Genomic DNA, 72089 nt, shown 5'->3' with positions numbered 1-72089 from the left:
AGCTAGCCCAACCCTTCTGAGTCTTTACTTGGGGAGTTTGGAAAATGCATAATTTTAAGTGAGGCTGAATTTATGAGCATTGTAGTTATAGCAACAGACACTTCAGCTTCTGGGAGGCAGGTCCATGAGACTGTTATGTAACAGTCAACTTCGTGGTAAAAAATGCAGGAACACCAGGGCTGCTAAAAAATATATAATAGGACCCAGAGAAAAGGGAAATGGCAGGCAAGAGGGAGAAAAATGAAGGCTGGAAAGGCCTTTTCAGAGAAGAACATGATGAATCTTTTTGTGAAGGAGCAGGGGCTTCATTTCGCAGGCTCACTGCTGCCAGCTGAGGCATGTAGGAAGAAACTCATCAGACAAAAGAGCAGACAAAACTATGGATGCAGCGCTCAGGGCCTGCCAAGCTGAGGATTAGGAAACAACAGAAAACACATGGATGGTGGAAGGAAGCGCTGTCTTGGATCTTTCAACCAGAGCAGACCAAAATGAAGGCACGGGCCATTCTCGGGGTGCTTTCTGGCCTGCAGCTGCTATATTGGCCTCTGGCTTCCCTGATTCTGAAGTGGTCCCCACTGTCCTGGTGAACTTTTCCCTTGAGAGGAAGGGAAGTCAAAGAGTCGTGTTCCCCAAACTGCAGAAATCCCGCGCCCTGCCATATGAGCCTTGTCTCCACACTGGCATGCAGTTGGAATTTCGCAGTGATGTCAGCATGGACAGAACAGTCTTTTAAATCAGGCAGGAGGGTCCTGCCCCAGCTCTAGGTTAAAGGGCCCCTCTGGCCTCCTGCCTCCCACCCCCCCCAGAATCCATGGGAACAAGCGGATGTGCCCATATGTGTCCTGCTCCTTCCACTCCCCACTCTGGGTATCTGGGATTCTAGGATTTCCCACCCAGGGGCCCTCATCCTATTTCTGGGATGTGAGTGCACCCTTCCCTTCTTTCTTTTTTGGGAGACCAACCTGCCAACCAACAAGGACCCTCCAAGCCTGGGTTGGTTACAGAGCCGCTGGGAGTGTCCACAAGCAAGCAAGCGCATGAGCGAGGCTCTCCTCACCATGTGGGATGGGGCCAGGGGTGAAACAAGATGAGTGGGTGGGGCGCTAGGGATTGGTTCTTCCCTAGTTCCATATTCTGGCATGGAACAAGCCAAGGATCCTGAGAAATCTAAATTCAGTGCTGCAGGGCTTCAGGAAGGCATTATCTGTCAAGGTCGGAGGGTAGCATGTATTTTACATAACATTTTGCTAGTGAGATTTACATTTTTAGAACGCTCAGACATACTGTATGCGGGCCGTCATTTGTAGTCTTGCTCCAGGATCCACACTATCAGGGGCCCAGCCTGGACACAGAGCTTGTGGTTCTGCTCTGCTCCGCTCAGCTGCCATCATCCTGGCAGGAGAAGGAAGGGCAGTGGAAGTGTCAATCCTTTTCCCACTGTGAGGCTAGACACTGAAGGGTATTTTGTGAGCTATAAAAAACAAAAAAACCCACCGGCCCCTTGGTTGGAGAGCAGCAGGGCAGCTTCTTCACAGCCATTCCCCACTGCACAAGACTCAGGATGGCTGCAGAGTCATTTTCTTGCTTCTGACACGTGCCCTGTGCCCTCTCCTCCACTGACATCAGCCCAGGGCCCAGGCTCTTGCAAAGGAGTTCCCCCACACGATCCCCGCCCCCAATCTTCCCGAGCTGGCCCACGCAGCTGATGCAAAAAGCAGTCTCTTGTCTCAGCCTAGACCCTAGCAAGAAAAATCAATAGCAATTTGGCCCCTGGCCAGCCTCCCATTACTCTGGAGAAGCCAGTCTGCTTTGCCATCCACCAAATGAAGGCGGAGGGTGGGAGCCTTCAGACAGGAGGCAGCCCCAAATTCTCTTCCTGGGTGATCCCAGCATGGCCTGATTTACAACTTCGGGAGCTGTTCTGGCCTCAGGTGCCCTTGCTGGGCTGTGTCTCCTGTCCTAGGGGGAATGGAGGGATATGTGTTTAGCTGTTGGTGGGTGTAGCCATGGCCCAGGCTTGAGCCCCAGCCCTGTCTGAGTGTGCTTGGTAAATTGACGGGATGGGCCTCTGGAAGTCTATTTGGTCCTGAGCTCTGAGAGCCTCTGGGAGATGACCCACCCGAAGGGACAACAGAGCTGGGAGCCTTAAGTCTGGCCCCAGAACAAAGCTTTGATTGTTCAGAAGGGCACGGAGACCAGGAGGTCTTGTAGGTTTCGTATTCCAGCCGGGCATCCCATGGGTTTGTGCCAGTCCTGGGATAGGAGCGGGGAGGGGGTAACGGCTGTCGGGGTAAGGCCTTTCTGTGGGGAAATTCTTTTTAAGCCTCCTTTTTCATACCTACCTCCCTCAGAAGACACAAATGAAGAACATTTAGTTAATGCTGACACTGTGTCCGGCACTCAGCTAAGAATGCAGTCCCATTTCCTCATTTAACTTTTACTCCTACAACCTTATGAAATGGTACTTTTTTCATTAAGTATGGAGGAGGAGGAAACCAAGGCACAGAGAGTGTCACCCAAATAGTAGGAAGGTCAGACCAGGGTTTGAACCTGGGCAGTCTGGCTACAGCCTGAGCCATACAGATCTGATTGGTCAGCTCTAGGATCTGCCCAGGTCTGATTTACAGTCCAGTGGGTTTACAATAGATCATTAAAAGATCAGGACACGATTGTAATTCCTATCTTTCTTTCCTTTCATGTAGCAAGGATGCAAAAAAATATCAGACTTGGGGGGCGCCCAGGTGGCTCAGTCAGTGAAGCAGTCAGCTCTTGATTTCTCAGGGTCCTGGGATCAAGCCCCATGTCAGGCTTGGTGCTCAGTGGGGAGGTGCTTGAGGATTCTCTCTCTCCCTCTAAGCTCTACCTGCCCTCTCCCCCAAATAAAGAAATCTTTTAAAAAAATATATCAGACATGGGTACCAGTAAGTAGTGAGGAGAATTAAAAGGGGGAGAACCCACCAGTTGTTCTGGTTTGAAACCTAAGGAGTTTGAAACTTAAATAGTGTTTCCCCCCATATTCATATCTACCAAAGCCTCAGACTACAAAGTTATTTGGAACTAGGGTCTTTGCAGGTGTAATTAGTTAACGTGAGGTCATACTGGATTGGGTTGGACCCGACATACAATAACTGGTTGTCCTTGTAGAACAGGAGAGGACGCTCCAAGATACACACAGGCCAAAAGACCAAGTGCAGACAGACGCAGGGATGGGAGTGATGTTGCCATAAGCCAAAGAATGCCAAGCACTACTGGAAACTCCAGAAGCTAGAAGGAGACATGGAGGCAAGGAAGGATCTCCTCCTAAAGCCTTCAGAGGAGGTATGGTCTGCTGACACTTTGATTTCATATTCCTGTGAAGTCTCCAGAGCTCTGATAGAACAAATTTCTGTTGCTTTAAGCCCCTTAGTTTGTGGTCTTTTTTTTTTTTTTTTTTTTTTTTTAAGCAGCCCTGAGAAACTAATCCACCAGTTTAGAAAAAAAAGAAGATGTTCCATATGGTCCAGCTGAGCTGCTAGAGTGGTCTGTGTTATAGTTTGGAACATAAGCCCCAGGTACCAAAAAGTACGACTTTGCTTCCTATTGGCCATTATTCTTCATGCATATATCTTTCTTAAATTCATGAATAGACATCAATTTCTGGCTGCCCAGTATACATTTTTCATTCTAGGCACACCAAGATTTCATCTTCTCCTTGATGCAGGGAAATTCCTGGTAATCAGTACCCACTACAAAAGTCAAAGGGATAGGCTTCCCTCTTGCTATCCTAATGTGGCCAGAGCACAGGCCCACTGTGTAAGCTCAGTCCATTGGATTTTCTTTCTTGAGCTACTGCATATGAAGGATTAAGAGGGAGACCATCTGATGCAGAGTGGCATGTTAACACAGCCCCTGCTTGGAGATTGCTCTTGTAATTCATGCTACCAGGCTCCACTCTGTGTCCATATCCACATCTTATCCTTTGGCTCGGAATCCATTTTCCATTTTAACAACATCCAGATTTGCCTTTGGAGATTTACCTTCCATCATTCTCCTATATGTTAGATAGAATTGATTCCTGTTGCTTGCAATCACAAACTGAAACTGATAAACTCAAGAGGCTGAGGGAGAGGGCCAGTTTGGTCTGGGGCAGATGTAGGTATTTGAGGGACCCCTGAACGAAAATAAAAACAGATCCTAATATTATACAATTTTTTCCCCAAATTCCTATACCACTGAGAATGTAAATTGGTACAATCACTTTGAAAGCCTTGCCAAACTTAGTGGATACAAGCACTCAAACTTAGTGGATACTAAGTTTGGCAGTGTCCACTAAAGCTGAATATATGCATAGCCCATGACCCAGAAATTCCACCCCTTCACACACACAAAATGCATACATTTGCATATATATATATATATGCAATATCCAGCTAAAGATATGATTATCATAGCAGCACCATTCATAATAGAGTCCAAAAGTGGAATCTATCCAAATATCCATCTACAGCAGAATGGATAACTAAATTGTGTTATTCATACAATAGTATACTATACAGAAATGAGAAGGATAAACTACAGCTATACTCATTGATATAGATACATTTCACAAACACAGTTTGTGAACAAAAGAAATTCGACTTTTGGGACGCCTGGGTGGCTCAGCAGTTGAGCGTCTGCCTTTGGTTCAGAGCATGATCCCGGAGTCCCGGAATCGAGTCCCACATCGGGCTCCCTGCATGGAGCCTGCTTCTCTCTCTGCCTGTGTCTCTGCCTCTCTCTGTGTGTCTCTCATGAATAAATAAATAAAATCTTAAAAAAAAAAAAAAGAAATTCAACTTTTAAAAGTCTATGCTCGATGATTCCTCTTTAGATCAAGTTCATCAAGAGACAACATGAATGTCTAGTGTTAGATGTCATAATAGTGGTTACAGCTGGGCAGAGGATAACCTCACTAACTGGAAGGGGACCTGAAGAAGGGTCTGTGGCTCCAGAAAGGTTCTGGTTCTGGATCTCAGTGCTGGTTATATGGTGGGTTCATTTTATAAAAAATTCTGGAGCTGAACATTTAGTTTGTGTACTTCCCCATATGCATGCTACACTTCAGTAAAGATTACCCCAAAGATGTTATCTTCACACTCTCCACTTCCATTTGGCCCTTTGAGGACTGTGGAAAACGCAGCAGCTTTGCTTCCTTGGAGAACACCAGCAAACCAGACATAGGGGTAAGAGCACCCTCCACTCACCAGGAGGAAGCAACAATGGTACCTCGTACTCCAATGGTGCCCAGGAAAAGGGGCCCAGAGCAGAAGGGACATAAAATGGCTTATGCTATGAAGTACTGACTGCTCATATTCATGAGCACATGTACATGGTGATTTCTATGAATGCTTCTTAGGAGAAGATTCTGTAAGAAGTAGGGTCCTGACTTATAAACAGGGGCCAGAGCTAATAAAACCCTGGTACCTTTCGCTACTGCTGGCCTGGCAGCTGAAGGCAGACATGAGCATCAGCGATCTTTGGCAATGCCATTCCACATAAGTTAAAGATGATGATAATAAAGAAAACGTGGTTAGTTCCAGTAAAACCACAGCTTCCAAAGGTTCAATCCCTGCAGGTAAGTAAGTATCTAATGTCTCCATGCATATTAATGCATTTGATCCTCCCAGCAACTCCATGAGAAGCTATGCAAGGTGGAAACAAGAGCCCATCATTAAGTGGCAGGGCAGCCTGTTAAAGAATACATATGTTGAAATTATACAGACCTGAGTTCAAATTTGACTCTATTGGTTATTAGTTATGTGGTCTTGAACTTGCCCCTTAATTTTGTTAGGTCTCAATTTCCTCATCTTTAAAACAGCAACAATAACATTACTTACTCCATTAGATGGCTGTGAATATTAAATAAGATAATACATATAAAGTACTTAGAGGTGTTCCTGATACATAGAAAAAGACTCCATAAATGATAGCTATTGCTTGTATCCTTTTTCTTATTATTGATAATCTTACCATTTATTATTTTTTATTTTATTTATTCATGAGAGGCACAGAGAGAGAGAGAGAGAGAGAGAGAGAGGCAGAGACACAGGCAGAGGGAGAAGCAGGCTCCATGCAGGGAGCCCGATGTGGGACTCGATCCCGGGTCTCCAGGATCACACCCTGGGCCAAAGGCAGGCGCTAAACCACTGAGCCACCCAAGGATCCCTCTTACCATTTATTTTAAAGAGAAACTATAGAAAATAAAGAATGTTATATCTTTTGTCTCAGACTCAGAGTCTGCTGAGTACCATTCTTTGGGATGAATATTTTTGAATACTTTTTTATGCTCATGTAACTTTTCAGAGTTAATGAAAATAAAATTTCACACATGCCTAGGACATAGTATCTTGAAATACTGGCTTATATCTGCTGGATCAAAATTGCTTCTTTCTGTTAGGAACTCATCTGGGCATTAATCCCTAGGGGAAGGAGGGAGGGGAAGGGCATGACCCTTTTTCCCATTGGTGTCATCTGTGATAAGAGGAGAATGAAGGCCCCTAATTGATTCCTACTTTGGAGACTTCAGGATGCAATGGAAAAGTGATTAAGGACACCATGGAGGAAAGGTATGGGGTCAAAGTATCCTTTCTCCTAAAAATACATAAAATCTGGCAAATTTTGCATCTGTTTTGTAATGCAATCTCCAAGAGAATAGAATATATCAAGAAAAGACAACTGAACGTTTCAACTTACCATGTGACCTCATTTAATTTGGATATTCTTTTTTTCTCTTTGCTAACATCCCTAACTCAAATGACCCATTTCCAAAGAATAACCAGAAGGTGTAATTATGCAGATAAAATACACTTCTTATATTTCTAAGACGCAGCATTTCTCACTTTCTGCTCTGCAGACATAACTCTGCAAAATGCTTTCTGAAAACAGGGTTCTAGGATGAAACAAGTGTTAGGACATTGAATGCTATTACCGAGAACATTTTGTAGTTGTCTCTCCAGCATCTATTCTCCACTCTTCTATTTTTTTTTAAGTTTTTATTTATTTATTCATGAGAGACACACAGAGGCAGAGACATAGGCAGAGGGAAAAGCAGGCTCCCTGGGATGCGGGACTTGATCCCAGGACCCCTGAATTACGACCTGAACCAAAGGCAATACTCAACCACTGAGCCACCCAGGCGTCCCTCTTCAATTGTTGATTTGGGACCTACTAAGGAACCTGACTGTGGTGTCATTCCTCCTTCCTGAATGGAGCTTGTGGTCTGGGCCTCAGCCAATCAGCAAGGCGTATTTCCCTAGTAATAATGATTGGATCACAGGTGGACACGTGACACAGAACTAATGATACACAATAGAGCTTTCTCCAGGCCTGCTGGGAAGATGGTAAATACTCTTTCCCATTGGTATATGTGGTGAGGTGTGATGCTGGAACCGCAGCAGCCCTCTTCTCATCGTGTGGGGCGCAAGCTGCCTGAGTACGGAACCAGCATAGGAACAGCAAAACGGAAAAAAGGGAAAGCATGTAGTGGCTATGAAAGTGCTCCACTCAGATCCCCTCCTGTGAGGAAGGCCATGGACTGATGGGCCAGCTACTGCTCTCTGAATCAACCACCACCTTGTGCCAAGACCTCCCTTCACATGGCTGCTCCAAGCCCATGGCTGGCATGGCTGGGACACTAGTATGGGCCCATTTTTGTGGAATAGGGGCCCATTGCCACATCACCCTGCAAGGGAGGCTGAAGAATATGGTGTGTCTCCTGGGCAACCATGGGCCTGGCTTGAAATGTTGAGCTTTTATACTAAAGAAGAGGCAAAAGGATACCGTGGACAGCCACGAATCTCGGTCATTGTTATCTGGTTCTTCCCAAAGTTTAGAGCACTCTTCTGGATATATTCACAGAAGATTCCTCCCTCTGCTTCCCACTCTGGTGACATCTAATTACTCCTGGGCAGTCTTTCTCTTCCATGTCCCTTATTCCCCACTACTATGTCCCCATTCCATATTACTGCCCAAGTTCATTCTTTTTCTCCTGTTGTAAAAATTACCTCTTGCCTCATCCCTTCTGTGGCAAATTCATCCTCATTAAACCACTAGTTGAAGCTTCTTAAACACCACTTTGTACACTTTTCTTCCCATTTAAGCCACTTGTCTATGGGTGGGGGGGGGCAGGGAAACTTTTGTCTTGCTTGCCCTGCAGCCTTTCTGTGATCTGGCATTTTCTAACCACTGAAGCTCATTCTCACCACAACCTGGCAAACTGGGGCTATTTCTCTTCACTAACACACTATTTCTCATCGGCTTCTCTTTTCATGTCTATTCTCTCTTGTTTATCCCATGTACTCTCTCCCTCTTGACATTCCCCTGGACTGTTGTCTTTTGAAGACAAAGAACTTGACTATGCCAAGCCATGGTAGGTGGGGAGTGCCTTGCAAAGACACATATGGCACAATGGGAGCCAGGGATCTTAAGAGAGCCCAGGAAAGGTGAATTGTTGAACCTCATGGAGATTGGAATGGACTTTGACATTTGGCAAAACAAGATGATTTATTGGTTAAACTGTGGGCTTTGAAGTCCAATGGGCTGGGTTTGATATCTAGTTCTTCCACTTACTGGTTGTCTGAGCTTGGGCAAATGAATTATGTTTCCTTTCCACATCCTCTACGTATCCATAGAGGATAAAGATAAAACAGACTCTATAGGGTTGTTGGGAGGCTAAATGCAATGATATATGTAAGCTACTTAGCCTGGTACCTGGAAAATGGAAGGTGCTCAGTAAATGTAAGTAGGTTTTGTGCTTGAAGTTCATCCAGGAACCAGATCATCTAGCCCTAACCACAGTGTGAGTTGATGGATCCTCATTCATTACCACCATTTCCACTACTCATTTACTCTATCTCCATTTCTCTGTGTCTTCTCTAGGTTCTCCTCTCACTACCCACTGAATCTTTCCTTATATTTCTCCTTCAAGTCCTTTGGATTGGCCATGGCTCATGGCAGCATCTCTTAGACAGCATTTCCTTCACCTGAGCAGCTCCTATTGGCTGTCCCTTGTCAAGAGTGCACTTTGGTCCAATCAGCCATGGCACACAGGACAGGGCACCTGTGGTACACCCATTGCCATGCCCCTTAGCGGGGTGGAGATAAGGGAGAAGGAGCCGGTGGGCATGAATTGAGCCCTTATGTATGTGCAGTATCACAGATGCCTGTTCTTCACTTCTACTTCCTAAAGCACAGATGGAAGAATATGAACCTTGTCTGGGTTCCACCCTATACCAGACCCTGGGCATTTACACATAATCTTCACGCATTTGGGCCTGCATTAGAACTCTTGTTGACCATTCCTCCATTTTAAAAAATGCTATGAGTTGTACTTTATAACTGCATAGCATATAACTTTGTTGTACTTTATAACTGCATAGCATATAACTTATTATCAAGATGAATATAATTTGGGCTGGATTCATCATTATATATTTAATATTATTTATTCCTCTCTTCTGTTTTTATTCAAGTTGCAGCATTATCATGGGCCCCTAACAGTTTCTGGGCCCTAGCTACTACATCTACTGGGCCTAATGGAGAGGTCAGCCCTGCACCCATTACATAAATATTTATTGAGCATCTACAATGAGCCGAACCCTTCTCTAAGTACTGATTATACAATGATGAGAAAACAGAGTCCCGTCACTGGGCTAATTTTCTAGCATAAGCTCTGATCATTCCTCAAAACTTCCAAAGAAGGAATGGAGTTTTCTGAGGATTTTTTTTTCCCTCTAGTAATTACAGGGAACAAGGATTAGAATGATTCTTTCTTTGTTCCTTTTATACTTGGACTTTGGAGGAAAAGACAGAGTCACTGGACATGCTTGTTGAAAGGGCTGTGCCCAAGCAAAGCCAAAGCGCAGTTCATTTCAGTTTCTGAGAACAATGAGAGGCAGCACACATTTCCATCCTCTGGGGCTCCCTTCTCGGATGGGCTCCTTTGGGAAGCAGTGCAGGGCTGTAGTTAGGCAGCAGACTCCAGAGTGTTCAGATTCCAGCCTGGGTCTTCCAGGCTGTGACACTTTAGGCAAGCTACCCTCACTCCACCTCAACTTCTATAAATGTAAAATGTTCCCAGAGTGCAGGATCTTTATGAGGATTAAAGGGAAAAACTCATTTGTAGCACAGTGAGATCTCAAGAAATATTAGCTATTAATTAATATTAGTGGCTGCCAGAGACTGAGAGGCTGTCTGCATACGAGGGCAAAGAGTGACCTGGTCCATTAGCAATGTTGGCCAATGACAGCTCATTAATTCTATATCTGCTACCCCAAGAAGAGGCTCAGGGTAAGACCAGCACACCCGAGAGGAGGATGACATTGACAATAGCCTGCCTTTGCTGAGTATACCGTGTGGAGGGGTTCTGGGCTGCTTACCTGACTCACTATTTTGTTTAATTCTCTCAAGTCAGTGGCAAGATAAGCATTATTATTCCCATTTCCCAGCCGATGTAATGGTAGAGGGGACGGATTGTCCTCCCTTTGGCTCTTTCCATTTTAGCTGGAGGTGGAGGTGGAAGTGGACATAAGTGAGAGACACCCCGGACTTCAGGGAAAACCCGGCTTGGTGTTAGTACAAATTAATTCACACATTTCCCAATTCTGTGGGTAGGTACTTTGTGGATACATCACCAATCCAAGGAAAGTGGTTTCTGGCTGCTGCTAAAATAGAATCTAGGACTTCCTGGGTACATCACATTTCTCAGACTTGGCAAGAGCAGTTGAAGAGCTGTGAATAGAGCTTAACCCTTTCCCCTCTTTCTTTGAGCCATTGAAGCCAGTGAGTGCTTGCTTTCACCCAGCTTTTGGAGTGGTTTTTGTCACAGCTACGAGGACAATAGCAGCAGCCATGGAGAGATTTCTAGAGGATGTTCGCATCTCCACCTCTCAAAATGGTAAATACCAAGCTCCTGCAAAGCACGTGGCATATCATTCAGAAGCCTTTGCACTGGATCTGAGTCCGGCCTCCACCCACCTCTCACAGCTCAGCCCGTTTCTCTCTGCTGGCCTTTTGCTTTCTATCGATATTTAACTGCTCCTAATTCCTCAGTAGACCATTCTGTTTTTCCTTTCTATGTGGTTTTTCAAGACATACCTCTCTGTGGGATGTTCCTCCTCCTCAGCTAGCCATCTGCTTTTCAACTTCCTGCTCTCAGGTGCCCTTGCTACCAGATACCCCTCTCTTCCAGAAATCTACTGTTGCATAACAAACTACTCCCAAAATTAGCAGTTCAAAGCAATAATTTATTACTATTGTTCATGGGCAGTGGATTGTCTGAGCTCAGCCAAGTGGTCTCTCTTGGGGTCTTTTATGCAGTGGCAGCCAGATGACTCAGGTTGGCTCTGTCTGAAGGCTCAGCTGGCCTGAGCACCCAAGATGGCTCCTTCATGCACCTGTCCATTGCTTGCTGAGATGGCTGCTTGGTGGGTATCTCAATCTTCCTGTGGGGCCTTCACAGGGCTAGCCGGGCTCCCTTGCAGCATGGTGGTCTCAGCATACTCAGACTTTTTACATGACAGCTGGTCTCTCCCAGAGCATGTGTTCCACAAGACCATTGCACAAGCTAGTTTTTTTTTCGTCCCAGCCTCAGAAGTCACACAGGTCCACTTCCCCTAACTTCTATTGCTTACACTGGCCAGCCCAGATTCAATACATGGAGGGCCTACACAAGGGTGTGAATGCCAATAAGTGAAGGTCATTGAGAGGCTATCTTGAAAACTGGCTACCACACCTCTCCTGTCTCTCCCCTTCTCTGTGTTCCCATGGGGTCCATGTATATCCCTCACTCAGCATCTCTCTCATGGCACTATGCATGCCTTCTTTTTTGTCTCCCTGCTCTACTCTGAGTACCTTTGGTTGGTTGGTTAGTTTTGAACCTTTGGCGTCTGGTTTAGTGACTGGACCTCGAGGATCACAGCTTTGCTTTATGGACTTGAACTATAGGCTGTGATCTAGAGCTCAACCCACCTCCAGTCTACTCAAGGCCCCAAACAAATGGTGCTCTCACCTCCCAACTGAAGAGCGCTTCCCTGAAATCCAGACTCAGTCCAGGCCTGTTATTGTCCAGACAACACAGAACCAAGCATTTCCATTTTTCTTTTTTAACAAGTTAATTCGGTTCTTGAAAAAGACACCAACTGACAGCCCCACAGATTGAGGAACATATGTCTTCCTCCAGAGGGGCCCCTGTACACTGAGAAGCATGGGCATGTGTGGAGACCCAGCTGTGGACCTCAACTCCCAGGGACCAATCCCACTCCTCTAGAAAGAGCCAAGTGGGGAGGATATTTCTTTAACAAAATCACCTCCAGGCACAATCTGACAATTTGACAACCTGCTGATTTCAGGCTTAAGTTCTGCTTAAGCTTTCCCATCTTTACTATATCTAAAGTGGATTGGAGTGGGAAGAAGAGTGATGAAAAAAATCTATCTTGATAATAGAGACTAAAGGAAGGATTATGGGATGAATTGGGAAAGAACATGAGAAAAAAAAATGTCCTCCTTCAATAGGCTATTAGGAAAATGCTGGTGAGGTCCTGCCCTTAGAAGCCACACTCACTCACCTTTCTCCAAATCATGGTCCCAATCTTCTTCTTTACTAGCAATAATAAATATAACAAGAGCTGCCAATCAGCGAGTATTTACTATAGGCCAGGCACTGTGTGAAGCACTTTTTGCATCTTACCCCTTTGAACCCACACCATTCAGGGAAATTGTCTCACCTATCCCCGCTCCTCCAGTTTACAGAAGAAATTAAGAGATCTTTGGAGAAATGGAGAAGTTTGGCAGAGATCGAAGAGCTTATAAGTAGCAGAACCAAGTTCTTATCCTGGCCTGTCTGCCTCTAGAGCCTGGTCTTACAGCATCAGCATCACCTGGGAACTTACCGTAAATGCCAATTCTCAGGCCCCACATAAGACATGGATCAGAATCTGCCTTTCAACATGACCAGGTGATTCTTTCATATTGGAATTTGATCTGCATATTGAACTTCTGATCTGTAGAAGGATGCAGTCCTGAGACCATTGGCTTGGCATACCAGCATCACTTGATGATGTATTGAATCAGCTGACCAGCAGCTGACTGGTGACTTTTACTCAGCACATGTTAGCAAAAGCACATGTGATTGGAGCCTAAAAATACAACAGTCCCTGGGTTGCAACTATCAGGCATTGTTAATGGGATGGCTCTTTCAGCAGCCCCTCAAGATAACCCTACCAGTGGAAAGAAACTCCCTTTTTTCTTTTTTAATTATTTTTCTAACAATGTATAATTTACATGTAGCAAAGCGCTCGCATTTTAGTTTTGTAACTACCACCCAGATGAAGCTATCAAACACTTCCAGCACCCTAGACAGCTCCCTGGCCCAATCAACACCTTCCTTAATATTCATTCTTCTGACCACTATCATCCTAAGTCCACTTCACCTGTCTTTGACCTTCAAATAAACAGAATGATGCAGAATGTTTTCTCCTGTGTCCATGTAGCCATGAGATTGTTATCTCAGCATTTCATTCCTTGCCATTGCTTAGTAGTATATACCAGTTTACTTTTCTATTCTAGTGTTGATAGATGTTTGGTTGTTTTTGGTTTTTTTTGCTATTATTTTTAAAGATGCTATGGCCATTTTTGTACATGTGTTCAAGTGGACAAGCATACTCATGTTCTCTTAGGTAAGTGCACAAGTATCAAATTGCTTTATTCAGCATACAGTAGTGTGACAGTGTACTGTCAAATAGTTGCCCAGAGTGGCTTTGTCAATTTATACTTACACCAAAAGCAAGTGAGAGTGATGACTCCTTTTTTTTTTTTTTAAGATGTTATTTATTTATTTGAGAAAGAGAGCACAAGCAGGGAGGAGGGGCAGAGGGAGAATGAGAAGCAGACTCCCTGCTGAGCAGGGAGCTCAGTGAGGGGCTGGATCCCAGGACCCTGAGATCATGACTTGAGCAGAAGGCAGATGTTTAACCAACTGAGCCACCCACACACCCCAAGAGTGAGGACTCCTTTTTATTCCAGTCACATAGCTAGCCAGGCTTCCATTATTCTGTACTGAGTTGTTCTCTTTTAAAAATGGGAAGGAAAGATTTGTTACTAACTTCCTATCTAAGAGATGATGACACTACACATCATCTGAAATCAATAGATTGCCCATGCATGTTTGTTTGACATCGGATATCAGATGCAGAGCCTTTTTATGGCACACAAGAAAAGACACTTGATCCCAACAAGCTGCGACAATTGAAACTTTATAGCTTCTGCTCACATTAGAAAAAGGTCCCAAAGTTATAATCAACCTTTACAAACATATGGGGCAAATTTCAGGGCAGTGTACAGGGAATTCAGGTCACAACTCACATTAATGATAACCTAAAATAATAGGAGCTATGTGGATAACTCCTGCATGGCAAGCAGAAATTGTACCCCTGAGGTCTTCAGAGGCCATATATCAATACACGCACTTCCCCTCTGGGACCCTCAGGTTTACTGAAAAGAGCCAAGACCTGGATCTCAGAAATATGGGATGGGGCACAATGTCCATGCTACTTGCTCACTGACCCTCGATCAGCCATTTAGCCTGTTCATGCCTCAGTGCCCTTTCTAATAAAATGAGCAGCCCAACCTTCAGACTTCTCTGTTTCCCCTCCCTAACCCTTAGCCTATAGTTTCTTTTTCTCCACTCATTTAAAGAATCTTTTTATTTTGAAATCATTTTAATCTTATGGAAGAATTGCAAAAATAGAAGAAACTCCCTTATCCTGTGTTCCTAGGTTCCATGGTTAACATTTTGCCATTTTTGTTTTATTACCCTTTCTGTCTAACCAGAATTTTTCCCAGAAACATTTGAGAGTTCATTGTAGACACCATGCTCCATTACTCCTAACACTTCACATCAATTAAGAGAAAATGGGATTTTATCTAATAACAATGCAACACAATTATTTAATATACAGCCTACATTCAAATTTCACTGATTGTCTGAATAATCTGTTATAGTACTCCTGCTTCTCCCCACCCAGGACTGGTTCGGAGGCATGCATTGCTTTTACTTGTCATTTTTGCATAGTCTCTTTTCATCAGAAATAGCATTTGGGCCTTTCTTTCTCTTTAATAATAGTGACATTTTTGAAGAGGGCAGACCAGTACTTCCCCAGAATGCCCTTGGACTTGCCATTCTATACTCTTACCACGCTCAAATTTACACATCCAGAGAATGCCCTTGGAGTTGTCACTCTACACTCTTGCCACACTCAGATTTGCACAAATCCCCAGAAATGATGTTTTCTTTCCACTAGGCTTTTGTTTGAGCTAGCCCCTCCACCCCTGGAATGCCCTTTCTTTTCTCTTTCAGTGGGAAATCCCCATTCAACCTTCTCTGAGGCCTCTCCTATGGCCCCCTAAGGCTTAGACAGAAGCTCCCTCAGTGGTCTCCCATAGCTCCCCAAATGTAGCCTATCTGAACATCTACCAAACTGTACTGGGCTGTCTGTGTGATGAGAAATTGCTGAATTACCCTACTCAGGACTCTCGCATCTGCACAAGTCAGGCATCCACTAACAAGTATGGACACGAAGGTTTGCACGCTAGCCCTCTACCACAACATCAACCACTACATGCCGAGGGCCCCTCTTTGACTTAGGGCTAACCTGGGGCATTATAGGACAGAGCTCTCTGGGTTCTGTCAGAGGGGGCATGGCTAGCCAATACCAGGGAAGCCCTCTGTAGATGGAACAATGCTGCAGATAACCGTAGATCAACTGAAGTATGTGTGATGATGACAAAAACAAGAGCAGGAGTTTTAATAGCAGGCACGTAGCACTTACTCTGTGCTATGTCTAAATTATTTACCAATAATAAATCATTTACTGCTATGAGGTAGATATTTTGGTAATGTGTTGGAGGTGACTTGTACTGGTTCACGAGAGCCAATTGTTAAATATTTATGAATTTCACCATCTGGTGTTTAAACCATTGATTGCTTGCAATTGACCACTGTGGGAGTATTTATACCACAGAAATCAGCAAATGCTAAAAATTACGGCTTTGGGGGAGGGGGAAGGGGGAGGAGAACTGATTTACCAGCATGCTGGATATTGTTATTAACCCCATTTTATAAATGAGGAAACTAGGACATAGGAAAATTATCTACCTTGCTGGAGGTCACATAGCCAGTATGACAGTTATCCAGTGCTGCATGACAAATTGTCCCCAAATCTCATGACTTCACACGAAAATAATTATCATTTCTTAGAGTTTCTGTGGGTCAGGAGTTCAGACAGGGCCTAGTAAGGGTGGCTTATCTCTGCCCCATGCTGACTGGGGCCTCAGATAGAAGCCCAGAAAGCTGCGGCCTGGAATGATTTGAAGGCTTGTTCACTCACATGCCTGACAATTAATGCCGGCTGCTGCCTGGGGCCTAGTGAGGACTGTCAGCTGGAATGCCCGGATACAGCCTCTGCATGTGGCCTCAGCTTCCTTACAACATGGTGGCTGGGTTCCAAGAGCAAGTGTCCCTAGAGAAAGAAATTACCAGGTGGAATCTAGATCCTTCTTATGACTTACCCTTAGAAATCACACAGCATCCCATCTGCCTACTCCCTTGGCCAGGGCAGTCACAAGTCTCTGTTTGTTCCAAGGAGAGGGAAGAGAGTCATCCTTCTTGGTAGAAGTTCCAGTCACATTGTGAAAAGAGCCTGAGGAGTAGGAGCGGGGTTGCAGTCATTTGGGGAAGATATAATCCAACACCGTAAGGGATAAAGCAGAGATGTGACCTAATAATCAGGCTCTGGAGTTGATGCTCTTAACCAACCAGTTGCACTTGCTCCAGAGAAGGAGAGCAGTTGGCTGGAGAGAACTGCAGGCTAACAGAGCTCAAGGAGCACTGAATATAGGACCAGTGCCCCTTGCAGGGCTCCATCTCTTGTCTACCCAACACCACCCGAACTCCTCTCCTGAACATCCATCCCAGGGCCCCAAGTTCACTCCAATCTGTCCTAGCATCTCTCTTTTAACCACATCCTAATCCTGTTTGTTTATTGTTGTTTCTTTTCCCCAATAGACCTTGGGAACTATTGAAACCAGAATCAAAATCATTAGTTATCGGAAAGCTATCCCTGCTTTCCCTTCTTCTACCACTCTTTTTAAAAAAATTTTATTCAAATTCAGTTAGCCAACCCATAGTAAGTCATTCGTTTCAGATGTAGTGCTCAATAATTTATCAGTTGTGTGGAATATAACTCAGCCATCAGAAAGGATGAATACCTACCATTTATATCGCCCCGGATGGAACTGGAGGGTATTATGCTGAGCCAAATAAGTTCATCAGAGAAAGACAATTATCATATGGCTTCCTCCCACAACTCTTGCACTGAGATGACATACTTGCCTGCACTCAGTAATGAGTGGCTTCCTGGAGAAGGGCTTGCCTTCCTTCCTAAAACAGGCCAAATTCTTCTAATGTAGTAAAGAAAAAGAAAAGCATAAAGTTGTGGTTTCCTGAGGGCAAGTTGAATAAATGTGTTCTAAATTTTTTTCCTCACTAGATTCTATGGGTTTTACTTATTCATCCTGTTGCCTCAGGACCTGCCATGATATGGGTGCCTTATTTATTTTACCAGTGAATTGATAATAAGAGCAAATTGGTTTTGAAGGACTGCTCTGTGCCAGGTACTGTCCTAAATGCTTTACAAGTATTGGCTCATTTAATCCTCACAGAAACCCCACAAAGCAGGATAAAAATAATCTCCATTTTACGGGTGGGAAAAGAGACATAAAGAATGATTTATCCAAAATCACAGAGCGAGTAACTGGTAGAGTCCACCACATTCTCTTTCTTGACAAAAGGGAAGGAGGAGGGAGGGAAGAAAGGGAATGCATTATAATTTTTATCCCATGCCAAGGCACTCCCCTGCTGAAATGTGAATGTTGTTATTTGGAGGGTCACTAAAAACTTTTCCTACCGTAGTGTCTGAAGTTCCCACCTTTGCATTCCTGTCTTTGGATCAAGGTCCCCAGATTATAAATGTCCTTTAACAAGGACAGCTTCAAGACCATGGCAAGCTCTCACGTATGTTAGTACATTCTACTTTGCACACTCTGGCAGGGTTCTGAGACTTTGGACCGTCAAAGTGACAAGTATGGGCACCTGGAAGGGAAAGCATCTATCCTTGGACCAAAGTTAAAGAATATGAACAATGCTTTGTAAAAAATGAAAAGGATTTAAAAAGGAAGCCCAAAACTCTCTGCTTAGATGAGACAACACCTCATGGGACAGCCCAATTACAAAACATTCCTTCCTAGGAGGATTACAAGAAAAAGCAGGACTCTTGGAGAAGGGTAAAGAGAATCCCCAAACAAACTTCAGCTACATCATAGCTTCTAGGCTAAGGCTGAGGAGCAGACGCTGCTAAAGATTTATTGGTAAGAGTAGCCTAGAGAGGAGATGACAGGATTGGAAGAGAGGATTAACTCAGGGACAGAGTGACAAGAGGAAAAACAAGGATTAGCCATCAGTGACAAGTCGGCCTTGGCGGAAGTCTCACATAAACTGGGCAGCAAAAGAATGAGAAACTTGGAGGCCAAAGGTTGAGTTGCCAAACCCAGGAGGCACGGCCAAACTGGCCTCAGAGAATTCGCAGAGTCTGACCTCTGGTTACCTCACGTCAAACAAGAGACTTGTTCCTGAAAAGTGGAATGCAAGTCAAACTAGAAAAAAGGAGGCATATTATAAACCCGAAGTGAGTGGATCACTGCACTGGTGTGGGTTCTCTGAGAAGCAACCCCTGAGACAAGGACTTAAGTGCAAGTGGTTGGTTGGGAGGTGAAGGGGAAATGAGCAGGGAAGTGGAGAAATGAGACAGGCAGGGCAGGCAGTTAATAAAGGGTGAGTTATCCGTCAGCAACCATGGTAGGCAACTGAAGCTTGATCCCACAGGGATTTCTGCAGGTGCTGAAAGCCTACAAAAACCACACTCCTAAATGCCCAACAATAGGGGATTATATAAACAAATGAAAGGCTATGCTCTCAACTGAAAGCCACAGAGAAAGAAAGAATTTAATAGTAATTATTTACAAGTAATTTTTCACACCAGACAAAACTTTTACCTATCGGCTCTTTTTTTTTTTTTTTTTTCAGATTTTCCCATAATGCACACAGATTACTTGCTTGACAAAAATGATGGGCATTCTCAAAAAAGGAAAAAGTTCAGTTCTTAAAAGTTATAGGAGAATTTGCCAGATAAAGGAATTCTAAGGCAAATCATTCTGAAAAACAGAAGCCCCTCCAATTAGGTCAGCATGGCTCCCCAGTTTATGTTTGGTAAAAAAAAAAAAATAGAGTTTTAAAGAGGGGTGAGATATTTCCATTCCGACAGTTGGCTTACAGCCAGGTGCACCTCTACCTGTTACCTGAGAAAGCCAAATAATTGCTGGGTTCGGCAGACATACAACCCCCTAGTCTAAGCTGTTCTCCTGGTTACCCCTTGTCATCTCAAGATAAGGCACCACTCTGTGTGCCCCCCGTCTAGATGTAACATCCAAAGAATCAGTCTGAGGCCCATCTTGCCCTACCTTTCCCATCAGACCTGCAATCTGGGGCCCAGTGTAGCAAGCTGGAGCCTGTTCACCAAAGCCTCACTGAGTGGAAGCCTTGATGGCTGAGTGATTGTGACAGATCCTGTTGGGCAGGGCCAACCTGATAGTCAACGTGCTTAGTGTCACTATGGGGTAGATTCTTCCCCCTGAGAAACCAAAGCTATGTGCCCCATGGGAGTATGGGAAAATCCCAGCTCCTCCATCATCCAGGGCCACAGAGTTCCTTCCTGCTGGATGGTGACCATGGTGGTTTTTGAATATTCCTGCACAGTCTAGGGGGGCTTGAATCATCTGAGGATCACGATGAGTGGGGTGAGTTTGGAGGATGCATTATTGTGCACCAGACACAACGACCCTCAGCTCCAGACACAGTAGGAAAGCAGGCCCAAGTGCCTCTTGGCTCTCCTTGCACCAAACCAATGGGTCTGTTCCTTCATCCAGGCACCAACCTCCTTGCTCCTTGATCCCCCTCCATTCCCCCAAGTGTCCAGTCTAACCTATCCCATTCTTACACATATACATTGTATCTCCCTCTTCAAAATTTTCAAATTGCACATTTTCTCAGTGCCTAGGTTGAGCCTGATATTCACAGAAGAAAAAGATCTAATCAACCAGTTCATACTAAGTATTAATGAATAAGAACATCTAATTTATTAAGCCAAAGGAGTGAATCTCCAACAGCTAAATTTTACCATTTGGTGGCAGGTCAGTAGGCAGAGGTTTGCTTTGTTTTGTTTAATGCCTTCGTAGAAAAAAAAAATCCCAAACCAGATCACCTAGCAACAGACAACTGGGTCCTCAATTAGAGTAAAAACAAACACTGCCAACTAGAATCTCACAGACACATAGCCTATTGAAACTTTAAGGGAATTTAGAGACTACATATTAATAACAACAACAACAACAATAGTAAACATATATTGAATAATTTTTATGCTATACCAATTTATTTGATTCAATCCATACAACATTAGGAAGTTAGATGCCGTGATTCTCATTTCCTTTTGATAGATGAAAAACTTGGAGAGGTGCTTGGAGAGGTTAAGAAATTTTCCTAAGGCTAGAGTGCCACTAAGGAAGCTAAGGTTTGAACCCTGAAAGTGTGACTTCAGTCTCTAGGCTCTTCTATTATGCGTTATTGTCTTCCACCTACTCTTTAAACCGAGATTGCATGGGATTGGAGCTGGGAAGAATGATGAGTGAATGGCCAAGTCCAGACTCTTCTTCCTTCTCGGCATGATTTCTCTTTCACCAGAAAGCAGAAAGTGCAGTTCTATGAGTCACAGAGGGAACAGGGAAGCAGAGATCCTGACAGTTACTTCTATGTAATCAGTATTTAAATGTCTTTTTACCATGACAACTTTTGTTCAAGTGAAATGTTACTTGGACATCCAATATAATCTGCAGATAGAAGTGAGTTACTCTGAAAAAAAAAGGGGGGGGGGAGTTACTCTGGTTGAAGGTGGGAAAGGCAGCCCAAACTTAAATCTTGATCTTACTTTGGCTCCTGAGACTCTTCTACGGAACCCCTACAACTTGAGAAGCACATTTTGAAAATGACTCCCTGTTATAGATTAGACTATAACCCAGAGGAGTGGAGTAATTTGCTCAGGGTGCAACAGCAAAGATGTAACAAAGTGAGAATTCAAACCAGAGCTGTCTGTTTCCAGAGCCCACAGCATGAACTAGTAGGCATGGGGTTCTGAAATCTTGCCACAGACCACTTAGACTCTGCAAAAGATTCCATGGCTCTCAGATCTACCATTCTCACTTTCTGGGGGAGGAAGAACTCAGTGACAACAAACAGAACTTAAGAGAAATAAACCAACAATTAAAATGCAAAAAATGCAGACTCAGATGATCTCCAAAAGCAAAACTTAATAATGATCCTACAAATACATTAATTAATACAAGAAGAGCAGCGATTAAAAACCACAGAGAGTGTAGGATGATGCTCTTTCCATCAAGAGGTGGAGTCTATTTCTCTGCTCTTAGAATTGGAGCTAGACTTGCTTTCAGCAACAGAATTCTGTGGAAGTAATGTCATGCTAGTTCTCAGTCTAGGCCTTACGAGACTACATTCTCCTGTATTTGCTCTTGCAATCCTTCCACCACCACAAGAGCAAGTTCATGCTGGCAACTGGATGACAGAGCCCATGTGGCTTCAGTCATCCCAACCAAGGTCATCACAAGCCAACTCACCAGCTGACCATGCCCACCTGAGATTAGCCAAGCCCAGCCCAGACCAGGGGACAATCAGGCGATGGATGTCCAAAATGCTGATGTACCAAATTGTGAGCTATGTAAATAGTCTTATTTTAAGCTACTAATAAGTTTTGGAGTGGTTTGTTATGCAGCAACAACTAACTGATACAGTTCCCTATGGAAAAATCTCAAAATGATGCCATGACCTTCCTCTCCAGTCTCAAAACGTGGGGAAATGGTACAGCAAGGAGTCCTCCCCAGAGCAATGCCCTAGCATTACCAATTCACCTAGGCCCTAGGATGTGATAGGTAGAGACACATGTCCCCATCTGCTCTAACTTCAAACAGAATTACAATCATAGAGAGAAAAACCCTAACAAACTCCATTACTTGGCCCCAACAGGGCTAAACTTCCATCTAGAGAATTCTGTTCAGAATCCACCTATGTGGAAAAAGAGAATATCCCTGTTTTCCAAAGGTGCTTCCAGGCTCATGGCATTCTCAAAGCCTCGGGTGGGGGAATAAGTGGCAGAGAGAAGGATAGAAAGTCTTAAAGGTTAAATCCAGCACATTAAAGTTCCTCAGAAAATGCCAAAAAAATGTAAATGAAAATTTTCAGCCACAGTGGGAGAAATCCAGGCCCAAGGCCCCGAGTTGATCTTTCAGACTGTCGGGCACACTGCAAAGCTGTCTCCATTTATTTACTTCTAATTGAAAGCTGGCGTGCTGAGGGTTACTCCACCCAGGCGTGAAGTGTAGCCATCCGTGAAAGATTTCCCAAGACCTCTCCCTTTGCAGAGCATCCTTCATGTGCTTAAAAAGGAAAATGTCATGGGGACACTAAATTAAAACTCAGTTTTGTCTTTGAAAAATAGATTCAATCCTCAGTAGGATGTGGTTGGAGAGATACCAGCATTAACATAATTCCTTAGTGTACTTTATAGGCCAATCAGAAAAAAAGGATATTCAGAAATCTGTCAGAAATAAAAAGGTCTCACGGGGGCCACACATGCTAATTCTCACAGATCAACACTCTTGGGACTCACAGATGGCAATGGGTGGTTTTCTCCGGGAGATTTTACCTCTTACAGGGTGGTTTTGACACAATTGGTCAGCTGGTAGTAAATACCATACAGGAAAAACAAGTTGACTTGCTTTCAAGATTGTTAGCTGTATACAAGTTCATTAGTTCACTCATTTGCTCCCTTCGTTTATTCAGCAAATGTTTATGAGATCCCTGGAGGCATGCAAGGCACGGTTTTGGCTGCTAGACATACAACGGTGAATAGGATAGCCCCCCTCAAAGCCTACAGTCTACCAGGAAGGAGAGACAGGCAAACAAGTTAAGACAGTTTTCCATTTACATAAGGACTCCCTCTGGAAAATCTTCTGTGAGTCAGTTTTGGACATAAGCCAGAATCATTTATAACTCTGGACCCATTCAGCAGGTGTCCATAGAGCGGCAGTGGAGCTGTCTGAGCACATACAGGGCTGCCTAGTTAGGCTCCCGCCTTTCTTCTTAGGCCAACTTTATGATTAGCATGTAGAGGTGAAGAACGTGGGCAGTGGAGTTAGGCAGACCTCTGCCTGAGTATTGGCTCTGTCTGACCATCGGTATGGTCTTGGGCAAGATGCCTGACTTGCAGACCTGTTTCCTCATTGGTAAAATGAGGACAAAGGCAATAGCATAGCAGAGATTACCTACTTCATATTATTCTTCCCTTTTTTCTTAGTAACAGAGTCTTGGCATTACTAAGGGCACAGTGAGCCCAGCTAAAAGACTACCTTGACCAGCTTCCCTTGTAGCTAGGTGTGGCCATGGGAGCAATCTCTGGCCCATGAGATATAAAGGAAAGTTGTTGAGAATTTCTGGGAAAGTGCTGGCTGAAAAGCATGTTCATATAGCAAGCTGGCACTTAAAAAAAAAAACCTGTTGGATTTCCTCCTTTTTCTCATTGTTAGGAATATAGACATAATGGTAGGTGCTATAGCAACCATCCTGGACCAAGTAGTAACCTTGAAGTTGAAACCAATGAAGAAAAACAGAAAACCTGAGACTCTGATGATCATGGAACTACTATTAAGCTCATGGCTACCAAGTGTGTGTGACAAAAATCTGTATGTTTTAAAATAACTATTGTTTCTGGTCTCTTACTAAGAAACTGAAGGCAATTCCTAATACAAGTAGCTATAAGTATTACTATGGGAATTGAAGGAAGCCTTTCATGTAGAGCAGTGAGCTCAGTGCCTTACCCACAGTGAGCTCTCAGAGCAGGAGAGTTCACACTGTTGTTACACACATAGGAAATATTTACCTTGTCTTGGCCAGCTCGGGGTGCTATAACAAAATACTAGACTGAGTGGTTTATACAACAGGCATTAATTTCTTAGAGTGCTGGCACCTGGGAATTCCAAGGTCAATGTGCTGGCCAATTTGATTTCTGGTGAAAGTCCTCTTCCTGGCTTGCAGATGGCTTGCAGATGGCTTGCAGATGGCTTGCAGATTTCTTACTGTAGCCTCACATGGTAGAGAGAAGGAGAGAGTTCTGGTCTCTCTTCCTCTTCTTATAAGGACACCAATCCTCTCATGAGGGCCACACTCTCAAGACTTCATCTAAAACTAATGATCTTCCGAAGCCTGCATGTCTAATATCACGACATTGGGGGTTATGAATTTCTTGGACATCAGTTCATAACACACATGGATCCTACCAGGAGCTTTAATTACAGCTGCTTTGCTTAAATTAGATTAACATGAATAGGAAACCTCCTAGATTATAGTTAAGAGTCATGAGGTTATGATAAAGGGAAGTCAGGATCCTGGATAAGTGAAAGTTCAATGTAATGACTGGGGATTGGAGATTGTGTCCATAAGCCATTCTTCCTACCGGCACTTAGATGGGAGGGCTCACCATTCATCAAGGCCACTACTAATTCATGAGAGTAAAACCACATCATCTGATTAAAGAAAGAAGAACTCAAATAATGAAATCAATGGTCAAACCACACACATCCATCTTGTGTTTCCTTCTTTGCTTTGTAGATGACCAAAACAACAGCAGGAGACTGTTGGAGTACTTGCTGTGTGCTGGGCTCTGTTCTAGGTCTTGCCTTGGAGTGAGTCATTCAGGCCATCAAAAGCAGTGCACATTCAACATAGGAATTTTGAGAATTCAATAGAAAGACCATTTGCAAAGGTGTGGGCAAGATATAGAGAAACCACAGAGAGAGTGCAGCCCCTGGGAGTCAATAACAATGGGGCTGTCACCCCCTTCCCCTAGTCTAAAGCTATAAGGACACAAAGTAGTTACCAGATCCCGTAAAGAAGGCCACCAGGCGGGATCCCTGGGTGGCGCAGCGGTTTAGCGCCTGCCTTTGGCCCAGGGCGCGATCCTGGAGACCCGGGATCGAATCCCACGTCGGGCTCCCAGTGCATGGAGCCTGCTTCTCCCTCTGCCTGTGTCTCTGCCTCTCTCTCTCTCTCTCTCTCTCTCTCTCTGTGAGACTATCATAATAAATAAAAATTTAAAAAATAAATAAATAAACATACAATTTTGTAAAGACATACAACTTGGATTCCCCAGAACGAGACAGTAAACTCCTATTACTTAAGCTACCCAAAATAAGGTATTTCTATGGAAACATACACAGGTCTACATCAGAGTTTAACAACACTTACCCTTATGAGATGCACACCCTGATTATCTCTATTTAACTTTGAAGAAGCAGAGGCTTAATGAGGTTAGGTAAATCAGGTGACTTCTAGGATCCTCTGGAATCAAAAGAGTCTTTAATTCAGTCATTACTTAAACCATTACTTTGGCTTTATAAAAGAAAATTACAAAAAGCCCCACTCACAGATCAAAATGGAAGAAATAAAACTGTCACTATTTTTAGAAGACATGATGGGCTATGTAGAAAATCCTAAGGAATCTAGAAAAACCTCCTACAATTAGTAAATGAGTTCAGCAACTTCACAGGATAAAAGATAAACATACAAAATAAATTGTATTTCTATATACTAGCAACAAAGACATGTAAATCAAAATTTAAAATATAAATGTAAATAACTAAAAAAAGAAATACTTAGTATAAATACAACTAAACATGTACAGAGCTTTTATGTGAAACTATGAAACACTGAGGAAAGAAATCAAAGAACATCTACATAAATGGGGGACATACCATGTTCATGGATTGGGAGACTCAATGTAGTAAAAATATCAATTCTCTCCAAAAGGATACACAGGGATAATGCAACCTCTATCAAAATCCCAGGAAGACTTTTTATAGATAAAGGCAAGCTTATTTTAAAATTGATATGGAAAGGCAAAGAAACTAGAAAGATAAATCAATTTGGAAAAAGATACAGAGAGAGGAATCACTCTGACAATATGACTCATTATATATCTATATATAGCACCTATGGTGTTGATATATCTATATCAACATTTGAAGATATATATCTATATCAACACCATGTGCTTTATTGATCCATAGATCAATGGAACAAAATAGGAAATCCAGAAATAGACCAACATAGATATGGCCAACTGATTTTTTACATAGGCACAAAAGCAATTCATTGGAGAGAGAATTCTTTACGGATAGTGCCGGGGTAATTGCATACCAATAGGCAAAAAAAAAAAAAAAAAAAAAGAAAAGAAAAGAAAAAAAAAAGACCTTGATCTGTATCTCATACCTTATATAAAAATGAACTCAAATGGATCTCAGAAAACTCTAAAACTATTAGGAGAAAATCTTCAGGACGTAAGCTTGGAGAAGAGTTCTTAAACTTGAGATGAAAAGCACAATTCATAAAAGAAAAAAAAATCAATACACTGGGCTTCATAAAATTTAAAACGTTTGGTCTGGGAAAGACCTTGTGAAGAGGATGAAAAAGACAAACCACAGGCTAGAGGGAAATACAAGCCACATTTCAGACAAAAACTCCTATCTGGAATATATTAAAGAATTTTCAAAAGTCAACAGTAAAAGAATAAATAAGCCAATTAAAAAATGGGCTAAAGACATAAAGAGAAATTTCACTGAAGATGATATATGGGTGTCAAATAAACACATGAAAGGATGTTCAATATAACTAGCCATTAGGGAAATGAAATTAAAACCACAATAAGACATCACTACACACCTATCAGAGTGGCTAAAATAAAAAATAGTGACAATACCAGTTGTTGGCAAGAATGTAGAGAAACTAGAACATGTATTCAGTGCTGTTGGGAATATAAAATAGCAGAGACACTCTGGAAAAGTTTGGCGGTTTCTTCTAAAATTAAACGTTCAACTACCACACAACCCAACAATTATACTCTTTCTGACTGATCTCAGAAATAAAAACTTATGTCCACAGAAAAGCCTGTAGCAGCTCCATTCATAATGACAGCAGCTTTATTCCTAATAGTCAAAAACTGGAAACAACTAAAATCTCCCCTAATAGGTGAGCAGTAAAACAAATTGTGTTATATCCATACCCTGGAATACTACTTAATTGACACATCAAACAATTTAGATGGATCTCAAGGGCACTGTGCTAAGTGAGAAGAGACAACTTCAAAAGGTTATATACAATATACTTCCATATACATAACATTCTTGAAGTGATGAAATTATAGAGATGAGGATAGATTAATGGTTGCCAGAGTTTAGGGATGGCAGGAAGGTGGGGAAATGTGACTAAAAAGGTAGCATAAGAGAGATTGTTCTGATGAATGAGTGACCAATCAGTCTTATATGTTGATTGCAGTGGTACTTACAGGACTCTGCACAGGATAAAATGGCTTAGAACTGAACACAGCTTGTACCAATGTCAATTTCTTGGCATTGATATCATACTATAGTCATAAAAAAAAAAAAGTCTCCACCATCAACAGGAATCTGTGCTGAAATTATAAGACTCTTTCCAGCAAAATGTACCACTGCAGTTAGTTCTTCTATTCAGGGACACTGAAGTTGTTGACATTAGTAAGAAGAGCAGGTAATCTAAAATCAGGCACCACCATATTCGGCCCTCCCAAGTGCACTGCCATCCATCATGTCCTAAATTCTGCTTTTCATCCTGCTTTACATCCAAAACTTTTTTGGTGTGAAAAGCAAAAACTTTCCTTAGAGCCATGACACTTCAAGTATTATTGGCCATCGCATTAGTTGGAATTCTGTTGGTACAACTAGTAGAAATCCAACTCAAAGCGGCTAAAGCAAAAAAGGAAATCTATTGGCTCACGACCTGTGCTAAGGCTGACATCGTCAGGTATAGATTGATTTGGGGCCCAGAGGATGCGACAAAGAAGCAGCTTCCCTCTTGGTGTTGGCTCTGCTCCCTGCTGTGAGCCCCATTCTAAACTCCATGTGATTGCAAAGTGACATCGGCAGTCACTTCCAACAGCAAATCGCCAGAAAAGCAGAATTCCACTTCTTCAGTAATTCTAATGAAAATCCTAGAATTAAGTCTTTTGGGCTTTGCCTGGCATGGAAAGGATCATATGGTCTCTATGGCCAAGGGAATGTAGTCTTCCAATCAGCCAGGGTGGGGTTGGCTCCTCCTACATGCGGGCCAAGGCTGGGTAAAGGAAGATCCCACAGAAGTATCTGGACTGTTGCTCAAAGAAGGGGGAAGAACACCGGGAAGGACAGCCCCCGTCCACCATAGTCATCAATACCATCGTCAGAAAGATGAACACAGGATTTGGGGACATGTATGATACCTGCTCTCTCCACCTCCCCCAGCTGTCCCCTCCTGCCAGTGCCTTCCTTCTAACTTGGGGAAGGTGTGCAAAGGTGGAATACATGCCCCTCAACACAGTCACCCACAAGTTTCCATTCGATTCCCAGAGAACTTTCCTTGTCCTCAGACTGAGTTGGGATGTCACCTTCTCCATGAAGCTAGCCATTTCTTTTTTTTTTTTTTTTAAGATTTATTTATTTATTCATGAGAGACAGGCACAGAGAGAGAGGCAGAGACATAGGCAGAGGGAGAAGCAGGCTCCTCGCAGGGGGCCTGATGTCAGACTTGATCCCAGATCCTAGGATCACGCCCGGAGTTGAAAGCAGATGCTCAATCGCTGAGCCACCCAGGTGTCCCGAAGCCAGCCATTTCTAAAGAAATCCCCACACTCCCCCACAGCTGCACCAAAAACAAAAATTCTCTTCTCTGGACTCACAGTACTTTGTACATACATTATCTCCATTAAAGTGTTTTTTCAAAAAATAAAAATAAAAATAAAGTGTTTTTTCATGTATCAAGATTCTTTATTTACATCTCATAATTTACATTCATACTCACACCTAATCAATTAGAAGCTGTTTGAGAGCAGAAACTTGTTTGGTTCATTAGGAGTCCCTAACATGTTGTTTAGCATCTGGAATGCTATTCAGAAATGATGGATGGATGGATGGATGGATGGATGGATGGATGGATGGATGGATGGACTGATGGGTGAATGAATGGTTTCTACAGCTCTTGACCATCAAATACAAGTAGCAGCACTCAGGTGGGCATTTAGACCATCAATATTATTTAGCAAACTCCTATTGTGTATACAACAGGCACAAGCAAATTATTGAAAATAAAATTAAGTCAGTTAGGGAGGTGCAATCATATGCATATTCTGCTTGTTTTAAAATAGAAAAACCAAAAAAAATTAAAAAATTAAAAAAATAGAAAAACCTTGAAATAAAGACAATAGGCATTGTTCATAGATTCTCATGAGGAAGTAAAACCAGCAGCGAGGGAAAAGCACACCCAAAAGGGCTAAGAAGACACAGAGATATCTGGAAAAATATTTGCTAAGTTCATTCCCTTGAACACAAATGCCCAGCATGGTCCGAGGGCATACCCATGAGTGTGAAAGGACAACTAAGAGATCCCCTCGAAGAGACAGAAAGTCCTGGGTTTGAGTCTTAACTCTGCCCCATACAACAGGATCTGTCAGGTGATTCAACTACTCTGGGCCTCCATGTCCTCACCTGCAAAATGGGAATGATTACCCCTGAGCTGCCCAGGGGGCTCAAGCCCTAATCTCCCTGCTGTCCCTGATTCCTCCCTCTCCTCCCTCATGTGCAAGCCCACCAGCAAAAGATTTCCGGAATCCAAGCACATCTCTCCTACTTCCCTGCTGACAGATGGGTCTGAGCCACCGTTTACTCCGAGCAGTACCCTTGGCATCCATTTCCTGAGGTGTCATTGGTGAGTGGTGGAGTCCCACTGCAAACAGTTGTCTGTTGGTTCCCGCATTTGGAAGGGGAAGGAGATGCACACCCTGGGGTCTGCCATCGACTCCTTGCTTCCTATCTTATCCTTCCAACCTCTTCTGCACCCAGACCCTAGACCGATAGGGTAACACAGAATCTGGGCCTGGCCCCTGCTGCCTAAGCTCCAGAGGCTTCCACCGTGGCCCACAAAGCCTTGGGTGCCTGGCCTAGCTCCTTTCACCTCCCTTCTCTGCCAGTGCATACCATGGCCCCAGCGTGCTGGCCCTTAGTCTGAGCCCTACAAGTGCCATATGTGTTCCCCCTTTGGGACTTAGCCCTCATCCTTCCCCCTGTATCTTTGCAGCTGGATCCTTGGTGCCCCTCAGCTCGGTGAGGCCTTCCCTGACCACCATGCAAATAAAACAGGACTGGAGTCAATCTGCCACCTCTGCCTGTTTTATTGTCTTCACAATAAGACAACTTGAGACTACTTGAAACTATTCGTTTGCTTAATTGCACGTAAACTAGAATGTATGCTCTACAGACGCAGGGATGTAATTTGTCTTATTCACTAATGTGTCTCCGGACCCTAGAATAGAGCCTGACACATGATAAGTGCTCAATAAATATTTGATAAATAAAAGAAGGAAGGAAAGAAGGGGGGGACCGGAGGGAGGAGGGAGGTGGGAGACAGAGAGCACATCCTTCAAAGGGTGATTATAAAGATCCAATTAGGAAATTCTCATAAACCACTTAGCACAATGCCTGGCACTCAGGAAATACTTAATACATGGTATTAATTATTCAGTTATTAGGATAGAAGAGTGGATAGTGTGTGCGAGCACACACGTGCACACACACGCACACACACACGAAAAAAGACAGCAAAAGGAGTCTCCTCCTTTTGCCTGGATTCACCTGACTTCTGAAGAGAATATTCGAGCCCTCTGACTAAGCAACATCCCCCTTAGCTCCCCTGGAACTAATGCTTGAACCTAGTTCAGACCCTGGGGGTTTGGAGTTCATTTTCTTTTGGCAAACTGTCGCCTTTTCTTTTCTAAGGGAAAAAATAAAATACAAAAAGACACTCACATAACATCTTGGAGATCAAATGGCTCTTGGAAAACTGCATTTTGATGAGTGAGGGAATCAAAACCATATGGATTAAATTCTCCTTAGATCTCCTAGGGGAGAAAGGGGGCGGGAGCAGGGTAAGGGTAGGGATGGCTGGAAAATTCAGCATCGATTTTTATGAACACAGAGCTAGTTCATGAAGGATGGTCTGGGATGTAGCAGGTCCTTCAAAGCAGTTTGTTGACCACATGCCAGCTGACTCAAAAGAGAAGGAAATATGAAAGGTTTTTTTTTTTTTCAACACTCCTGTTTCTTTTCTTCTGGTATTCCCTCCCCTAAGGGGCTGACGTTGGGGTCTTGTCAGGGACTGAGAAAGAGTCGTGGCTGGACATGAAGTTTGTGTAATTTCTCCCAGAAAGCAACCTCTCAAGTCTTTCCCTGAGGAAAGAGTCTGAAATATCTGCTGAAGCCAAATATTTGTAATCAGGTACTTAGATGAGTGTCAGTCCTCCTTTTTTTTTTTTTTTTTTTTTTTTAATGGTTGTATTTCTATCTGCATTTTGCTGATCTGGGCAAGTTGTAGCAGACAGACTAAGAGACTGCACGCAGCATGATTCACACTGTCATTTGCTGGGAGAGGAAATCAAGAGGCACAAGTGCTTCCAACATTTTTACTTACATCACAGAGAAACCTCAAAAGCAGTTTCCTCCGTTCTTAAGCTAATCTCTTGAAAGCAGGTGACACTGTGGACCACCAGCCTGGGTGAAGCCCTGGTTGAGCATTTACACGGTCCTCATCTTATGTCATCTTCCCCAACCGCTTCAAGGGACGTGCTCTTAACTGTTGTCATTTCACAAATGAGGAGACGAGGCAGAGAAGTGAAGTGACTGAGCCAGGGTCACATAGCTAGTAACTGGGCAGAGCTGGGATTTGAACCAAAGTTCTGCCAATGCCAGAGCCTGTACTCCTAACCATTATTTCCCTCCAAATACCCTGCATGCACTTTTGGAAGTTGTGTCTTTGCTTTTGTTGTTCCGTCCGTCTATAAAGCCTTTCTTGCTATTCCTACCTTTCCTCCCAGGAACCTGACAAAAATAAGCCCCACCTCCCCGTGTCTTATGTGTCCGTGGAGCCCTTTGGGAAACCCCCCGATTGGTTGGTGCCACCTCTGAACTCCAGGAACCCTGGCGCCTTCTGGGGTTGCCCAGCCCATTCTGTGTCATAAATTCAGCCAAGCATGATGGTTAGGCATCTTGGTTTTAAATGATGAGACACACCTGTACTTATTCCCCTGCTGGGACACCTTAATTGACAAACCACTCCAAGATCCAGATTCTTCATCTGAGGAAAAATGAAATGACCTGATGTGAGCAAGCCAAGAGCTAATATATGCAGGGCACAGAGCAAGCACGCGATTCATGTCGGCTACTGTGTTCTAGTTCCTTGGCTGCCTGTTTGAGCTCTCCCACCTGACTGCAAATTTCTCCAAGGAAATGTAATAGTCACTGATTTAGGCAGTGATTGCATTAGGCATTTCACTAACTGAGTTTAAAGAAGAAGAGAGGAGAGACGGGAGTGTAGGGGCAGCAGATGGAAAGATGGCTCAGAGGGAATAAGGGAGCCAATGCAGACTGAGCGCTTGTCCTGTGCCAGAGATTCCAGGACTAACTCATTTACTCCTCCCCACAACCCTGGGAGGTAAGTGCTATTATTATCCTCATTTTACAGATGAAGCAACTGAGACCCAGAGGGGTTCAGTGACTTGCCCATAGTCATGGTAATGCAGAGTCAGGATTTGAAGCCCAACATTCTGAGTCCAGAATCCAAGGACTTACCTGCTAAACTAGACAGTCCCTAAAAAAGGATTTTAAAGCATTCAAATAGCAATTAGACAGAAAGGCTGGAATCATCTAGTCTGGGTTGGTGGGTATTTAACGGGTACAAATGTTGGGTACCAGTTTACCAACACTTTACTGGGAGTTCATCCAGGGGGGAGGAAGGCATTGAGGACTCCTGCAAGAGCCATGTGGGCTTTGTGGTTGCATAAGGAGTCGACAATAAAACAGATAAAGCTTTGGCAGAGGTGAGGATTCAGCTGGGATCCATGTATATATTTTATCATGCTTTAGTCATTTCATGGTTTCTTTTGGAGGACTTGATTTGACACATACCTCAAGGTGAGGTTTAGCAAATAAATTAAAGACTGGAGAAATCTCAAGATATCAAAATAATGGTGAACCATTTAAATCAGTCCTCAAAAGGTGAGAGATCAAGGAAGTCTTCTAAGAGGAAGGGACAGCCATACTGAGACCAGAAGGGTGAGTCGGATTTGGCTTAATGAGGAACACACCATGGGTAGGTTCACTCCATAGCCATTTCCAAACCCTTTCTCCTCTTGTCTTCCACAAGAGCTAATAGCTTTCCAGTCTCCGCTGAAGCCAGAGGGGTCGACATGACCAATTTCAGCCAATGCAACTCCAACAGAAGTCTGTTGGAGGTTTTTCTGGAAAGAAGGTTTTCCTTTTCTCTCATGAAAGAGACAGAAAGGGCTAGTTTAGTCCTTCCCCATTCTTCCTGCCTTGAATGTGGGTGTAATGCCTGGAGCTGCAGTAGCCACTTTATGACCATGAGGCAACAAGGTGGAGACAAAAGGAAAGAAAATGGCACAGAACCAGCCCTGTCATCGTCATGCTGCTGAAGCATGCTAGGGGCTGCCTACCTCTTGTTATGCAACCAAAAATGAGCCTCTATTTGAACTCCTAAGTCCAATTTTTTTTCATGACTTGCAATCAAAAGGATTTCTAACTCATCTACTAGACAAAGTAGGAAAATAATTACAAAAAAGGATGAGGTATTCAAGACAGAGGGTCCAGTATGCAAAACTTGGAGGAAAGAATGATGACAGTATATTTGAAGATGAGAGGTTCAATGTAAATGATGTATATGTTGTTGGTGCTGGTGCTGAGTACCTGTGCTGGGTGCTGGGTGCTGATTGCTAGTTGTAGTGAGAATGACACTGGAGAATCATACATGGCTACACATGCAGAGCCTTTTACAGCTTGTTAGTTTAGAATATGGACATTATCCATAACAATGGGGCACATGGAGTCTTGTGTGTGTGAACAACTGAAATAAAGTTATGTTCTAAAAAGCCCTTTCTGGCCTGCCTGGATGGCTCAGCAGTTTAGTGCCACCTTCAGCTCAGGGTGTGATCCTGGAGACACAGGATTGAGTCCCACATCAGGTTCCTGCATGGAGCCTGCTTCTCCCTCTGCCTGTGTCTCTGCCTTTCTCTCTCTCTGTCTTTCATGAATAAATAAAATCTTTTAAAATAAAAAATAAAAAGACCCTTCTGAAAAAATAAATAAATAAAAAGACCCTTCTGGAATGAGTTCATTCATTCAGTAAGTACTTTATGAGCATGGAAAAGGAAATCGGTAGAACCCCTTTGGAAAATTGTATTGAAGAATCTATTAACACTAAACATCCACGGGACCCCTGGGAGGCTCAGCAGTTGAGCATCTGCCTTTGGCTCAGGGTGTGATCCTGTGGTGAGGGATCAAGTCCCACATCGGGCTCCCTGTGGGGAGCCTGCTTCTCTCTCTGCCTCTGTCTCTGCATCTCTCTCTCTCTCTCTCTGTCTCTCATTAATGAATAATTTTTTAAAAAATCTTTAAAAAAAAACTAAACATCCACTCCTCTACACCCCAGCAATCCCACAGCTAAGTACATATCCAAGAGAAATGAAGTCACATGGCCACAAGAGTAGAACTCCAAGTATGTCCATAACAGCTTTACCCATAATAGCCAGAGCTGAGAAGTAACCCAAATGCCCATCAAGGCGAGAAGAGCTGGGCAGCCTCGGTGGCTCAGTGGTTTAGCGCTGCCTGTAGCCCAGGGCCTGATCCTGGAGACTTGGGATCAAGTCCCACATCGGGCTCCCTGCATGGAGCCTGCTTCTCCCTCTGCCTCTCTCTCTCTCTCTCTATGTATGTGTGTGTGTGTGTGTGTGTGTGTGTCTCATTAATAAAATAAAATCTTTAAAAAAAAAAAGCGAGAAGAGCCAACTGACTTGCTGGCATCTTCATGCAATGGAATACTACATAGCAGTAAAGAAGAAGAGTGAATTGTTACCACACGCACCGACATGATAAATCAGAGCCCTAATGATGAGCAAAAGAAGCCTACAGAGATGAGTAAACAGTTGTGTTCGTGTTGGCCTCCATGGAGGGAAGGCTGGGACCATGTAGGTCTAAGGAAGCTGGGCAAGGCTGGTTGGGAGTCCTTGAGCCAAAACTGCGGTCAGGGGAGATCCCGATCTCCCAGGAACCACCCTGCATGAGGTTCCCGCCACACCCAGTCAAAGGAAGGAGCAGCCCGCGGGAAGTGTGTTCTCCCAAACAGAAGGTGATATATTTCAAAGCCCAACAGAATCGGCTGTAGGTCAATCTCTACAGTCAAAGATCCGAGAGATGCATTTTGATGGCAGAACAAGGAAAATCAATGCTCAGTGATAAAAGAACGGTGGTTACTTCCAGAATGAGTATGGTCGGGGCTATGAGGGAGAGAGCACGAGGAGGCCTTGTGGGCTGGCTGGAAGCCTTCACTGTCTTGATGGGGGATGGCGATTACGGAGTAAATACCTTTCGGGCAGCCCGGGTGGTTCAGCGGTTTAGCACCGCCTTCAGCCCAGGGCCTGATCCTGTAGACCCGGGATGGAGTCCCAGGTTGGGCTCCCTGCATGGAGCCTGCTTCTCCCTCTGCCTGTGGCTCTCTCTCTCTCTTTCTGTGTGTCTCTCATGAATAAAAAAATAAAATCTTAAAAAAAATACCTTTCAGGGTACCACCTAAGGCTGTGCACTTTGTAGAAAAAAATAAGTTCGTACTGAGCAAGTGCTATCAAATGCACATGTGCTCAGCCGTGGGCAGGCAGGGGCGACTAGAGCAGACAAGGATGCTGTCCCCAAGGGCAGCAGGAAGCACGGTCTGGAACACAACCCGTAGTGTCCCCGCTGAGGCGAGGAGTGGCAGTGAGCCTGGGGCATACAAGGATGTCTACAGACGGTCAAGTCCAAGAAGCACTTCATCAAAGACTCTTAAAAAGAGAGAGTAAAGCAAAATGACAGACTTCGCAAGAACTGGAACGATAGCTATAAAAGCAAGTCAGGAACCATTGGAACTGCTTGCAAAAGAAAAACGGTTTTGGAGAGATCGGATAGAGAAAAATTCAGCGTGACTGCTGGGACCTTCGGGAGCCCCAAGCCCTGGGAACTGCACCTTCCCTGCAGTCATGCTCTTCTCTCTGTACCCAGTAATCAGTGTCATTTGCTTTCAAGGGATCCCCTGGGAAATTATGTCTGATATTTTCCAAAGCCCATAAAGGGTTTCACACCTTTGTGAGGGCTGCTGGGAGGCAGGCAAAAGAATGCCGCCTCTGGAGGGAAAGGGTGCCTATTAGGGCCACTTAGGACTAAACTGACCGGTCATTTGGCAGCCGTGCAAAATAGAACGCACCCTGTTCTGGATAACTGAGGATTTCTCCCATGAGTTCATTCCCTCACATTTTCTACAGAAAAGTGCTGCTATCCATCATCCCTTAGGGAAATTTTTTTAAAAAGCAAACTCATCCCAAATGACTTTTGTGTTTTTCCAGTGTTTCTAGTATCAGCCCTTAATTTCCAACCATTTTCAACGTAAGACGGTGATATTGACTGTCAGGCTTTGAAACAAAACATGTAAATATATATATCTATTTGAAATATATATATATCATCATGCCCTCAAAATGTGAGCTCCCCTCAGCTTTCCAGAAGGAAGAACTATGAATAGAACATTTTACACTTGTCTAACTTTTCCTAGGCTTTTTTTTTTTAACTGTCCTATCTTCTCAGCCTGTGATAAATGCAAAGAAATAAAAAAAAATAAGTATCTCTCCAATAATTTACTGTGTTGAGATGGCAGCATAATTGAGTCACCCAAGTTAAGCACTTTAGGAAAATCTCCATCAGGTGCCATCATGTTCTCTGGCCTAAGCTTTATTTAAACTCACTGGATCAATCTGAATCAATTTGACATGTACACACTTCAGGGCATGGTTAGTTTCAAATCAATTAAGCTCCTTATGACTTTATGATTAAGAGCCCAAGGTTATAAAACATTAATATAAAAATCACAAATTATAAAGTGAAAAGTAAAATCTCCACCTTACATTTCATAAAAATCACCAGAATCATTAGGTAAGCTTCATTAAACAAACAAGGTAAGAGTAATTAGGTGGTAAATTGAGTACAGTGGTTTCCAAAGGCTCTAATTGGGATGGGCCCAACAGTTTCATAAAAGTGAGGAAGCCAGGGTCAGGTGCAGCCTGTGGCAGGATGCGGATCTGAGAAGAACTGCTCAGTGGTCTGGTGGCCCTTGCCGCAGGAGGAGCACAGAGCTCCTTTGAAAAGCAGAGAGTGGGCTTAACACCTTCTGGTTCTTCCCCGACCTCGGCCAGGCAGCCGGCACCACCACCCGCAAGATAAGGATCTGCTCTTGCCTGGAGCCAGCAGGCAGCCACGTGAAAGTATTTTAAGGATCTCAATGTAATGTGATTCCTACCTTCTAGAGTTACTTGAAATTTTTCTCTCCTGGTTCTGGAGCTCAGGGAAAGGAAGGAAATAGGAGGGACTCAATTAGATTTTCCATTAAAATAATGGGGACTTCTAGGTCCCTTGATAAGTTTGATCATTCTCATTTATCCTTACAATTCCCATGAGAAGTAGGTGGGTTCCCTTAATTCTCACCCTGTTTGAGACACTGAAGCACAGAGAAGTTAGGTCATTTCTCCCAGAGTCACACAGCAAGGGAGGGGCAAGACCCAAGTCTGTGTCATTCAGAAAGATGAGTTCTTCACCTCTGCAGGATGGAGAGGCCTCTTGCATTCACTTATTCAATATGTATCAACTGGGGGCCTTTGCCTCCTCTGTACTAGGTGTTCCAGGGCTAAAGATCCAGGGCAAACCAAACAGCCAGGTTCTTGCCCTCATGGGACTATCACTCCAGAGCAGGGCTTTAGTGATAAGTAAATAACTTGATAAAGTCAGAGGGATACTGCTCTGCAGAGAGTGTTCAAAGAGTACTGTGAAAAACAAAACAAAACAAAACAAAACAAACAAAAAACCGAAGAGTACTGTGAGAGTGACTGGTGGCATCTTTCATTCATTGAGTGGTCAACTCTATTTTTTTTTTTTTTTTTTTGAGTGGTCAACTCTTAAGAGAGGGCATATGAGCTGAGATCTGAACAGGAAGAAGGTGCCAGTTATGCTGAGTTTAAGGAGAGGGACACTCAGCGCCAAGGGGAAGACAGGTGCAGAAGCCCCGAGGAATAAACAGAAACTCTGCACCTGCCTCTCCTCTTCATCTATTTTCCTTCCCTTGAATCTGTGTGCACCTCCTGACTCACTGTGACCATTAGAATGTGGTGCAGTGACAGCATTTTGGTTCCGAGCCAAGGGTTCTGGCAATTTCCTCTTTCAGCCTCCCGGAGCCTCTGACCCAACATGTAAAGAGATCCAGCTACATTGCGGGAGAGACCTTCCAGAGAGAAAACCCACCAGGCTGGCCCCCAGCTAAGGAGTCAGGCATGTGGGAGAAGGTCTTCAGCCCCAGCAGAGCTCCCAGCCAAATGCAGCTACCTGCGCAACCCCAACTGACACCTCAGTGGGGCAGACAGGAGCCTCCCAGATGAACCCCGCTAACCCACAGAACTGTGGGAAAGAACCATGGTGGCTGTTGCCAGTCAGCACGCTCCAGGATGGTTTCCTGTGCAGCACCACATCATTAAAGCAGCCAGTGTGACTGGGCTTAAGTGGAACAAAGGGGGGTGACAGAGATGAAGCTGGACGTCATTCTCCACCAAGAGCTAGATCTTATGGGACCCATGAGTCAGGGTAAGCAGTGGGGAGGTCACCCATGTGATCGGGTGCTACTGGAAGGTTTAAGGGGCATGACATCTGATGGTGTATATATTTTTAAAGCTTATTCTGGCTGTTGTGTGGTGAATGACTAGTGGAGTGGGGAGAATAAGAGAAGCAAGGAGACGTCAGACAGGCAGCCACTGTGAGAAAACAGGCAAACTGAACCAAGATGGTTGCAGTGGAATGTCAGTGAACTGATTCACGTCATGTTTTGGAGAGAGAGAGTCAAAAGTACATGTCGCTAGATGGAGGTGTTGGGACTGGCTGACCGAGAATAACTCTTTGATCTTTGAGAGTCAAAAGGAACAGCCACCTCAGGGCTACCTTTGGGGCAATTCTCAGGAAAATTACCATCTCCACAACACCACCATCACCTCCACCATTGTCAGCTCCACCATCACCTTCATCACCTCCATCACCATCACCTTTCACCACCTCCAACTCCGTAACCTTCATCTCCCCCACCATCACCTGCCTCATCACTTTCATCACCTCCAGTACCTCCATCACCACCTTCATAACCTCCATCACCAAGTTCATCACTTCCATCACCATCACCTTCACCATCTCTACCATCACCTCCAATACCCCCATTACCACCTTCATAACCTCTATCACCACCTTCATCACTTCCATCACCTTCATCTCCCTCAATGCCACCACCGTTACTACTACCACTGCTGCAGAGAGAGAGAGGAAGTAATTTTGTGGGGCAGTGCAGGATTTTTGAAGAGAGGCCCTTTCCTTTTCTTCCTCTCAGTGAGGAGTTTTGTTCCCACCTCCAGAGCCAGGAAAGGAAGCCCTAGACAGAAGACCTCCTGGTGACTGCAAGTCTCTGTAGGCGAAAGAAAGAGATTAGTATTCCATTTGCTAATTGGAGGATCTGCTGGCATTCCTTTGTGTACAGAAAGAGGATGATAGAGTTGGAGTAGGATGGCATAGTAGAGTCTACCAGGAAAGATGGGGCCAGGAACACATTGCTCTAGGTCCCTAGTTCTTGAGAAGTACAGCAGTTGGATGTCATACATGCCCAGAGGCCCCGAAGTTTGCCAAGGGAGGTAAAGAAGCAAGGATTCTTTACCATAGGGACCAAAAGGTCACCATACAGTGTACTATGATGGAGTCAACTAAAAGTTGTGGCCAGATCCAGGAAGAGACCAACAGCCTGCAGGGGGATGCTGAGAAATAGGCTCCTTGCCAGGCTAACTGGACAAAGCCCACATTGAACTCTGGGGTGATGGCAGCACTGAGCAACCAGGGAGAAGTCTGCAGGTTCACCAGGTGCAGGGAAGAGGCAAGGGCCGTGCTTCCTCTCCTTCCTCCTGCCCCTCCCCCTACACAAGCCAATGCAGGGAGGGAGTGGTGAGGGCAAAGGTTAGGAGAGAACATCCTCCCTTTCCCTCTAGGCCCTTAACATCATAGTTCTGATCCAGGACAAGAACAGGAAAAGGGCTTTCAATCCAAAATGCGACTGACATTTTGAAATGTACAGGACAGAGCTTTAAAAAACCTAAAGTGATGGTTTTAGTAAAGGAAGTGGTAAATTACAGAAATCAGCTGAACTTCTAAAGACATGTTTCCCCATGGAAAATGTCAGGTAGCTGGGGTAGGGGCAATGATTAGAAACAATAAAGTCATTTTTTACTCATCCTGCCATTGAACGGAGACTTCAAAAACACAAGTTACACGGTAGTGAGGAGCGGCCCCGTGTCAGGGCCTGAGAGGGGCCTCATCCTCACACCACCCTGTCTGGTCCACACAGTCAGAGCCATTTCTACTGTCATCTCTGTTCTGTTGATGAGAAATGGAGGCTCACGCCAAGGCCACATAGCAACTACATGACAGAGTTAAGGTTCAAGCACAGGGTAGTGTGACTTGAAAATCTAATCTTTTAACCCTGCTTCCTTCAGAATGCCTTATTTAATCACAACAGCAGAAACCAGAGCACGCTATTAAGCATGTAAAATTGCAGGCTGCAATTGAAAGACTATTTCTCCAGGTTTTTTGACAACCCAAATTAATTTCTTTGTCAGGCCTCCAATCCTGGAGGTGGCAGAAACAAGATGGCTCTCTTTTAGGAATTTCTTGACTCGCCCCCAGGCTGACTGCCAGCTCTGGAGAGCCCTCAAGAGTGCCAAGGCGCAAGAGGCAGGTGTGGTTACAGCCTCCCCGAGGCTTCCATGCTCCATTCCGTGCTCTCCCGGGCACCCTGAGTCTTTCTTGGGTTCTTTCTGCCTAAACTCCCCGATGCACCAACTCTACCTAACTGATTCTACACTAAGCTGGGCATGGGAACCTTGGGGTCTTCCCTCATCTATCCAGGGAATGGCTAGGGACTCAGCCTCTGGAACCATATTAGTTATGTGATGCTGCTTTGTGCCTCAGTTTCCCTATCTGTAAAATCAATGGATGTTAGAGGACTAGAAAATAAAATATTTGTAGAATGCTCAGAATAGTGGCTGGCCCATCACAAATGCTTGACTAAAGTTAACTGTCTTTGGGGATGGGAAGGAAGAAAACACTGACTCTCAGTGAGCTAGTCTTTGTCTTACGCTTGGACAGTAGCTTTAAAATTCAAAATGCTGAAACTTCAACTCTTCAATTCCCTGGATTCTGTAGCACCCCTTCTTCCCTTAGACAATAAAGGCAAATTGTCTGGTTTCACAAAATTGGGGAGCTTGGGGGTAGCGTGGGGTTTAACGTCTCAAAAACCCACCCTGCCTAGTCACAGGTGGACAGTTCTGTTCAAGACCCTCCGAGTTGTCCCGCAGTAACCCCGCAGTTCCCACCGCCTTCCAACCCCTCCACATCCGTCACTACCACCACCAGCTCTGTCTACAGGGTAGAAGTCTATGGCCTATAACTCCCCTCCAACAACTGACACAGTTTATCTTGCAGTCACACCCATTCATTGGATCTTTGTCATGGATCTTGGGGAAAAAAGAAGGAAAAAAAAATCTGAATTGCCTCTCAGCTACCATCCTTTTTCTTTTAGCAAGATTGCACGTACTCACAAATTTGTTCGTAATTGTGACACTTGAGTTTTCCATTCTACGGAGGCACGTATACAGATTAGAATGGAGTTCGGCCATGTGTATCTCTTGGCCATATGTCCAACGTGTAAACATATTGCCCCTGTAATCAAATCTGCTAAAATAATCTTTTTTGCATTACAGAAAACTTCAAATATATATGAAAGCAGACCCACCAAGACTACAAATGTCCAGGCACTCGTTATTTTCAACTCATGGCCAATCCCGCTTCATCCATCCCTACTCATGTATTTTGAAGCAAACCTCAGAGATCATATCATTTCATCTGCAAATACCACTGTGTTTCTAAAGACAAGGGAACGCTCTTTTACAACGTAGTACCATTACCACAACTTACAGAGGGAAAAGTAACGATGATTCCTTAATATCATCAAAAAAGCCAATCAGTGTTCCACTTTTCTTTCTTTTCTCTTTTCTTTTTTCTTTTCTTTCTTTCTTTCTTTCTTTTTTTTTTTTTTTAGCAGCATCCAGTCTTGATACATCAAGGATGATATTTGCACTTTGCAAATTGTTTTAGGGAACAGCCTGAGCCTGTCCGGTTGAATAATTCCATCCCTCCCTTTTCACAGATAGGAACGTCATAGCCAAACCCACAGCCGGTTTTGCCAAGAATTCCAAAAAGACGATCACGTGTCAAATAACCATGGAGACGCGGTTACAAAAGGAACACTTATTCCTTGCTCCCTTGTTTAGACAGAGCAATCTAGAAGCTGCTGAGCGCGGAGGGAGGAGGCAGCGCTGCCTGCGGCTGCACGCACCTGCTGCTGGGCGGCTCCAGGGTGGTCAGGGCCGCCGCCAGGGCTGGTCCAGCCGCTGTCAGTCCCGGGGATTAGCGCGCTCCTGGGGGAGTTGGGCTGACCGCAGCGCTGGACCAATTAGAGTCTCCAGACTTGCCTTGTTAGTAGTTTCTTCTAATGGTTCAGCAGCAGTTTTGATATGAATCCAGGAGAGAACTCATCTGAGGTATTATTATTGTTATTATTATTACTACTACTACTATTATTATATTTCATCCGGTTCCAAGGCTGGTTATTTACATGTTGAGCCTTGGGATACCAACCTAAGGGCAGTTCCAAGCCTGGTCCCTTGAAGTGACTGCATTATTAGATTTGTGGCGTATAATGGCTTTCCTTTAGACACCTTACATAAATCAAGGTGCCAGTAAATCAACAATGAAGTGATCTTATTATTGCTTTTAAAAAATATATGCACAGAAATAGTCTCATAACAGATGCTCTGCTGCTCTGCCCCTGTTCCTTGGCATTCCTGTGCCTTTGCCTTCCTGCCCAGGCCTTTCCAAGCCTTCGGGAGGTGGGCAGGCCCAAGTCAGAATTAGCACTCCCAGTATCAGCCAGTGAGGGACTCATGTTGGTGGAGAAAAGCCCCCCAAGTGGGATACCTCTCATGGGTGTTTGATAGTGCTCCCTACAGGTCCCAAAAAGGCCTGAGTCCTAGCTGTCCACAGAGCTAACCTATTTATCAGCTGCCCTTCCTGGCTCATCTCATTTCCTCCTTGCTTGATCAGTGCTCCCTGGCATTACCTCCCACCATACAGTGACCAGTTCGTTCATCCTGGGAACCCCCCAAGTCCCAGATAAACCAGGCACAAAGTAGGATACATTACCTTCCCAAAAAACAAAAAAACAAAAAACCCATTTGTACTCAAATCCTAGTCCCAGGGTTGGTTTCCATAGTACCTCAACTCAAGGCAATTCATACTGACAGAAGAGTCTGGAATGAGATGTGCCTCTTATCTGGGTATTCTTTGTGAATAGAGCCCCCTGGAGTTGGGCAGTACTGCAGTACTGAGTTCCTTAGATATTTAGGGGTAGGAATATATGAGAATGGGTTTTTCACCAAACTTGTACTGGATATATCGTTTGTTTACTTTTTAAAAAGCACATAATAAAAACTTGGGCTTTTAAGAACAATTAGCAAATATTTGTTTTCTAATTTTTAAGGAATCATTTTCATTTAAATTTTTTAAAAGGAAGGAAAGAAGCCAGATTTCTTTTTTTGATTTTTATTTATTTATGATAGTCACACAGAGAGAGAGAGAGAGGCAGAGACACAGGCAGAGGGAGATGCAGGCTCCATGCACCAGGAGCCTGACATGGGATTCAATCCCGGGTCTCCAGGATCACGCCCTGGGCCAAAGGCAGGCGCTAAACCGCTGCGCCACCCAGGGATCCCAGAAGCCAGATTTTTGAAAGTGTTTTGTTATGATTTTAGGGCAGTGCTTTTCACAGTTTTTAAGCCTCCAAATCTTTTTGTGATGCAAACCTACATGGCTCCTCCAGTGATAGACAGAAACCAGGGAGCTGCCTTAACTAAAACTGGGTTCTGGGGCTGGAGCCCCATCTATTTAGCTGTTCCCTCCAGCACCCCAACCTCCTCCCCACATCAGGTGACCACTAAGCACTTCCTAAGAACCCTGAGGCTTTTGCGGGACCCCTTTGTGAAAACCACTGTGGTAGGGGATTATTTACTGGCATGAAACAATATCACTAACTTTTTTACTTTAAAACCTGTTATAACATGAGGGGCACCTGGGTGGCTCAGTTGGCTAAGCACCAGACTCTTGGTCACCACTCAGGTAGTGATCTCAAGGGTTGTGAGATCAAGTCCCTCGTCAGGTTCCACACTCAGCAGAAGAACCTGCTTGAAGACTCTCTCCCTTTTCCCCTCCCCTCAGTTGCTCTCTTTCTCTCTTCTTCTAAAATAAATAAATAAATAAATAAATAAATAAATAAATAAATAAATCTTTAAAAAAAAAACAAAACATGAGAAAGGCAGGTCAAAAATCAGCACACAAATGCTATCTCAAGTTTGTGGGGGAGAAAATAACACTGTATTCATATACCTTGAGAAAAGGCTAGAAGGAAATACAGCAAAGACATTCATGATGGTTATCCCCAGGATCTTTTCACACTCTATTCTGTGCCAAAGCTGTATTACCTCCATTTCCTACAATGAGTAGGAATTATTTTTTAGGCAAATGAAGACACAACACATGATTTTAAGGAGGGGAGGAGAGCAGGAAATATTAGTCTAAAATCTCATCCAAACAATAGCAGCATCGACTAGATTTTCATCATTCTTAGTCCTTGATCTGAAGAGAAGGGCATTACTCAGGTTTAGAGGGTTTAGCCACTGAAGACTGCGTAATGCAAGTTATAGCCTGTCAATTTCAAGCTCAGCAAGGTCTTTGAAGTTTCTGATAATGATAGATGAGCACTGCCTATAAAATAAGCAAAACAAGGGGTAACTCTCCTGCCCCCATTGCAATGGAGTGGCTCAGGCTATGCAGTAGGCAGTGCCTCCCACAAATGTGGGTGCAGTCAAGTCAGACATATGACTAAGGAGCCTTTTTCAAACCCGAGGCTATAGTAGAGAATTTGTGGGTGTGTATTTCCCCCACTTGGCTGCCCATCAGAGTCACCTGGGGAGCTTCACAAGGTCGAGTTTCTGCGGGGGCACCTGGGTGACTCAGTTAGCTAAGCGTCTGCCCTTGGCTCAGGTCATGATTGTGGGGTCCTAGGATGGAGCCCTATGTCCAGTTCCCTCCTGGGGAGACTTCCCTGGGAAGTCTGCTTCTCTCTTCTCTCTCTGCCCCTCCTCCCTGCACTTTCTCTCTCTCAAATAAATAAATAAAATCTTTTTTAAAAATTGGGTCCCGGGATCCCTGGGTGGCGCAGCGGTTTGGCGCCTGCCTTTGGCCCAGGGCGCGATCCTAGAGACCCAGGATCGAATCCCACGTCGGGCTCCCGGTTCATGGAGCCTGCTTCTCCCTCTGCCTGTGTCTCTCCCTCTCTCTCTCTCTCTGTGTGACTATCATAAATAAATAAATAAATTTTAAAAAATAAAAAATAAAAAATAAAAATTGGGTCCCCTGCATGCCTGGGTGGTTCAGTGGGTTAAGCATTCGACTCCTGATTTCTACTCAGGTCATGATCTCAGGGTTATGAGACTGAGCCTCGCAGTGGGCTCTGCTACTAGATGTGGAGCCTGTTGGGGATTCTCTGTCTTCCTCTCCCTCTGTCCCTCCCCCTCCTCAAGAAAATCAGGTTCCTGGCCCTACCCACTGATTCCCTGACACCTCCTGAATGGCACTTAGGACCTGCATTTTTAACAGACACTCCAGAGGATTCTCATGAGACACCTCCATGAAGTTCATCATCACAGCTAGGTTTTAAGTTCTAGGTAAGAAATGTATATGCCTGTTGGCTGGTGTAACCTAGACACTGTGTGCACAACCCCCGGTGCTCTAACTATCCAGGGAGGCAACTATTTATTGGAAGCTCACTCTGTGCCTCATTTTGCTAAGTGGTTTCAAGTCCATTCACCTTAATTACTACTCAAAGTATGCTTCTATTCATTTTGTCAATAATGAAACAGATTCAGCAAGGTTAAGAAACTTGTCTAAAATCACTTGGAAAGAAAGAGAAGCAGCATTGGAATCCTGGTCTAAGGCTCAAACGCTAGCTCATCTCAATTAGCTAAACCATTTCTGGAAAGTTCCATGGCTTTTTTCCTTCCTTTTCCTGGGAGAAAAATGGTACCAGAATTCTCCACTCACCTTCTTCACTTCCTATCATCTAACTGCTCCTCCATTCTACACGTGCTTGTGTGTGTATATGCGTGTGTGTGCCCACCCGTGCACACACACATGCACATACCCTCTTTTAAGTTTTACCTGCATCTAAAACAGTACCAGAATTCTACCCCCAGGACATTCTATACAGAGGTTTATTCTCACAATTTTCTGACTTCTTGTTATAACATGTCTTTCCTAAGCTATAGGAAACCAGTTATTCCTTGATTCCACTGTAATTCTCTTACTTATTTGAAAGCAATCACTGCAAACCATCCTAAGCAATTTGGCTATTCGAGTTACAAGTTATTTGATGGTGGTGTCCACATGCTCCACTAGTCAGAAGTCCACGGAGGCTACAGGTTTGCTCCTCTGATCTCCTCACCAGATGATGTGATACAAACAGAGCCCATCTCAGCCTGAATTCCACCAAAAAGTAAATAGTGATTAGCAAGCAGACACATACACAGCCCTTCGACCCGTTCTGTGAGCCTGGGGACATCTCAGGGAGCTGTCCTTTTAGACACTTCAACAGCCTCTCACATGAAAAGTTCATTTGAGGCAGATGTGACAGTACTGTCAGTGCAGTATTTAGCTAACCTACTCAGGCAGGTGATAAAATCAACCTTTTAACAACCAGGCACTGGACTGGTTGGACGTCCGAGCACAGTGCCTTTCCAAGAGAGCAAGCAACTGGTCTTGCTAGATTCATTTGCAAAGTTCAGGCAAAGCAAATACACCATAAACCTTTCTAGCCATCTACTTTTCCTGAATGTCATTATTTTCATCAATGAAAAACCATGTTAGAAATCCATTATGCTAATTAACACACCCATGGGTGCTAGGCTAAGACAGATAATTGGAGCACTTATGGTAACTTCCTCTGGACTGTGGGACTGTGATCTTTCAAATGTTAGCTAACTGCCCCTACAATATCAATGAAAGCTAACACACACATGCACACACGCATTCTTGCACGCGCATGCAAGCACACGCAACATCTTATCTATGCTTTAGCTTTAGAAATAAATTCTAGACAACATATCAGCATAATAGCCACCACTGAATAAGCACTAACTGTATTCCAGGTACTGTGCTAAAGGTTTGAACAGAAAGAAAACTGATCTCATTTAATTGTCACTGAAACTGAGGCCCCAAGAAACCCAACTAGAAAGGATGAGCTGGACTCATACTCTGGCTGACTTGACAGCTATGAATCTTAACCCCTCCAGGAGACTGGCTGCCTGTAAGTTCCTCTAGGCCTCCTGGGAATTCCTCAGTCATCATCAACAATATTTTTTCATTCTTGGCTCAAAACTTTGAACAATAAATAAAATCCCAATCCCTGGGAAATAGTGCACAGCATGACTTCTGAGCATAATTGGTTTTGAAGCAGGCTTGGGAACTCCTCCGGGGTGATAACTGTGTTCTACCCAGAAACGTATAGGGGAGCTGTCAGAGCCAGCTGTCAGGCCAGGGTGGCCAGAGTTTGAGTCCTGCCCTCCTTTACCTGTTAGGCCTCAGCATAGAAGTCTCCCCTTCTGCCACCCTCGGCTTGGTGTCTGAATTTGAACACATCAAGTTGCCCCAAGGGGTGAGGCACTGAAGCTGAGGAGGAGGGGAGTCAGTCACAGCCCAGGAACACCCTCCCTCCCAATGGCTACAATAAACCTGGGAGTTGCCACGGCAGAGAGGAAAGACAACACACTGGGGTGGGGTGGTGAAGCACCATCAACGGCTGGATACTTTACGAAAAGAGAGTCAAAAGAATTTGCTGATGGATCAACATAGGGTCTCCAAGAAGAGAGAAGTCAAGGCAGACCTTAAGATTTGGGGCCTGAGCCAAGAAGAAGCCAGTTGCCCTCAACCAGATGGGGAGGGCTATGAAGAGCAGGTCTGAAGGGGAACAGCCAGCCTTGTGAAGTTTGAGAAGCCTATTAAGTATCCCCCGTGTATTGGTTTCCTATTGTTTTGTAACAAATTAGCACAAATTGACCAACTTGAAGCAACACCATCACCAGACAGTTCTGTAGGTCTCCGCCCAAGAGCACCTCAGCTGGGTTTGCTGCTCAGGCTAAAACGTTGAAGTCGAAGTGCCCATTGGACCATGTTCTTGTCGGAGGCTCCAAGGAAGAATCCACCTGCAAGTTCATGTTCGTCATTGGGAGAATTCAACTCCTTCCTGTTGTAGGCCTGAAGTCCCTGGTTCTCTGCTGGCTGTGAGCCGATGGCCGCTCTTACCTTCTAGAAGCTGCCTGCATCCCTTGCTACTGGGGTCCCTCCATTTCCAAGCCAGAAAGGGTGGGTCAAACCTTCCAGCTTTGAGCCTCTCATGTGCTCTCCTGCCACCAGCCAGAGAAAACTTTGCCTTTAAAGGGCCCTTGTGATTGAATGGGACCACCAGGATTACCTCCTTTTTAACTGTATCATGTAACTCGGTCTAATTGTGGTGGTGTCATCCATTACATTCTCAGTCCTAGGGATCCTGTGGGGAGTGCACACCGGGGTGGGAGGTGTGGGCAGAAAATCACGGGGGCTTTCCTGGAATCCTCTCTGCTACCCAAATGGAAATGAGGAGGAGACAGTCTCTTTCAGAAACTTCCAAGGCTGCAGGATGGAGCAGGGGGGTAGGGGGACGAGCCCATCTGGATCTCTTTAGCCGCTGGAACTTAAAGCAGTCAGGAGAGAGGGCCTGGCCCTTTGAAGGGCCCCATAAAGCTGCGTCTCTGAGCCCCACCATGGGCCTGCCCTGCCAATCCTCCTGCCTGGGCCCCGGGGCATCTTGGCTGCGGTATCCCTGTGTCTGGCAGGTGAGTCAACATTTGGCTTCTCTCCTGGGCTTTCTTGGAAAGGGCTACGTTCCAGGTTGGCAGCTGTGCTGGCTGGGAAGGAGGAAAGAGAAAAGCCAAGTTCTGGGGGCCCTGCTGCCAGGCAGGACACCTGGGCCTTCTCCCCCTCAGCCACTGAGAATAAAGGGAAGAAATTTCACTATCACTCCAGGGAAGCCAGAGTGACAACAAAGCAAGGTGGTAAAACTCTCAGGCAGTGGAATCAGATCAGTGACCTAGCCTCTCAATTTCACCATCTGTAAAATGGGGATAATCATTAGTAGCTACCACCTAGGGGTTTGTGACAATTAAACAGCATGTTTTCTGTAAATCATTTACCACAGTGGCTGGCACATAGCAAGTACCGACCAAAGCCTACACAATGAATGCTGTTAACGGAAGGGTAAAGGACTGGCAAGGACTGGCGAGAGAGGCTGCTCAACCAGAAGAGATAAAAGGAGGAAGGGATCAGATAAAGAGGTCAAGGGGACAGCTAACCCCCTTGATAAGAAACTTAATATTGAAATGCAAGTTAGTTATGTCTATAAAGACCTATGAATTTACCAAGGACAAGTGCTAAATCCCAAGGCATGATGGATTTTGATTGATTGATGGATTACTGATGCCATGCAGTAAATCTGGATATGGTGTTTCCAAGGCTCCTGGATAGCCAGATAGGGCTTCTTTTTCCTGTAGAAATTCAGGAAGGAAGAGAGGGACAAGCAATGGGCAGACTACCACGTTGTATGTTGCACACCACATTTGGTTGCAAGTAACAGAAATCCACCCAAGCTTAGTGGGGTGGGTTAACATTCGAGTCATTAACTGCAGTTCACTCAGCCCTTCTGTATACAACAGATTTATCCCTGCTGCATCCCGAGGACTGCATTTCCTACCTTCACTTCCCAATCCAACTCAGCCACACTTGAGCTGCTTATTCCATCAGGAAACACAGCAAAGGCCTCTTTTACTCAGGGCAGCACAGTGGGGAAATGAAGATCACAGCCTCTACCAGCATTGCTCCAAAGACCTGAGAGTTCCTTGAGTCGACATCGAAGCATTTCCCTTATCTGACAAAGACCACCAAACCCTATTGATCATCCACTTTGCAAGGATGTGTCCCAGGGACAACACCCTTTCTCCAACCAATGGCCAGGACAAAAGCTTCTCAGGACAGAGGGGCCATGGGGACCTTTAGATCTACTGAAAGCAGGCAGTGGCATAAAAACAGGTCTCCACCTCTGACCAAGGTGGACAAGCTAGGACCAGTTTGGAATCCCCCGAGTGGGAACTTGGAGAACATGCTCATTCTAAGGCTGCAACAGGTAATCCCATGGACAGACACCCAACAACAGGAAATTAAGGAAGCCAGGCCCTGCCACTGCTTGGGTGTCAGCTCATTTCCCCTTTCCCTTTACAGCCTTGCATACTCTCGTTCCTCTTTCTTAAGAAAGTGAACATGGCATGAGAGTCCCTCAACCTCCTTCTCCGTGTTCTTTTTTTTATTTTAAAGATTTTATTTATTTATTCACAAGAGACACACAGAGAGAGAGAGAGAAAGGAAGAGACACAGGCAGAAGGAGAAGCAGGCTCCATGCAGGGAGCCTGACGTGGGACTTGATCGCGGGTCTCCAGGATCATGCCCTGGGCCAAAGGCAGGTGCTAAACCACTGAGCCACCCGGGCTGCCCAGCCTCTCTGTGTTCTTAGTCCAAATACTGACCATTATCTAACTGGAGGGGTATGTCTCTCAGTTCAGATTTTTAAAAGGCAGAAGTTGGTTGGAGCCTATGGATTGATACCAGTTCAGTTTACCTGGGATCCAGTTAGTGGTGAGGGGTGGGGTGTGAGAGTCACATGGTATAGGCATGGTTGCTTAGACTCACCTCTTTCTTCCAGTGGGGTTGTGAGTGACTAGATACTCAGAGGAGAGGCAGGGCATGGCAGCTACCCTGAATGTATCCACCACAAACCACCCCCAACCTAATTCAGATTTCACAAGTCCCCTCTTATACATCATCGCAGAGTTCTTAGAAATCTAGAAATAGAAATCTAATCTATTCCAGAACATTCTCAGATGGACCTGGAGGGAACGAATGCATCTTTGTAACCTCCCCTTCTTCCAGAATCAGACTTTCAATATTATTTGGAAACTAGATATACAGAAATCCCATTCTGCAAAAACAAAATCTTTTGTAGTTAATTAAGTGATTATCTTCTACTTTTCTTTTCACCAAGTCTGTTTTCATAGGTAGGCTTGCTTACTGTGGGGTACACCCATATGACTATTTCTCTGGCAATAGGGTGTCAGGGAAGAAGCCAATTAATTACAGGAGAGTTAATGGCCTTGTCCAGGTTAATAGTGAAGCCAAGTGCCACTTGCTGAACCTTCAACTCTTCATTAACTCAAATCCCAGTTGTAACTTTCTGCTGGGGCCTGGCGTTCTGAGTTTCCTTAATCTACCAGATAGAAGCAGAGCAGCAGCAGAGGCTGTAAATACTCTGTCAGGGCATGAGGAATAACAACAATAAGGCATTCATATTAGGAGAGGAGATTCATTCATCACGGTTTGTTTACCCTCTCAACAACCCAGTAGATTTGCTGTTGCTGTCTCTGGGGAAGCAGCTGGTGTAAGGAAATCAGATTGCAGTGAAAAGAATGTGAGCTTTGCAGTCATATGGGCCTTATTTCAAAACCTGGCCAAGGCCCTTTACTTCTTAGATGGGACAAATCTGTACGGCAGCTCTGATTGGTCAGTGCCCATGCTCTAACCCTAGTGAGAGAGCCTGAATGTCAACCTGCTTCTTTGGTCCTCAGTTTTTCTTCTGCAAAGTGAGGAAATAATAATAATACTGTTTTCATAGGATAATTGTGAAGATTACGTGAGATCCCATATGTGAAAGCCCCTTGTATCTGGTAGGTGCTTATTATGTTTGCTTCTTTCACATTATAACGGACTTTTCCCAGGTTGGGCTAATCTTCTCTTAAGGTTTCAGAGGGTTTCTTCTAAGGTTTCATGACTGACCAATGCAAAACAAAGAGAGCTAATGAGGAAAGCCAGACTTTCCTCATTCCTGTGGGGAAAAAAATCTCCCCCGGTTAGATCCTGCCTCAATGTGGCTTGAAGTTCAATCTCTTTTCCAGATCCTCCCCTCAATGTGGCAGAGGCTTCTCACTGTTCCCTAATATCAGCCCTCCTCTAATTCTATAATTATACAATCCTCACAAACACACCAACTGTACACTGAACAGATGGCCAATGAGAGAGACTACATTTCTGAGCATCCCTTAAAGATGACCATGTGGTGAAGTTCTCACCAATGGGATGTGAGAAGAAGTGAACTGTGCACTTACTGAGACTGACTGGGCTTCTCTTTTCTCTTCTCTACTAGCTAGAATGTGAATAAGGATGCTGGTTAGCTGGCCCTGACCACATAGATGAAGACAATGAACTGAGCAACAAGATAGAAGGAACCTGGGTCTCTGGACAACTTCATGCAACCCAGCTGTCCTGGACCATCCACCTACTTCTCATGTTGCATGAGAAAGAAACACACTTCTGTCTGGTTACAAATTCTCTACTGGAGGAGTCTCTTACTACATCAATTTGCTCTACTCCCTAACTAATACAACCACTTTACCTTCTCAGAATTCATCTTTACAACTTGCCTTGAGCAAAAACCATCTGGAGCCAAGATCTGATCTACCTTTAGGATAGATAGATCAGATTTCATAATCTGGCCACTTGTAAACCAGATCCAGCCCACAGGCATGCTTTGATTTATTCCTACGGTGGATTTTTAAAATTTTAGATTTGTTGTCAACATTTTGAGAATTGAGAAGTTTCACCTAAAAATCGAAATGTTCAGCTTTTCTTGAGAAATCAGAAGGTCTGGCAACCTTGGGCCACATTCTTGCTTGGAAACATTCGGCTGCTAGCCTGCTTCAGTTCATCATGGTCCATGCCTGTCACACACATTGTTGTACCCTTGGGTCTCGCTGATTTGGGGCCCAATGACCTGACTTCTAAGTCCCAGAACTTATGTCTCTTTGCCTGAGGGCTTTCTCTGGTCCTCTGAAAACTGCCTAGCCAGAGGGGCTAGAGAGTGAAAGCACTACTACCTCCAAAAGACCCCAAACAACAACTGATAGGAGTTGATGTATAAATATCCCAGTTTCCCATTTTTAGATGGGATACCTGGAGGGCACCTTTCCCAGAGGTTGCGTCCCAGCTGTCCAGAGCGGGAACTCACTCCATAATGCCCCTTTTATTGACTGGCTGCCTTCCCTTCTCTGTCCTGGTTCCCAGTTCCCTCCCAACATGTCCCAGAGTCATCTTCCAAATAAACTACCTGCTCTCAAATCCTACTCTCAGAACTTGCTTCTGGGGCAGCCTAAGTCACCAGCCCCTTTAGTCTTCCATGTGAAAGTAAGCCTTTATCACCATGTACTGTCATTTTTCTTCTGCTGAAGAAATATTTTTCTGTATTTGATTTTTATTAAAAGTGAAAAGAAAAGAGAAAAATCATTCTGGAAGACAATGTGTTTCAGAAAAAAATAGGGGAGAGTCTGTCTTTGTGGGAGTAAAGGATATTCCTGCATGTTTAACATGCAAATATTGGCCTGCTTAGTTCACTGACATTATCTCCCTGACCCTCAGCCGTTCATGTTTGTGATCCCTGGTTTACAGCATGAGAACTCTTGTTAAAAATTCAGGAGTTATTAGCCCCTGGCTTTGAATGAGGCTCTGAGATTAGCTAAGCAGCCACAGGGGAGCATACTGAGGGAAGAGGCAGGGAGACACGTAAGTTGCAAGCGCCAAACTTTGGAGGAAGGGCCAAGGCACTGGGACCAGGCAGGAGGGCTCACCATGGCATCAGGGTAGGGAGCCTGAGGAGAGCTGAAGCATTTTCCTGATCCTGTGAAAATCCCTTCCCCCACAGGGTCCCAGGGGCTCTGCATCCACATCTTCCACCAGATCTTAGCTCTCGTTATTCCAACACAACTTCTGGCTCTGGCTCTCCTGACTTGGAAGGAATTCCTGGAAGGTGGAAACCATTCTGCTCTTTATCCCCAGTGCCCGACAGTAGGGCTTGCCATACTGTGGGTACCTAATAAAGGTTTGTCTTAAATTTCTGTGCACCAGCTTGACCCTCGAGTGAGCAATCAGAATTGCTATGTAAGCTAGGGGGCGCTGTGATTCAATGTTCATTTCTTAGTTGGGGAGCTGAAAAGGTTTTTTTGGCTCCACTGCAGTGATAGTGAACTAGCTGGCCCCACACTAAAGCCAAGAACATGGGCGTTTGGGGAAACTAGCTATCTCTTACCTCATTTACACTCTACAGGTTTAAGAATGTGGGTTCTGGGGTCAGACTGTCCAGGTTCAAATCCCAGTTCCCCCACTTATTAGCTGTGTTACTTTGGGCAAGTCACTGAACCTCTCTGTGCCTCCTTAATAAATGAGAATTAAATGAGCTAATGCATGCAGAGTGCTTTGCACTGTGCCTGCACAGAGAAGACTTAAAAATATGTTAGCTATTATTGGCTCTGATTGGGGACAACAGGATCCTGGTTAAAAAGAAAGCCAGAGTAGAATATTATCTAGAAGGATATGTTAGTTCTGGCATTCAAAGCCTCAAAGCTAGACATTAGGCACAAAGAATATATTCCAGACCAGAGCTTCTGAGCTTTCCTGTGGCATCCATTGAAGTGATGGTCCCTTTCAGAATAGTTAAACGTACAAAATAAAATACATCAGATTACAGAGAAAAACAGTTATATGGCTATCAAAATATTAAACAAATGTGCGATATAATACTGGTACTCCTTTATTCACACATTTAAAAAAAAAAAACAAAACAAGATCCAGCAGCAGGTCTAAGTACTACTGTCATTTTTAAATAGAGATGAGCATCAAATGTCATTTTCTAATATTTGTGACACCTATAATGTGATATGAAAATATCTCTGACTTCAATGTATGGCAAAGTCATCGGCACTGTTAATATAATCTTGAACAGAAAGAAATGCCAACTTTCATTTCTAGATTAGCAAACATTAAAAATAAATAAATAATAAGGCTTTTTCCCTGCCCAAGGTAAGAACCTCTTTCCTAGGGAGAGCCAGAAAGAGCCCAGGAGGGCATCTGGGCATATTAAAAGATGCCCAACTTGGCCATCATTCCTTCCTTCCTTCCTTCTCTCTACTTTGTACAAACAGACATAGGGAATCTAAGCAGGACTGTGATTTCTGGAAGGGGGAGTGTGTCTCCTTCATGAAGTCAAGGGAGCAATGCTCCAGGAGAGTAGCTTATAGAGATAGAGTGTGCTTGCAAGGGGAGCTGGGGGCCTCATTTCCTGGTTGGACTGCCATGAACAAAAGGAATTTCAGATCTATTCAAGAAGGGTAGGGAAAGAACTGGAGACAGGGAGGTGGAGAAAGGGTAAAGTCAACCCTCCCACCACCAAGGGGGACGAAGGGGGAATCTCCTTTGGCGAAGAGGACCCCATAGGCTTGAGTCTTAACCAGGAAGGCGGCCCCCAGGCAGGACCCCAGAAGGGTCCTCTGGGGGCAGAGGCTGAAGGGGAAGTAGGAGGATGTCAAGCAAGGGTGGTTCTCCAATGTTGGAAAACTGTGCATTGAGGAGAAGCCCCCCTACATCCCACTCTGCCCACATACACCCAGACACACTTCAGAAAAGTCCACAAATGGAGTCATGTGGAGTTCACCAGGGCCTGCAGAAGAACCAGTGTTTCCTGAGAGAGGACTCCTGCAGTTTTGCTTGAGTGAAAACAAACCTGTTTCTTTCCTCCAGCACTTTCCCCTGTCCCAGGACACAGGGCTGCCACAAACTCCAGGGAACAGTCTTCACCGTGTCTTCTGTGCGAAGGCTGTCCCGGGGCTGAGCCACAGGGTCAGGGATGCTCTCGGAGCTGCCTGACCAGAGAGGAGGGGTGGAGAAGGGGGAGGAGGAGGAGGGATCCTTGGGACAGACCAGGCTCTCTCTTCAAACCCCTCAGGCTGAGTCAAACCTGTGCAGGGCAGGGGGGCAGAGATGAGACTAGAAATTTAAACTGGACCTTTCTGTATCCAAATTGAGCAGAGACATTTGGGATCCATCCAGGGCGTCATTAAGGGACATGGAAGGAGTCAGATGGGTTGGAGCAAGATGATCAAATTCATGTTTGCGCTTCATCATCTTTGGACTTGTCAGTACACGGAGTTCCGTGCCTTTCATTAATTTTGCAGTTTAGACACCACCCAAAGGCAGTCAGGGGCCCTGGAAGTCACGGGGAGAAAGATTCCTTCGTCTCACTTGAAATCATCAACATCCGCCTCTTGATAAATGGATCTCCAGAGACAGAAACGCACCATAGAACTCCCTGGCTGAATGTCCCTTTCTTACAGGGGACCCAGCCTTCCCTCTGGGAGGGACCCCCCCCCCCGGCTGGAGCCTGTCCTGAGGGCAGCAAAACACCTTAATAATCAGAGACTTCAAAAGAAGATAAAGAAACGAAGAAGTCCACACCCCAAGTGACAATCTCCACTCCGGGGAGTCTGGAACATGTCACTGGCTGTAGCAAACTTCTGTGGCTCTGATGGAACGTTCCACAGCTATTACTGAAGCTCTAGCACTATAACCACGCTTTTCTCCAAAGCCAGGAGAGCCTACTTGTTGCACAGGCATAGACAGAAGCTCAAATTTTCCAATGGGGGGACAGGAGTGGCAGTCAGTGTCCCCTCCCTCCCGTGGGACAATGCAGGGGGTACATTCCGTGTCCACGGTTCCCTGCACATTACCCAGTGGATCACCAAAAAATAAGGCATATTCTCAGGTCCTCTCCCTTCCCCCTCACTCCCCCTCTTTCCTGCTTCCTGGATCACCTCCCAAATAAACTAGTGCACCCATCTCAGGGCCAGCTTTTGGTGGGACCCCCCAATTAAGACGGTAATCCTCCCTCTAGCTGAAAAAAAAAATCAGGCTCCCTTCAAGGGTGCCCCACACACCTGCATGGCTTCGGGGCTAAGAAAATGAAAGTCATGGGAAGAAAGCCAAGGAGTGGGGGTGGAGAAGAATCATGGCAAGTGAGGAAAATCATTTAGAAATTATAAAATTAAGTAGCTTTAAAAAGAGCAGAAACCTGGTTGGGAAATCACTGGAAGAGCACAAATTGAAAAATGCGCTCAAGACAGTTGAGAATCTGTCAACTGACAAGAGAGAGCTTTGGGAAGAAAGCGAACCAGAGCGGGGTGTCAGGCAGACAGATTGGCCCAATTAAGGACGGAGAAGCTAGGGAGGTGGAGTGAGTTATGGCGTGGCCTGTGGGGGGTCGAGGAAAGCTATTCCCAGCAGGATAGATGGGCCCAGAGAGGAGGCCCGGAGAGAGTCTCTGGGGTGTCTGCTCTGCCCCCATTGTCAGGAGACTGTGCATGAGTGGGGACAAGATGCTGTGTCTCTATGGCCTTTGAGGCTGGACCACTGATTGCTTCTGATTCTCTGGAATAAAAGGGGACAGGGCGGGTGCTCTGTGGGAAGCCCATCTTGGGGACTCAGTCATTCAACAAGTGTTCGTGGAGTGTGCTGTGCGCTCGGTGCTGTACACAGGACCCCAGCAGGCTACGGATGATGCTCCTGCCCCAACAGCACTGCAGTCCTTTGTCCTCACAAAGCGAGCATTAAATATATCAGCTAACATCCGCGACGCGGTGGGGAGCTAGTCTAGATGCTTTGGATCCTCATTTCATCTTTACAGCAACCTCTGAAGTAGGAATTACATGATCATTATTTCAGAGATGAGGAAACAGAGACGCAAATGGGCCGAGGTGACAATGCCGGGAAGGAGTGGAGCCAGGATCCAGACCCAGAGTCTAGCTCTCAGGTCTGCACCCTGTCCCACTACAGTTTCGTCTCGCTTATATTAAAGGATCTGACTAATTCCGCAGGCAGGACCAGCTACACAATGTGCGGGACCCAACGCAAGGACTGGCTGCTGGTGGGGAAGTGGATCTCCCCTTCCCATGGCGCTCCAACCCACAGCAGATGAGTGACCCCAAGGAATTCCAACCTTCTTGGTACCTGGGTCAGAAGTAGGTGACAGACCCCCACCAAGCTGCCTGCTAAACGTGCCATGGTGCTGCCAGCCCAGCACTGGGATAGCTGCTGCCTTGCCCTGCCCTGTGACACCATGGGACAGGCACTGACTCCAGCCCCTGGCCCCTGTGGGGGAGGAGGGGGGCAGAGGGTGGCAACAGAGTGGGGACTCCCGGGCAGCCCGGGTGGTTCAGCGGTTTAGCCTTCAGCCCAGGGAGTGATCCTGGAGACCCAGGATCAAGTCCCAGGTTGGGCTCCCTGCATGGAGCCTGCTTCTTTCTCTGCCTATGTCTCTGCTTCTCTCTCTGTGTCTCTCATGAATAAATAAGTCAAATGTCTAAAAAAAAAAAAAAAGAATGGGGCCTCCCTCCTATGCCCTCGCCAATGCAAACCAGTCGCTGTTCTGAGCTCTGGGATCTGGGTATCCTGGTGACATGGTCTCTGGGCAGGGCAGAGGGGAGCCAGGGGAGGGAAGCTGGCAGGTGAGAGCTCACCCTAAGGAGGCAGGAGAGGTGCACACTTGTGAGCTGAGATGCCAAGCCCCTGGCCCAGGCTCTATTGTCCCATCAAGTTTCACTTACAAAACATCTCTTCAGGGGCACCTGGGTGGCTCTGTTGGTTACGCATCTGCCTTCAGCTCAGGTCATGATCCTAGGATCCTGGGATCGAATCCTGCATTGGGCTCCCTGCTCAGTGTGGAGCCTGCCTTTCCCTCTGCTGCTCCTCCACTCTGATTCATGTTCTCTCCTGCTTGCTCTGCTCTCTCTCTCTCTCTCAAATAAATAAATAAATAATATTTTTAAAAACCCCACATCTTCAAAGATAAAATTATTAAGAGTTTCAAGACAGCAGCTGCAGGGCATGAAACCCCAAGTGCAGAGTCCTTCTTAGCAAGGGGTCCTGTGTGGCTGCTCTGGCCGCACAGCCATGGAGCTGGTCCTATCTGTAGTCGTGGAAAGTGGAAAACAGCTGGACTTTACTCAGTGCAGTTCTCCATACTCACTTCAGCATAGAACCCCTTTGGGGGCTAACAGCCCATGGTGCCAGTGTCCCATGGACCTCCGTCTTAGAAATGCTACAGCAGCTCATTTGAACCTAGTCATAGCCATGTGATTCATGGAAAACCAGGGTTGTTGCCACATTTCCCAGAAGGAGAAACTGAGGCATAGAGAAGCAAGTGTGAAATATGATAGGTATTGGTAGGGACAGTAGGAATTATGGTAGGTAAGAGGCAGGGCCGGCTCTCAGACCCAAACATTCAGCCTCCAGGTCCTGTGCTCTACCCCTGCAATGCACCAACCTTCCCAACCCTCTAAGATGCTTTGCACATCCCTTGTTTGTCACTCAGGAGAAGGCTGTAACACTGGCAGGTTGCCAACCTGAAGCTAGTATTTATTAGGAAATCTCCAGACGTGCCAGGAAATTACAGACCAGCAAATTAGTTTAGTCGTTTCACTAGTTTAAGGAACTCTTTGCAAGCTCTGAAGAAAAGGCCTTTCAAGCACAAGTTGGAGGGGGTATTTTTGGTGCCTTGAAGATGCCACATTATCTTGAGCATCCAAAGGCCTCCTTGAGGAAGAGAATTCCCATGAGACTAAGAAGAAACTTTAGTGACACTTAAAAATACCATCACAGGGGCACCTGTGTGGCTCAGTGGTTGAGCACCTGCCTTCAGCTCAGGTGGTGATCCAGGGATCCTAGGATCAAGTCCCACATCAGGTTCCCAGAAGGGCACCTGCTTCTCCCTCTACCTATGTCTCTGCCTCTCTCTGTGTGTCTCTCATGAATAAATAAATAAAATCTTTTTTTTTAATTTTTTAAGATTTTAAAATCTTATAAAAAAAATACCACCACAGCCTTCACCAATGACCCCTACCTCCCAGTATTCACATCTTTATGTACTCTCTCCCACAATGAATAGAGCTGTCCTGTATAATCAGCAGAATATTGCAGAAATGATGTTCATGATTTCAAAGATGGGGTCATAAAAATATTACTTCCATCTTCCTCTCTCTTAGATCACTCACTCTGGGGGAAGCCAGTGGCCATATCGTAAGAACACTCAAGCAACTCTGTGGATAGGTTCATGTGGCCAGGACCTAAAGTCTTCTTCCAATAGCCATGTGACTAGGCCATCTTCTAAGTGGATCCTCCAGCCCCACTCAAGCCTTCAGATGACAGCAGCCTTGGCCAATGTTTTCACTTCTGCTTCATGAGAAGAACCACCCAGCAAAGCTGTTCCATTGCATCCTTTACCCCCAGAAGCCATGAGATAACAAATCTGTTTGCTTTAAGCCACAAAGTTTGGGGTTTATTATACAGCAACAGATAATATATTTTGTAAAAGAAAGATCATGGGAAAAAGCTGCTATGAAGTAGAAGGTGAATGGTCTAAACATAGTCATATCCTTCAGGACATTGTGTTCTCTTGTTGCTATCACTGTCATTCTAAGAAAGCCCCAAGGGACACAGGAGTCACAAATTTCAGAGGGAGAAGGAGAACTCAGGTCACTACTGAGGCTTTTCTACAGGATCTTTACATGAAATGGGACAATATGAGACCACACACCAGAGGGGGAAGCAGTACACACTCTAGTTATGTATCTTAGAGCTATGAATTGCTCTCAAAACAAAAACCCTAGCTAGTAATTACTGAGTACTCTACATAGTAGGCACTTTACGTTTGCTTTTGCTGCAGTGACATGGTGCATTGGTTACAACACACCCATTGTGAGTGACAAAACCCAACTCAAATTGACTTAAACCAGAATGGGCTATGATGAGTTCATTAACTGAGTAGTGCAAAGGGTGTTTTAGGCTTCAGGAACTGTTGCCTCCAGGGTATGAAAGTTCTTTCTCTCTCTTATTCTCCTCTCCCCTGCCTTATTCTCATTCTCCTCTATCCCTCCCCTACTCATCCCCCTGATTTTTTTCCCAGGAAAGTTAAACTCCAGTAGTTCAAGTCTATGCTCTTATAGTTCATATATATATGAACTATTATATATATATATATATATATATATATATATATATATATATATTTTTTTTTTTTTTTTTTTTTTAGAGAGGAGGGTAGAAAGAGAGTGAAGGCCAGAGAGAGAGGGAGAGAGAGAATCTTAAGCAGGCTCCACACCCAGTGCAGAGCCCAACACAGGGTGTGATCTCATGATGCTGAGATCATAACCTGAGCCGAAATCAAGAGTCGGATTGAGTCACTCAGGTGCCCCATCTTGTAGCTCATACTCTAAAACCAAGACACTCTTCTCCTCCAACAGCCCATATCAGATCCCATGGAAGGTCTCCAATTGGCCCTACTTGGGCCACTCCCTTAGACCAATCCCTGGGGACAAGGAGATGGGGCTCAATGATTGGTTGGGCCTGGATCATGTGTCCAATGGGTAGATGGGACACAGCGATTGCCAGTCCCACCAGAACCACATGCAATGGTAATTGCCTAATTACCATGAGAAAGGGATGATAGACAAAAAACCCTCCCACATTTATTATTATTATTATCCTCATTTTACAGAGAAGAAAACAGTCTCCACAAAGATACAAACCTGCAGGGTCTCGTAGCTGGTAAACAGCAAAGCCAGATCTGGCTGACTCCAGGTCCACAGTTCTTAGCTATGCTCCTCCACCTTCCTCATCTGATAGTGTCCTCTGACCCACACAGGAGGTCTGCAGGCAGGATAATCTCCCTTTGGGGAAGCCAGAGCTGTTACCTGACCCCAGTCCAGGCCCTGAGACTAATGCTGCATCTGACTCAATCTGCTTCTTCCCAGCCTACCTAGATCCCCTGAGGCTACAGAAGGCTCACCCAAAGAATCTTCTGTCCCGACCTTGACTGCACCAGCAGCCAAACCGATTATGACATCTCCATCTCCAAGTGAAATTCTTCAATAACATCCCCTTGCTTTTGAAGTTAAGACCCCAACTCTCACCCCAGGTAAGAGCTACAGACATCTGCCAACTGCCAACCTCTGGCTCATTTTTTTCCACTCTCTGTCCCAGCCACACTATTTTTGTCAAAATCTGTGAAAGTGCCTTGCTTCCTCTCACCCCAGGGCCTTTGCATATTGATCCCTCTACTTGGCATTGTCATTCCTCTTCTGCCTAGAGAAGCCATCCTTCAAATCAGCTCCTCAAGGAAGCCTCCACATCTCCATAGTCAGAGTCACTCCCTCTGCCCAAATCCCCATGGAAATTCAGAGCTTTCACTGAAGTCATGAGAATACATTCATTTCTGATCTGTGGTGAAAATCTGTCTCTCACACTAGACTGTCAACTCATCAGAGCACAGATGATGTCCTTTTTTCTATTTACTATGTCTAACACTTAGCCCAGGGCTTGATGTGAAAAGGCCCTCAAAAAACATTATTGAATAAATGAAATAAGAGAGGGAAGGAAGGAAGGGAGAGAGGGAGGAGGGAGGGAGGGAGGGAGGAGGAAGGGAGGGACTTGCCAAGCCTCAAATTAAAGCTCACAGAGTAAATCACAAGTATTTCGAAGATGTTGATTAAACTCTTAAACTAGGATGAACGTGAAGAACATGAAACTATTACAAGCATTAGAGGATTTATTGGCTGAGCCTGGCTGCTTTTCAGTATGATTTCCTTCCTTCTTGTTTCATTAGAACCACAGGGTGAAAGTTGTAGGGAGAGGAGGCAAGCAGAGGAAGAAGGAGGAAAAGAAGGAAAGACAGAAGAGGACAGGGAGGAAAAATAAATAGGGGGAGGGAAAGAGGGAAGGAGGATGAGGGGGAGGAAGAAATGAGCAAGGAAGAGGAGGCGGGAGGGAGATGGAGACAGGGAGAGGAAGGAGGGGGCCAGAGGAGGTAAGTAGAGTAAGTCAGAGGGAGGAAGGAAAGAAAGGAGGGAGGAGGGAGGAGGGAGGAACCCACCTAAACCTGATGGTTCTGAATGAGCAGGGATAGGAAATCATGTGGGGTGTGGGAAGCCTGGCACTGCAGCGTGCAAGCCCCACCCTCCAGGAGACGTCACGCTGTGGGTCCCTGCCAATGGCAAGTCTTCAAACTGGAGGCTGGACAGAAAATGTGATCCATGGAACTGAAGCCTTTAGGTAGGAAGTAGACTCAAAAGAAAAAAAAGAAAGAAAGAAAGAAAGGAAACCAAGATCACAGCTGATAGGGGAGGGAGGAGGAAGAAATTGGAATGTGTCATTTCCTCCCTCTGCCATGGGTGACCCATGGAGTCCCCTCATGGCCTCCTGGACCTCTGTTTTTCCTTCGGGTCGTGTTGACAGGATGAAGGGATGTTTATTGCTAACACAGCAAAACGTGGTCCAGCAGCTGGGAATCTCCCTGGCATGATTAATTTGTGTTCTGAACAAATGAACACGAGTTTGCACTGTTGGAGTGGCCGTTGTACACTGGGGGTGGTGGGGCCAGAGGGCGGGGGATCTGGAATGGGCACGGGCTGTCAGCACGTCACTGGAGGCACAGACACTGAGCACCGAGGCAGTCCCTGCAAATGCCCCATCCCCCAACATGCTCTCTGGGAGCATCTCCTGTGGAAAATAATAAGCATGTGTATTGCCTCTGGGGATGAGAGAGGGCCTCCAGCGCAGCATCCGTGCACTTCAGTAATGTTTCTGAGAAGCCATGGGTTTACAAAAAGGTAGGAATACAAGTCCAAACAATGAAGCGGCTGACTGCAAAAAGGAGGGGGAGATTCCTAAAGCAGGAGCAACGTGGTGAGTGAAGTGTCCAGTGAAATGCCTGAGAGAAAATCAAGTAAACCTCTTCCACCAACCCCATCCCACAGCCCCCATTTCTTTCTGGCAGTTTGCTCCTGTTGGGACCACTCATCTAGCACCAGAACTCTTATAGCCCTTTCTAACAAAAAAAAAAAAAAAAAAAGGAAAAAAAAAAAGATGGGGAGAATTTACTGGCGCAGGTAACTGAAAAGTCCAGGGATTAAATGTCTTCAGGTGAGGCTGGATCCAGGAGTCCAAGAATTGTCACTGAGATTGTGTTTCTCTCTGTGTCTCTGATTTATTTGCTTTCCTCTGTGCTGGCAGGCTGTCTCCAAGTAAAAGCCCCTCCTGCCTAAAGAGTGCTTTTCTTTCCCAGTAGTTCCCAAAAAATCTCAGGCCTGACTCTTATTGATTGGGCTTGGGACATGTGCCACCCGTGGAAGCAAGAAGGGGTCAGCCTTCCCCAGATTGGGATGCTATTAGCCAAATGCTGATAAATGGCTATTGTGCAGACAAAAACAACAGATGTGACCACAGAACTGCGTTGATGGCTGAAAAATGAGAGCACCCCTCCCCCAAGAATTTAAATACAAATGCTGGTTGCTAGGGAGGGATGCCGAGGACAGCCCACACATAGGTTATTTTCTGGGACAGTGAGAGTTGAGTGGAAAAGATCCTTCCTGGCTGCTCTTCTTTGGGAGGTGATTTGACAAATCCATCCCAGCGTTTCCAGAATTACCAGACCTGGAAGGAGGCAAGTCAGGAGTTCACCAGAAGGCTATTCATTCATGCTTTCAATTCATTACCCTCACCTCTTTATCCCACGGCTCTGTCATCTGGCTTCTTCCTGTCTTTTTCAGGGGAACTGTCCTTGTGAAAGTTGCCAATGACTTTTTTGTTCAATCCTGTGGACAATGTTGTTCCTTTCCTTCCGTGATTTCTCAGATGACTGGGTACCACTGACTGCCTCCTTCTCAAAAGCTGCCTTCTCCATGGCTCTCTGCCCCTCTGTTGCACTCATTTTTCCGCCGCGAGCACGTGTACTCCTGTGGCTTCAGTTTCCATCTCTCCATCGGTCCCCAGTCCAGATTCACGGCTCAGACCACTCTGCTGAGTTTTGGTTTTGTGATTCAAGTGCCTCCTGGAACTTTCACTCAGGTGATCCCCCTGGCATCTTGGACTCATCATCCCCCAAATACTGAATTCCTCGAAGCCCCACCTCAAGGCTACTCCTTTCCTAGGGTTTCATGGCTTGGGGCCAGGTACCGCCACCTACCCACTTGCCTAACCCAGAGACCAAGAACTGGCCCAGTCCCTCTCCCAGTCCCACATCCACTTCATCAATCAGGGTTCCTTGGGAATATCCATCCACTTCTCGCCATCCACACTGAGGCGGTGGTCTCCATCATTTTCCTATCAGGATTTTGCCAACCATGCTCCAGCTAGCCTACCACATTGTCCCACTCCAATCCATCACCCACCCTGCAGATATGCCCTTCTAAACACAAATTTGACTGGGTTGCTTCCTTAGTGGCTTCCTACTGTCCTTAAGGGGTAAGTCAGACTCCTTGGGGTGGCACTGAAGGCCTGGTCAAAACTCAGGTCCTGCTTGCCCCTCTAGCCTCACTTACCTTTTGCCATTCTTCTCTCAAACTCTACCTATCTGCCACACCAAATGACTTGCCTCCAATTTGCATAGGCTGTTCCCTCTGTCTGGAGTGCCTTTCCTCCTGCCTCTTCACTGAGCTTCCTCTTGCTCATCCTCTAGGTCTCCTCTTACATCCATCACTCCCTCCAGCACAACTTCTCTGACCACTTCAAGACTTAGGTAAGCACCTCTTCCATGGGGCCCAAACATGAATGAATAAATGAATGAACAAATTAATCAGTCAATCAATCAACTCTCTAGAGAAGATGGTGCTGGTATTCAAGTTCTTGATGAAAAGGAAAGGTCACAAGAGGAGAAAGGAAATCTACGAGTCTATTTTTAGCCAATAAATACTTTCTCTTTGACACTTATTTTCCAAACAAAAATGTACTAAGTTCATACCCTGAGTCAGTTGCAGCTGTGCTGGACACTGAGATATATTAGCAAATGGGACAGACACATATCTTGCCCTTTAGGAAATTATAATTGAGCAGAAAAGATAGATCCTAAGTAAACAATTCAGCAAAACTTAATGTGTACTAGCCTTAACCCTCTTGTAACAGAGTGAATTTTCCAAAGATGGCTGTACCAATACATATTCCCTTCAACCTCACAATGTAACTGACACTCCTCCATTGAAATGTGGGTTCTATCCTCTCTCCTCTTAAAACCAGGTGGACTTTGTAAAGCTTTGACCAATAGAATGTTGTAGAAGCAATACAGAGTGACTTTCAGGTCTATTAAAAGCGACACAATTTCCACCAATTCCTCAATCCATGTATCTCTCCCCGCTCCCCTCATCACCCTCTCTCAACTCTTCCTTTGGAACCCAGCCCACTATGTTTGCAAGAAGGCCCAAAACACATGGAGAGGCCATGTATGGATGTTCTAGCCAACAACAGGTCTCAGGCCACAGACAGCATTACCCTCTACTCGTTTGAATGAGTGAGACTTTAGATGAACCCACCCACAAGCCTTTGGCTCTTCCAGCTGACACCACGGAGCAGAAAGAAGCCATCCTCATTGTGCTCTGTCAAATTCCCAATCCACAGAATCCATGAGCATAACAAGTGATTGCTTTATGCCACCAGGTTTCGGAGCAATTTGTTCTGCAGCCATGGCAACTATATTATTTCTCTAGGCTTACTTGCAGAAAAGAATACTGGGCTAGAAATAAAGAGAGAGTAAAATACATCGCCATTTCTGTCTTTTAATAGCTATTGCTATGCATTGGCTGTGTGAACTTGGGCATGTCATTTCCCATCTCTGGGTTCTTAGCCTTCCCATGTATAAAGTAAGGGGATGGGGCTGGATGATTTTGAAGACCCTAGGAAGCTTGAAAACTCTAACGGAGATTCATTTATGGGATGACCCAATCAAAACCATGTCAGTTGATATGGCAAGAGGTGAACTCTTTAATTGAAATTCCTGATTTTGTCTAAAAATCTTTCTAGAGGGTGAACTCAACTCAAGCCATTAGAAAAACAAAAAGATTCCTCTAATGTATAATTCATGAAAGAAAAGTGGGTTTGACCCAGCAGGTCATTTGGAATAAAAATGCCATAAAAATAAAATATGTTATCCCTCCCCTTCTGCCTCCCTCATCCCTTATACTAGCTAATGGAGGGGAAAGAGTGAATTAAACTGGAGTTCAGGTCAAAGGTTTAGTTGATTCATTCCAGAATGGTCATTCCCTACAGCCGCTCCAGTAACAGACAGACACTGCAGATGTTGAGGTAGGGTTTGTCCCCACCCCCGGGGCCCCTCGTCCTCAGTGATAAGGCCTTTCCTTCTTCCCCAGGGAGATGACCTCACCTTCTAATGGACTGCCCAATTAGGAAGCACATGAGACTGTTAAGAAGACACCCTGTCCGCTTCAAAAGCTTTGGGGAAATTCCCCAAGGGGCCAACCTGTTTCACAGAGCAAAGGGAAAAAAGTAGACAGCCTGTAATTAGTATAATAACCTGTTCGGATTCCACCTGCCTGTGATTTCCCCAGCTTGTTCATCCATTCATGTATTCATTCACTCAGGCAACAAATATTTACAGAGCAGCTGTGATGTGCAAGCCCTGGTGATACGACAGGTCCCCCAGAAGGAGCTAACGATTTGTGTGCAAGCGATTAATTACGGAAGTGCTCCCACGGGCATCTGGTGGGGAGATGGAGGGAGGGCAGGACAGGGAGAAAGATGCCAAATGAAGGTTGATTTCAAGCAAGTCCAAACCTCAGCCTGGTCCTTCAGGGAGCTCTGAAGTAAAAAGCATGCCTCAGGATTTGTCCCAATTCAAAGCCAAGGAGCTGGGCTTTCACACCTCTGCATCTGATATTGGTATGGGTTGCCCCCCCTCTCCCCGCAGGATCAGAAGTCCCAGGCAATCTGGTACTCTGTGCATGCAGGCAAAGTAGCTCCAATAGCCTGTGGACAGTCCTTCAAAAAGTCACCAGTGCAGGCCAGCAGAAGTGAAACACCACAGAAGCCAAGAGCAGATGTGTTCCATCCTGCCATTCGCAGTATATCAGCAATATCTCACCTCATGGTTGCAAGATGGCTGTAGCAGCTCCAAACTTCCCACCTGATCACGACAATATCCAAAGGCTAGAAGGACAGGAAAGAAGCTATCCCCCTACAAATGTGACTTGTCAGAGGAAGGAAGATTTCTCCTGGAAGCCTCCAACTTGGCATCATGTCCTATTTGCTAGAATTAGGTCAGTGCTCACTTTTAAACCAATCACTGCCAGGAGGACGGAATTACTGTAATTGGTTATCTGGATGGAGGAGGGGTCACTTTTCCTGAGCATCTTGCCCACCTGCTTGGAATCTGATGGGTTTTTGTTAGCAAGGAAGAAGAGGGAACAGCTTTGGGGTGGGCAATGAGCTATGCGTGTGGTATTAACCAATCAGAAAGCACCAAGCTCTCTGGACTACAGTGATTGATTCACAGATGGGCATATTACGCAAGCCAAGCCAATCAGAGTTAATCCTGAGAATACCATTTTAGTCACCTGGAAGGGGGGCTTACTCCCTGAAAACATCTTAGGCCAGAGTTGTGACAGCCATCCTAGCATCATAAGGAGCATGAAAGTAAAACTATCACAAGGGGGCAAATGAAGTGGAATAAAGAGTGGTTGAGAGATCAAATCTGAACTCAGAACCCCTGAATCCAGGCTTTCCCAAAGCCAACTCTAAACTTGGGCAAGAAACAAAAAAGTCCCTTTTTGCTTAATCGAGATTGGGTTGGGTCGGGTCTTCTGTTCTTTGCAACCAAAAGTTTCCCAGGAGATACAAGTGGTGAACAAGGCAGACCCAGTCCCTGCCCTAATGGAGTTCAAAGTCAGGAGGCAGGTTCTGAGCAAGAAATTGCATGTATAATCTGAGTGACAAAGGTCAGGTGCAGAGGCCTGGCACACCACATAAGACGGAAGGGCCAATCTGATCTAGACTCCGAGAGGTCCCCCTGGGGTGGTGTGGTTCCAGCTGGGATGAGAAAGGAAATGGCTATGTTTCCCAAGTGGACGCCTCCACTACCCTTTGGCTTCCCAGACAGCGCAGGAAGCAGGGCTCGCTTGGGGAGCTTGCCGATTTCCTTTCTCTCTGACACACCCCTCACTCTTTAATCCATTCTTCCAGTACACTAATTTGTTCAAAAGCTGCCAAGAACGATCAGGGCTTTTTGTTATTTGTTTTTTGTTTTTTTTTTCCTGCTCCTGTAAAAGCCTTTATTTCTGGAGAAAGACTGTGATTTCTTTCATGTTCAGGAGTGTTTTCTTTTTCATTCCTTCATTCTCTGTGTTAATTGGAGCAGTTGAGTCAGGTCGTGAGGAGGGGAGGGATATAACGAACTCTTGGCCCAGTGCAGGTCATCAGTGCAGACAAGAGACGCTGTACGTGGGGCAAACCCTCCAGGAAATGTGGAACCTACACCTCCTCAGAGAAAAACGCCTCTCTGCTCTCTCCTAATCTGGCCCAGGGATGTTTGTTCTCTGGCATCATTTGCTGACACAGAAGGGAGAAAACCTCCAGGTTCAAATGTCCCCATGCCATTGTCTCTTCCTAGCTATGTGGTCTCAAACAAGGCTCTGAGCCTCAGCTTCCTAATCTGTGAAATGAGAATAATAAAATCTGACTAAGTGAACTACCTCAGCGGGCCCAGGGGAGCACCAGAGGCTTTACGGTCAGTGAATGTGCTGACAGGCAGGTTCTATCGAGTCAGGACCCGTGATGGCACACCTTAGCTCAATAGTGGTCCTCAGGCCCCTTTCTCCAGCCCCAAGCAAAGGGTCCGAATCTCCTCATCCCCTCTTTACTGTGCCCTGATCTTGTGTCCAGCATGGAAGCTTCCATAGCACACTCTAGGCCAACATAGCTAAGTGGAAGGGTCATTGCTGTGGTTCACCACCTCAGGTTGGGAAGACTTGCATTTCAGGCCATAGTTTCCACTGCTTGATGCTGAATTGCTCCTCTGGGAGAAACTCAGCCACCAGCACCAACACCTTGATTCCAAAATGGAGGAGCTGGGACGGATCCTTGGTGCTTCATTATCCACTTTGTAATACATGCGAACCACTTCTGCAGGCCGACTCTGTTGACATGATGTGAATGGCTTCCCTGGAATTGTGCCATTCAGCTGAGGCCTGATACGTGAACACAGCTACTCTGCAGAGCTCTGCCACCACCATTTGAGCCAGTGGGCCTTTTAACACATCAGGGCAACCCCGAGAAGCAACACTAGGTTGGTCTTTAAAAGTAGGAGTTGGGAAGCCAAGGCTGAGGGCCCATGGGCAATCTTGGCCTCTGCTCTTCAGCCATCGCTGGCTTTCCAAATGGCGTTTCCAAGGTTGTGTCAGAGTCCCAGAGAGAGGCAGGATGTCCAGGTGGGCCCTGCCTACACAGCCCCCTCCACATCCTAACTTCAGGGAGAACACCCCAACTCCTCAACAGTTTAGAAGTGGGATTCTAAATAAGGATGTGTCTCAAAGAAAGGAAAGAGGAGAGGAAGCAGGGCAGATGATTAGGCTAGTGGGTTGCTAAAGCTCATCTCCTTTTTATGTTTGATGACTCGCCCTTAGCCAAGAACCTCCGACTGACACTTTTGTTCTAATGACTTCAAGGAAAGAAAGTCCTTTCACGGCTGATGTAGGGTAAATGGATCAGCTGTTTCTCTCTCTCTCTCTCTCTCTCTTAAGATTTATTTATCTATTTATTATGAAAGACACACACACACAGAGAGAGAGAGAGAGAGAGAGAGAGGCAGAGACACAGGCAGAGGGAGAAGCAGGCTTCCTTCGAGGAATCAGATATGGGACTCGATCCCAGGACTCCGGGATCACAACCTGAACCGAAGGCAGACGCTCAACTGCTGAGCCACCCAGGTGTCCCGGATCAGCTGTTTCTTAATCCAAAACAATGCAGGTGGTTCTGAGGTAAAAGGCTCCTCAGAGCAGGGTGCCTGGGTGGTACAGTGGGTTAAGTGTTGAACTCTTGGTTTCACCTCGGGTCATGATCTCAGGATCACGGGATCTAGCCCTGCACTGGGCTCTGTGCTCAGCAGGGAGTCTGCTTGAGACTCTCCCTCTGCCCCTTCCTTGCTCTTTCTCTCTCTAAAATAAATAAATAAATCTTTAACAAAAAAAGATTCTTCAGATCAGCAGTACTTCACTTTACTGTGCACACAGATCCCTCAGCAGCTTATTAAAAATCCAGATTCCTGAGATCCTATACTCTGAGGGTAGTGACTTTGAGTTGGGGCCTGGGGCCAAGGACAGAGTCTGGTGTCCCCTCTGTAACTGAGACCACGCCAGTTAATCCTCTGTGCCTCAGCCTTATCATCAGGGAAGTGGGTACAATCATGTACAAACCCTAGGGTTTGTGAGGAGAAAATGAGCTATTAAGTATAAAGCACTTAGAACAGTGGCCAGCACATGATACATGTTCAATAAATGTGACTTAATATCACAGTGGAATCCAGGAAGCCCAGGGTGACTGATAAGCAGCCCTGGGTGATTCGGAAGCAGAAGATCCACAGGCCGCACTTGGAGAACCACAGATCTACAAATACTCGGACCAGCCTTCCTTACCTGCAGGCAACTCCTTTCCCTTTG

At 45.2% G+C, this 72089-nt stretch overlaps 2 long non-coding RNA genes across 2 annotated transcripts; one reads left to right on the top strand and one right to left on the bottom strand.

Annotated features, from left to right (window-relative positions):
- Positions 1-20271: 20271 nt before the first annotated feature.
- Positions 20272-42698, bottom strand: LOC112666077 (uncharacterized). Its single transcript, XR_007404242.1, has 3 exons — positions 42448-42698; positions 25496-25588; positions 20272-21034 (listed from the first exon to the last, which is right to left on the bottom strand). It is a non-coding gene; the product is annotated as an uncharacterized LOC112666077 (long non-coding RNA).
- A 107-nt stretch (positions 42699-42805) lies between these two features.
- LOC112666078 (uncharacterized) lies at positions 42806-54444 on the top strand. The gene is made up of 3 exons (XR_003140722.3): positions 42806-43073; positions 52397-52448; positions 52925-54444. It is a non-coding gene; the product is annotated as an uncharacterized LOC112666078 (long non-coding RNA).
- The last annotated feature ends 17645 nt before the right edge of the window (positions 54445-72089 follow it).

This window comes from Canis lupus, chromosome 20 (assembly GCF_003254725.2).
Source record: "Canis lupus dingo isolate Sandy chromosome 20, ASM325472v2, whole genome shotgun sequence".
Classification (NCBI taxonomy): domain Eukaryota; kingdom Metazoa; phylum Chordata; class Mammalia; order Carnivora; family Canidae; genus Canis; species Canis lupus.
Note: the sequence above shows the minus strand (reverse complement) of the source record. Positions and strands in the feature narration are given on the sequence as shown.